Raw genomic sequence first — 72,089 nt, 5'->3', positions numbered from 1 at the left:
ATTTGTGGGAGAATGCAAGTGCGAGGGGGGGGTTGTTTAGGCATTTAAATAAATGTGCTTTATTCATTTAAATGAAATTAAATTAAATAAATGTGTTTTATTCATTTAATTGAATTAAAGTATGGCTTAATGAATTAATTTAAATAATTTAATTAATTAATAGGAGAAGAGGTTGAGGATGAAATTAATTAAACATTAATTTAATTAACCGATTATTGATGGTAAAAAAATCAAATAAATAGTAAATAGTCATTTAATTAAGTGGACAAATTTATGTGACTACATTTGCCCCTCTTTGAGATGGTGTGGTTTATCGCATTGTTTCAAAGAAAGAAAAATAGGTGTGAAGAAATGTGCCCCATAAATGTTAATTTAGTGGGTGGTATGCCCCCTCAAGAGATGGGCCGAAAAATTTCGTAAAATCGGGCGATCTCGCAAAAAAGAGAAAGAATGTTGGGGAGAGGTAGAGTAGAAGAAATTAGAAATAATGGTGAAAGAATGGGAGAAGATGGAGTGAATACGGAGAAATAGCAAGCTAGTGAGTACCCTTAGGTCATGCAGGAGATATGGTGCAAATGCAGTGTTTGTGCTTTTGATTGATGCTATACAATTGATCAAAATTGGTTGGACAATCTGGTGCAATCAGTTTAATTGCCCCGGTCGAGTCAAAGTGTGACAGTTAATGTCAGTTGTTCGCTTGGACAGGATAAAGTCTGAGTAAATGAGTCAAAGTGACCTGTTGTGACTTGGACAATTACTGGAATTGCTCGATGAAGTCAAGGTATCTGAAGCAAAGTACTCTTTGAGACTTATACAATTGATGAAATTGTCTATTTTGATTGTGTTTGATTGGTTGATCAATTGATAGTGTTTGCATTGTAGGTTGTTTATGGTGAATCATAGCAACCCCGTTGAGACTAGGTCATTTGATAAATGTTTGTTGTAGTCTAGGTTTGTCATGATCGATTACCTGTTGAGACCTGAAGATACTTGATCAAAGTATTTGTTGATAGTCTAGGTGTGCTTGAGTCGATGTGCCTGTGTAGACAGAGTAACTGGTTTGATTGGGTTGATGGGAAACGATGAAGGGATTATGATGATGACCTAGATGGGGAGGGTGAGGGGGGGATTCAATGTTAGATAGAAGGTATGGAGGACCTAGGACGCATTCCTATGTAAGAGGGGCAAAATAGAGTATGCATTGTCATTACTATGTATGAATGATATGCAGCAATATGGATGTATGGATGGATGGAATGCAACGAAATGAAATATATACAAATGAGATGAAATGACAATCCATAGATTATTCACAGTGCTTTATTTTCATCATCGAGCATGGTAGTATCGTTCTTGGCCGAGGTAGCAAGAACCGAGTTTGAGCATTTCACCTATAAGCAAGCATTTATAGACAAGGCAAAGTTACCCTCCATTCTGGTTCATGCGCAAATGGTCGAGGTATACGTTGTAGTCAGTAAACCATAGTGATACATGACTATATTTTTGCATAGGATCACATAGCTTAGTGAACTTCCCACATACATCATTAGTATATACCCCAAAACTTCATTGGAACAATATGTAGATAGCAAACAAAACGATATTAGGAACCATCCCAGCTACTCTAATCACTTGTGGATATCCTGGAGTAACGTAGGAACCTGAGATGAATAAATAAATAAATAACAAACCAACCAAGTACTTATCAGCTTAAACAAAATTTTCTTGTCAAAGAAAATGTTACCATGCCTTATCTGTGAGGAAAGATGCGTCCTTGTGAAGATAGTTGTGTGTAGATGTTTTGATGGGTTGGTTGATTTGATAGGTGGTCTTTGTTTGAGTAGCTCAAAATGTTTGTTTGGTGTCTTTGGCGAGGTGTGTGTACAAAGAATATTATATGTGCTTTGCAATGTTTTTTATTTTTTATGTCTTTGACGTGTTTTTGGATTTTGTGAGTGTTTTTCGAATGTTTTTGAATCTTGTGAGTGTTTTTACGAATGTTATTGGTATTATTTTCAACCAATTTTGAATGAGGAACTCAATGAATCACAAGTAATGTAGAATCCACTTCCATTAGTAGGTTGAAGAGTATTGCCCCCAGTTTAGATGTCGCTATGAAAGCGGGATGTAGGACACATGAAGTACTAACCTTGATTGCGGATCAATAACAAGCCATGGTATGAATAACGGATGAATGTATGCAATGGGTGTGATCGCAACAAGTATGAAAGACAATGGAGCCATAGCTTTTACGAATGGCGCATGTTTGCCAAGTTTTCACCATCGTACTTACCCAAGGTGCCACCATAGTGGTTTTCACCGTTTGGATGAATGATTTTTCTTTACTATTTTCTTGATTTATTTATTTTTGTATTTTCTTCAGGATATTTTTTGAATGTTTTTGGTATTTTCTGATATATGGAGGAGCTTGATGCTCTGTGCAACTTATGTATGAAACCATTTGAGGTGCATGTTGTTGATCGGATCTGCTAGTGGTTCCCCTTCTGAAGTTGCCAACGGATATGCCCCAGACCCAAATACAGCAGTGATAACATATGGACCCAACCAGTTGGAATCAAACTTGCCCTAATGTTCTCTATTTGATTGGTTGCGAGGATTCTCCCTTAGAACAAGATCACCTACCTCAAATGTACAAGGTTTAACCCGATGATTGTAGCTTCTGCTCATGTGTTGCTGATAGGCTTTGAGGTGGTTGTATGCAGCTTGTCGTCGTTCATCAAGCAGTTCCAAGTCCTAAAGATAGGAGACCCGGTATGCTTCATCATCTATCAGATTATGAAAAGAGATCCGTAGACATGGTATTTCAACCTCAATAGGAAGGATGGCTTCTACTCCATAGACCAATGAGTAGGGAGTTGCGCCTATAGGGGTTCGAATGCTAGCTCGATACACCCATAGTGCTAGATTTAATCGAATGTGCCAATCACGACCAGCATCATTGACTGTCTTTTTAAGGATCCTTAATATGTTTTTGTTTCATGCTTCGACTTAACCATTTCCTTGTGGGTAATAGGGGGTGGAAAAGCGGTGTTGGATGTGAAACTTCTCACAAAGCTCACGGACATCCTGATTTTTGAAAGGAAGACCGTTATCTGTGATGATGGACATGGGTACACCATACCGACAGATGATGGACATGGGTACACCATATCGACAGATGATGTAATTAAGGATGAATGAGGCGATCTGCTTGCCGGTGACTTGGGTAAGTGGAACGGCTTCGATCCACTTTGTGAAGTATTCAGTGGCGGTAATGATAAATTTATGACCATTGGATGAAGATGAATGAATTTTACCCACAAGGTCAAGTCCCCATTGACAAAAGAGCCATGGTGTTGTGATTGGTTGCAATTATTGTGCTGGTACATGTATCAGGTCTCTGTGAACTTGGCACTTCTTGCATTTTCTAACAAAATAGTAGGAGTCTTTTTCCATAGATGGCCAATAGTATCCAGCGCGCATGATCTTCTTCACTAGCAAAGGACCTCTTGAGTGAGCCCCACAAATTCCTTCATGTACCTCTTCCAAGACCTTTGTTATCGCATCTTGTTACAGACATCGAAGGAGAGTACAATCAATACTTCGCCTGTATAAGGTTTCGGCAATGATGGTGTATCGAGCGGTTTGGCGGATCAAAGTTTTTCGTTGGTTATTGGATTGGTTAGGAGGAAGTGTGTGATAACGGAGGTAAGTGAAGAACTCACCATACCATGGGGATTCAGAACCGACTAGGCGACATATCATTTCAGTTTCAGGGATATCATATGCGGGGATCCAAAGTTCTACCAAAAACTCATAGCGTGTTGAATTTTGCAGAAGATCGAGGAGAGATGCAATTGTAGCCATTGTGTCGACATCTCGATTCTAATCTCTAGGTACTTGCTCAAATGTGATAGTTATAAATGATTCTTTGTAACTATCCACCATCCTTTTATACGGCATGAGCTTATCATCCTTAGTTTAATACTCATCGGTGACTTGTCTGATGACTAGCTAAGAATCTCCATATACCTATAGCTCTTCAAGATGCCATTGTATAGCCAATATGAGTCTTGTGATCGAGGCCTCATATTCTGTTATATTATTGGTGCATGGGAAAGTGAGCTTGTATGACTTCGGGATGTTGTCACCTTGAGGTGTAATGAAAAGAATACCTGCCCGCGAGCCATGTCTGGTATATGAGCCATAAAAATAGAGCTTCCAAGGTTGTGTAGTTGTGATCATGAAGATCTCTTCATCTAGCAAGTTGGAAGCAAGAGGATGGTCACCTGCAAGGGGTGCATCGACCAACTGATCTACAATAGCTTGCCCCTTGATTGCCTTGCAGTCCACATACTTGATATCAAATTCACTCAAGATCATAACCCATGTGGCCAAGCGGCCTGTTAATGTTGCCTTGTTGAGTAGGTATTTGAGTGGATCGATTTTGGCGATGAGTTGTACCTTGTGTGTTAACATGTAGTGCCTCAATTTGGTGGCTGCTAAAATAACTGCTAGGCAAGCTCGCTCAATAGGTGTGTAATTGAGTTCATAGCCGACCAATGTGTGAGAGATATAGTATACAACACATTCTTTTCCCTTTACATTATGTTGTGCCAGCAATACTCCTAATGTCGTATTTGTAGCTGAAACATATAGCAATAGAGGTCTGCTTGGATCCAGTGGGATCAGCAACGGTGTATTCATCAGGTAGTCTTTAAGCATTTGGAATGCTTGTTGGCACTTTGTATCCCATTGAAAGCGGATATTTTTATGTAATAGATGCATGAAGGGGTGACACTTATTAGCCAATTGTGCAATGAATCTTTGAATTGATTGTAGCCACCCTTGTAGTGTCCTTAACTGACTGATGTTCTTTGGAGGTGGCATGTCCATGATTTCTTTGACTTTCATCGGATCTACTTCAATGCCTTTGCTTGAGACAATGTATCCTAAGAGATTCCCTAGGGTTACTCCAAAGACACATTTCTTTGGATTAAGACGGACATGATATTGCTCTAATCTGTCAAAGATTTGACCCAGTATTTCTAGATGACCTTCTCTTGTTAATGATTTAGCTAGTAAAGCATCGACATAATCTTCCATTATGGTGTGCATCATATCATGAAAGATGGCAGTCATAACTCTTTGATAGGTTGCCCCTACATTCTTCAGACCAAATGGCATCACATTCCAACAGTATGTTCCCCATGGACATGTGAAAGCAGTTTTATGTTGATCCTCTAGAGCAATCTTGACTTGGTTGTACCCTGAAAAGCCATCCATAAGAGAAAGAATTACATGACCCGTTATTAAATCAACAATCATGTCGATGTTTGGTAAGGGGAAGTCATCTTTAGGGCATGCCTTGTTCAAATCTCTGAAGTCTATACAGATACGGATGCCCCCATTAGGCTTGCCGACAGGTACAATTTTGGAGATCCAATCTACATAATCGATTGGTCGGATGAAACCAACATCTAAGATCTTTTTGAGTTCTTCCTTGACAAGAGCAATAATCTGTGGGTGCATCTTTCTAATCTTTTGTTTTACAGGTTTAGCTCCTTCTGTCACAGTTAGGTGATGCATGACCAAATCAGGATCTAAGTCAGGCATGTCTGCATAAGACCATGCGAAGTTGATTTGACGCTTCTGGAAGAATTCCACAAACTTTGGTTGATCCTCAGAAGTTAGTAGAGATGCCAAATGTATTTGGTGAGGAGTCTCAGGGGTCCCCACATTGAATTATTTTGTTTCTTCGATTAGGATCGTCGATCTCTCCTAATTTATACTAGAAGGGAGGATGTCAAACCTTTCATCCTCAGGCGCCTCGGAGAGGTTTTCACCTTTGGATACGCTCTTTATTTTTACTTGTTGAGGATCAACAAGTGTCATTGTGTGGTTTTCACTAGAAGATCCATGTTTTATTGTGATGTTTTTGCAGCTGAAAGGTTTGGCATCTGCCCCAAAGTGCGTTGCACTATTAAGTTTGATGGCAAATCCAGCTTTATGATCTTCGCTTGGTATGTGATCCCGTATTTCTAAAAATTCTTTGAGCACTCATCATTTTGGAAGTGATCAAGACATGGGGGATTTGGCTGGTTCTAGTTGATGAGTTTGGGGTGGATGATAGGCATGACCTCATCAATTAAGTTGAGTTCAGAGGAGGCATCAGTGAGGGTTAATATAGATGAGTGAAGTTCATCAATGGTACTCTCCTTGTCAGGTTATGGTGTCGGATTTGATGTAGGGCCTATGGAAGGTGCTTCTTGCTCACGAACCCAAATGGTTTTAATCCAGGCCTCTCCATAAACTGGGATATCTTTACGAGGTGGGGGAGGCAATTTGTCTTCCTTGTCTAAAGTATTTAGATTTACTGAATCAAATTCCCACTCATGCGAGTCGGTCTCTGAATCACTCTCTAACATCCGATTATTGTACCATGTTGGGATGTCTTTTGTATTGAAGAGTGTATTGGTCACGGGTTTATGCACTTTTATAGGTGGGATTGTTGGTGTTGTTGATAGGATTATCGGTGTTGTGGATGATGCTACTGGGAGTATCGGTGTTGTTGGTACAATTGGTACTACTATTGTTACTGATGGAATTATCAATGTTGTTGATGTTGTTGCTGGGATTATTGGTGTTGTGGATGTTGCTGGTGCTATTGCTGCTATTCTCAGTTTGGTAGGTGCGGTTGGTACAACTGTTGGGAGTATCGGTGTTGCAGATATAATCAAGGATGGCCTTCTTGGAGTAACTGGTTGATACATGGGTTTGTTGGGTTTACCTTTGAATCTAAGCTTAGGAAGAGATTCCTTTTGAAAACCTACTCCAGTTTTATCTTTGGGTTTCAACTCAGGCTGTAAGGGCTCGTGTCATCCCTATTTGCAGTGTCCCAAAGCACTCTAGCCATCATAACCCATTCTTTGCATGATAGTGAGGGCCTTGCCTTATTTATCAGTGGGGAGCTTAGCCTTTGGGCTTTCTATGTTGATAGGGTCTTTGTAGATCCATTCTGTCAGGTCCTCATCTTTGGTTTCCTCTTCCTGACTTTTACCCAGGATGAACTGCACCAAAGTGCATGCTTGCTTGGCCAGTGGTGGTTGAAGCAACTTTAAAGGTTTGTCGTGAGTTCTAGGGGAGGTAGGTAATTGCCCAACACAAAAGAGTTGGCTAAGATTATATTCCCTGGGACCTTCCTCAATCATTTTCATTTTCAACTTCTCTTGCTTTGGTATAGGGGTGATTGAGATAGAAAGAGAGGCTGGATTAACATATGATGTGGAAGGGATAACTTCTTTGTTGTTAGGTACGGTGATCTTTGGTTGATGGTTAATATTGTTACAATATGAAAATGGGTTTGCATCACCAAGGATTGTGATTTCTACACCGTTATGGGGAAACTTGATACAGTGATGGTAGGTAGATGGAATGGCTTGCATGGCATGTATCCAAGGTCTTCCTAATAATAGATTATATGGCAAAGGAAGGTCCAAAACTTGGCAGACAATATGCTTCACCACTGGCCCTACTCTGAATACAACAACTCCTTTGTAAGAACGCTCTGCATCATCATAGGCCTTAATGGTTATCTTTTTGTTGGGATCTACTGATTCTACCGCATATCCCAATGTTGTGACCAACTACAAGGTGCATATATTCAAGTCAGCTCCATTGTCAATCAAGACTCAATTGATTATGTGTTGGTTTACAAATCCTTCAATGTGAAGGGATGCATTATGTGGTTGTTGGAATGAAGCGTTATCAATTTCAGAAAAAGTGAGGCATGGTGATGACCTGAGGCTGCCAACCATGGCTTGAAATTAATCTGTGTTGAGGTTGGCGGGGACTGACGCTTCTTGTAGAGCTTGATCCAAGATTGTTTTGTGTGAGGGGGATAAGCGCAAAAGCTCTAATATCGATATGAGTGTGGGCGTTTTGTCCAATTGTTCCACAAGATTATATTGCTTAGGCAGGGGTGTCGTTCCTTGCGGTGCAGCTCAAATGGTAATCTTGCTACGACACGTCACAACATTGCATGCAGGATTTGGATCTTTGATGGTGAGAGTTGCAACTTGTTCATTAGCGGCATAGAGGTGATTCACAGCATAATTATAGGCAGCTTGTGTATAATTAGTTGTAGTATTTGTGTTTCACCCTGAGGTGGAAGGACCCCTTTGATCATGTGATGGAAGTGGATTCTTGAACATTAGATGATCGCCATTGGATGTTTTAGGGTCATGTCCTTCGATTTCAATGTATCCTCTGTCAATAAGATCTTGAACAAGATCTTTCATTCGATGGCAATTGCTCATCTTATGCCCTTTTCCCTGGTGGAATTCACAATGTTCATTATCTCTCCACCATGGAGGTTTGACCTAAGGTTCATAGTTAGATGTTTTCGGTAAGGTCACAAGATTGGAAGAGACCAATTGACACAATATTGTTTCGATGGGTTCCCCTAAGGGTGTGTACGTGCGTTTTGGTTTGTAGTTCTATCGTCGTTGTTTTGGTTCTTCTTGAGGCACATTATGACCTTGATTTTATGGATGAGTGATGGTGTTGTTTTTAGGAGGGGGATTTTGCCCCACGAATCTGACCATAGGTTGTGCAATTTTTACGGTCCTTGCATCGACTATCTCGGCATTGACAATGTTCTTGTTCTTGTTCTAGAAATTGGGTTTATCACTATTATAACGTGGACAAGGACCGTCTTTGGGTTCATTGTAGATTTTGATAAGTCCCTTTTTGATAAGGGCTCTTTCACATTTTAGTCCTTGAGTGATCATCTCTTCAAAGGATTTTGTACCCTTCATGTCTAAATGGAATTCCATCTCATCATTCAAGTTGGAAATGAATATTTCTACTAGTTCTTGTTCAGGCAAATGAAGAGAACGTCTGCTAGACAGTTGCCTCCACCGTTGTAGGAAAGTTGAGAACAACTCCCCTAGTTTTTAATTGGTGTTGCATAGATATGCCATGGTAACATCTTGTTCTATGTTATGTGAATAATGAGAGATGAACTTTTGGACTAGTTCCTCGAATGTTCTAATGCCACCTGGTAATCGAGGAAACCATTGTGTGGTTGTGCCTCCCAAAATTTGAGGAAAGAGGCGCATTAGATAGGTGTCCTCATAGGCCACCTCTAAACAAGTTGAGTGAAATTCTCTTACATGATCTCGAGGGTCTCCTTTGCCCCTATACTTTTCAAACTTAGGTGTTTTGAACCCTCGCGAAAAAGGTGGCATATGCATGTTCCTATCAAAAGGATAGGGACAAATAACATTAAGTGAAAAGCGAGTAGTCTTTACACCACTATTGAGTTGTTGAGCGAGATTTTCTACTTGTTGTCTCAACATGTCTATTTCTATAGGAGGAGGAGGTGGTGGGGGATTCCCTTGATGATTAAGGTCATATCGAAAGTAATCCCTACCTCTTCCACCATCGTTACGACTATGTTGTTCAGATGTTTGTTGTGTCCGTGTGGTATCAAAGTTAGAGGGTAGTTTGGCACCCTCTTGAGCAAGTCTCAGAAAATGAGCGTTTGCGTTGTTTCTAAGGATTTCGTCAAAGAGTCTATTGAATTTGGGATTATGTTGTGCTCTTTTGATATCTTCGGGAGTTGGAGTGCTAGGATCTTCATCATTTGTGCCTCCTCCAATGGCTTCTTGGAAATCGTTGAGGTTTTCTTCCTCCTCGTCTTCGATCTCTGGTTGTCAGTTTCTCATTGATCTTGTTTGAGCCATGTTGTTTGAAAGTTTTGAAGTTGGTAAAAGTGATTATGAGTTGGTGATGAAATGTTTGATGGAAGATAAGTGTTTTGTGAAATGTTTGTTGGAAGATGGATCTCTAACACTGAAGGTTGGATGTTAACAAAGTTCTTTGTGAATTGCTCTTGTGTTTTCAACAATTTTGATATGATAAGGTATAGCAAGGTTTGAGATGTGTTACAAACCAAGCTACCTAGCAATGAGAGGATGCACTGTGTAGAAATGCCTCTTAGGATGATGGATCCTAGATGTAGAGACACTCTAAAAGTGATTTGTTGGTTTGATTTAAGCAAATTTTAAAAGAACTTAGGACAAGACTTTTTTGTGTTTTGAGAGTTGAATGGTTTTGTGAAGGTGAAAGTGGATAGAATATGGACCTCAATAAAAACTTTCTATCACAAAGGGGGTGTATGCTTCTTCCTCTCTCTTAGGGGTTGGTGGTTCCCCTCGAGTTACATTGTAGGTGATACAGATTTTTGGAAAGAAAGCAGGATTGATCTTGCCCCTTTATTTTTGTGATAATCCAAGGCTCTATACTAAGTAAAAGCTCTATTTTTCAAAGGCTCCTTATCAACTTCGTTGGATTTGCCTTGAAGATACTAGTGCATATGGCACAAGAAGGCTCTATGTGAGAGAAAAATTTGTCTATTGATATAGAAAAACTTCCTTCTTTTGATAAGAGCTTTTGAACTCAATTGTCTCTTTTTCAATGTGGTATTTTGATGAAGACTCCTTTTTCTCAAGATGCGAGTGATGGTCATACAATCTTGATACTTGTTCCACTTGTTGATGTTTGTTTTGTTTATCAATGTTTGAGGTAAATTTGTTGGATGAATACTTGGTTTAAAATTATTTTGAATTTATTTGACAAGAAAACACAGCAAGCACACAAGCACAATAACCTTGCCTCTTTTCAACAAAAAGGCAAAAATAGGTGTGGGTCTAGATTAACCCAATCATGAACTTTGTTGACCCTTTTTACAAATGTATTTTATGTTTCCCAAAGCCTGAAGTCGGCTCAAATTGTTACTGGTCTAACACAAGACGAATACAACTCAAACACACTTTATCCCTAAAGTCAAATGGCCAGTTGCGATATTTTCAGCCCACATCTTGATATTTCTTCGACTTTGGTACTACATACCTTGTGAATCCTGCCGTGGCAGGTAAGGATGTGATATACTAAGTCCTATGCGAGCATAACAGATAGATGATCCCTATGATGGGGGAGTCACCACTTTTATCAAGCTGCAAGTAGCCTTTCAAAAAGCCTTGTTTCTACTCAAGGAAATATGTATGGTGAGTATCTTGGGAGCAAAACCATCTATGCTCTTGCACTAAACTTTTCACAAATATCCTCAATCAATAGAACGGGTGGGGCTTCTATAATAAAAGGTGTTCTAGTAATGTTCGATGTCTTTGGACGTAAGTTCATTCTGCAGTGACTCACTTAAGAACCTTGTAACTTGTGGTGGGGCCCATATGTCCTTTCAACAAGTTACACTGTAGGAACAGCTACACCCAAGGCTGTAGCTTTCGGTCTCACTTGATTTCTATAGCAGCTCGAAGGATTTACCGCGCGAGGTCGTTCCTCAGAGTGATGTGTCTTTTGGTAGGCCTCTCTTAAAAATAAAAATTTTGAACATTACTAACACTTTTCTCTTGCACCTAGGACCACGAGAGCCAAGGGAGAGGATAGTGTGTGTTAGAAATAGGACCACTCTATAGATTTTTGCACAAGTGTGCCAAACACTGAAAACACTTGTTCTTTTTAACTGGTTTATTACAATGTGATATATATGTTATTTGGATATTTTGCTCCAACAAACATGGTGTTCTTTTTAACTTCAAGACAATTTGTTTGCTAACTAGGAAATTGAAAAATCCTGGTCAACAAAAATTGAAAGCACGTTGCTCAAAGTAAAAGCAAGTTTGTAACGAAAAGGGACAAGTTGTTTGTTCTTTTTAACTTGCAAAAATAAAAAGTTGATTGTGAAGTTTTAACCTTGCAAGAAATGAAATTTGTTTAGTTTGTTTTAAGCACCAAAATGAAAAATTTGTTCCTAACTTGCAAAAGAAAGCAAATTTTGTTTGTTTGTTTTGTGGTTCTTTTTAACTTTGCAAAATGAAATTCATTTTAAGCCCCAAGTTGAAAATTTTGTTTATTTTAGTCCAAAGGGAAAATGAAGTTGATTTTTAATCCAAAAAGGAAAGTGAATTCTTTTTAATCCAATCTTTAAAAGCAAAAGTTTAGAAAGAAAGCAAAAAAAAAAGGAAAAAATAAACTTTCTAAGTTCCCAACTCCGGGAATCCTACAACAAGAAGTTAGAAAACCTGCACAAAAAAATGAAAATAGTTAGTGAAAAAGAAAGTTTAGAGGGCTTCTACAAGCCTAAAAATTTGATTTTCAGTTACATAATATTTTTCTTTCACTCTTTGTTACAAAAGCGCTACTCTGTGTAAACACAGAAGCGCTACTTAATACAGACGCACTAAAAGACTGACCACAGCGCTAAAAGATAACAAAAAGTGCTACTATATGAACAGACGCGCTAATTAAAACTTTTAAACAAAATGAATTCTCTGTCAGACAGAGAGCACAAAAGCGCTAAAATGGTGACAAGGGCGCTATTTAAACAACAATAGCATCAGAACTCAAACAAAGGCACTACTTCTCTGATAGAAGCACTAGAACTCAGACAAAAGCGCTAACTCCTCAGTTGTCAAAAGTGCTAAAGCGTGTTCAATAGCGCTAAAGCGCAACCTATGTGGCAATTTTAACAATTTTCAAAAAGGTTAGTAGTTTTAAATCAGAAGGTTGCGTGTTCGATTCACGTCGGGTTCACCAAATGATGCACTACAAAAAGGATGTTAGGAACACACAAGATAAATCATTCATTAGTGTTAGAAGTATCAATCATAAACAAAATACAAAGGAAACTACAATCCTAAGCATGCATATCAAGAGAGATATCAAACATATTATGGAAAGCATACAAAAACGAATAAAAGACACAAAACACTCCCAAATGCTTGTCAATATGCTCATAGCTACTCCTCCCTTGTTCCTCTCCTCTCCAAGTTCCATATGAGTGTAGCCCTCAACTTTTTGCACTACTATGGAAGTCTTATGGAGATTCAAGATTTATGAAAAATGATTAAAATATGCAAATACAAGCTAAATATGAGAAAGCCTAATTAAGCTATATTGATTTTAACCAAAATAACAATTTAGATATGATTTGCTCCTAAAATGCTCTCTCAATTTTAGTATAGATTAGATGCATACAAGATTTTTGGATCTGGATATGAAGGAAATGGGCTTTATTTATAGGAAAAACAAGGAAATGGATGGTTGAGATTGAGTAATCTCAACAAGGGTCAAGATTGATGGGTTTATGATCCATGTGAAGGTTTTCAACCCAATCCCAAGATGACAAATGTCATCATGAGATGGCTTGAGAGGAGAGGGAAGAAGCATTAAATGCTTGAGATGACATGAAGGTTAGCTTGGGAGGTAAGGTTAGGCTTCAGTTGAATGAATAAAGTTTTTATCTAATGAATAATGCTTTTATCCAATGGACAAACTCTTGTGCAAGAGTTAGTGGGGATAATCATGGTCAAAGTAATGAATGCTTGAAGAGACCCATGAGTTAAATGGAGGTTGAGCTAGAAGGAAAGTCTCTAACCATGTGGGTGAGTTGAGTTTAACCATTAATGGTTATGTAAGAGCCATAAATGGTTATGTAAGAGCCATTAATGGTTTGGAAGACTTTGAGGGTTAACTTGTTAGAGACATAAAGCATTTAATGTTTTTCAAATACATTGGAGGCTTTGAGAAGTGACTTCAAGTTGCTTAGGAATGTGACAATAATTAGGAGGGTGATTAGTCTAATTTAGAATGGATTAGAAGAATCTAGAATGGGTTAGAAGAGTCTAGTGGGTTTTGGTGGGTGAGAGAAAATGAGATTTTAATTAAAATAAAATTCATTTATTTGAACTAAATAGGTGCAAATTGCATTTGTAGGAGAATGCAAGTGGGGGGGAGGGGAGGTAGTTTAAGGATTTAAATAAATATTTGTTTATTTATTTAAATGAGGAAAGGGGAATAAATTAAAAATATGTGTTTTATTCATTTAATTGATTTAGAGTATGGCTTAATGAATTAATTTAAATAAATTGAATAATTTATTTAATTAATAGGAGAAGAGGTTGAGGATGAAATTAATTAAATATTAATTTAATTAACCGATTATTGATGGTAAAATAATCAAATAAATAGTAAATAATCATTTAATTAAGTGGACATATTTATTTGACTACAGTTTTCATTATAAACATATCACTCAAACGCTTCTACATCACCAAATCTACAAGTTATTGTAGATAAGAACTCAATAATGCTTGGTGAGGTGCTAAAAGGATTGCCTTCTAAACAATATCATGATTGTGCCATTCAACTAATACCAAATATCCAACCACCAAGCATCAATCCCTACAAGTATCTTTATGTACAAAAAATGGGAGATTGATGAAATGGTTCAAGAGATGGTAAAGGCAAGTACTATCAAGAATAGTCAAACTGCTTACTCATCTCCACTTGTAACATTGTGTGAGAAGGATGACACTTGGCAGATATGCTAAAAGTACAAAGAACTCAATAAGTAAACAATAAGATAAGTTTCCTATTCTACCAATTGATGATTTATTAAATGAACTTAATAGTGTTGTTTATTTTTCCAAACTTGATCTTTGTTTGGTTATCATCAAATTAGAATAAGAGATGAGGATGTAAATAAGAGAGCCTTTCGAACCCATGAGAGCCACTGAATTTTTAGTAATTCTTTTGGTGCTAACAAATGCGCCATTTACTTCTCAATATTTGATGAATTCTATCTCCAAGCCTTTTTTTTGGAAATTTGTTTTGGTATTTCTTTGACACCTTACTATAGAGGAAAACTTGCAATGAACACTCAGCATGTAAAAGTTTTGGACATTTTGGAGTAGCATTAACTTAATGTTAAAGAATCCAAATGTGTATTTGAAGTCAAAGGAGTGGAGTATTGTTGGGACCTAATTCACACATCGCCCCATCGCAGATGGGGACCCCCTGTTTTTTTTTGTTTTTAGGGTCTTGTCTTAGCTCTACATTTTCATAAATCTTCATTTTGAAAGAGTTAAAGAGTTAGATTTTTTAAGTCATCCCAAGCCAAGTTGAGAAATCATGCTCAAAATTACATTTGAATGTTGCCAAAGTGCTCAGGAGATCCAAAGGACGAGTATCGCAATTTCTTTGGGTCATTTCTGACAACCTATTATTTTTAGAATTTTTTGTTTTTTCTGCTTTTTGAAAGTGGCATATGGGTTTTGTTCCTCAAGTTATTTCATTACTACCCATTTTGTTAGAATTTGAAAATCTTGCCTCTAGGTATAAAAAGCAAAGCTTCGAAATTTTTTATTTTTTTTAGATTAGGGTTTTGTTCTTTAGGTCATTTTGATCCTGCCCGTGTCTTCAGATTTGAAATTTTTTGCTTCTACGTGTAAAAAGCAAGAGTTTGATTTTTTTCTATTATTTTCTAAGATTAGGGTTTCAATCATCATGCCAAATTATTCCTACCCATGTTCTCAAGTTTTGAAAATTATGTCTTTAAGGGTAAAAAGCAAAATGCAAACCCTAATTAGGGTTTTGTTCCAGAAGATCAGCCATATTATCAGTACCCATGATCTCAGATATCAAAAATGAGTTTTTTAAGTACAAAAAGTAGAGTGGGAGCCCTAATTAGGGTTTCTGTTCCAAATGAACCAGCAAGGTATGAACATGGCATGAATAATGTTGATCAAGTATAAAGGAAGGGATTGGAAATGGCACATTCAAAATTTCACCTAAATTGAAGAAGTAAAAATGGCAGATGATCAGACAGGTTAGTCAAAGCTCAAAGTTAGACAAGGAAAATGACAGACGGTCAGTCAAATTCGCCCAAGTATGGAAGGTGTTCAGGCATGATCAAGGTTTGCCTAGGAATAATGAAGTTGTCCAAGTATCAGCAAACTCCTATCATCGGTCATCTAACTCATGACAAGAGTTACTCAAACTCCTACCTAAGGTTAAGCTTATTCACAAAAATGTCTGACAATCTTCTAAGATCACCTTGGTGTAATGGCTTCCAAAGTTGGCATGGCAAGGAAAGATGAACTCAAGTCAAGACAACATGTCAAGCACAAGTTAAACTCCTACCTCCAATTACCTAACTCATGGTGAGGGTCAAGCAAACTCTTATCTTTGGTTAAGAACAAGTGAATGAAGTTGGCATCATGTCTTCCAAGTCCACCCTACATTGGCACATGAAAATTAGCACATGGAATGAAAAGTTCACCCTACCAAGTAAGCAAGCTAAATTCCACCTAAGGCATATGCTAAGATGGAAGGATACCTCCAAAGTCCGCCTTGTCCTAGACACGTCCAAGTTAGCCCATGCAAATTGGAAGAAGGTTGGCAAAGTCCGCCAAGGTTTAAGAAAGAATGTCTAAGGCGATGTAGGGTCCACCTAGGTTGGCATAACATGAATAAGGATCATCAAAGTTTGAAAAACATAAGACCCTCCAAAATTCACCTCAGATTGAGAATTGCCAAGTTGGCAATAATATGACATGGCACTTTGATGGTGTGGCATTTGAAAGCAATTAAAACTTTCTAAAACATGATGGAAGCTTCCAAGGATGAAGTTTGAATTTCTTAAAGGAAGAATAAAACAATAAAACTTTCTAATTTTGCAATCATCTTCCAAACTCCCTTCTAGAAGAAAGCAAAGGAGTTTGAACTTCCTAAAGGAGGAATAAAGCAATAAATCTTTCCTAAAATTACTTTCTTGTGTGCCAAGCAAGAGGTTCGAACTTCTAGAAGATGGAATAAAGCTTCTAGAAGCCACCCAAGAAGCTATAAAGACAAGGTTTTACTAACACTTCTCTTTGTCAAATTCGTATGCTATGAGAGGAGCATAAGTTTAGCTCCAAAAATCGCTAAGGGTGATCAAAGTAAGCAGCTCTCAGATATAAAAGATAATCAGATTCATGCCAAAACTTGATCATATTATCAGCTTCACCTTGAAGAAGTAAAGCAAATACAAGGGTTTGAAGGAAAGAAGTTTGAATTCTTCGTAAAATTCGCCTAGGAAGTAGGTCCAAAGTCTAATTAGAATATCAAATTTTCAGAAGGATTTGCCATGGAGATGAGAAATAAAGCAAATCCAAGGGTTTGAAGGAGACAATCAAGACGTTCAACAAGTTCGCCATTAACAGCAGATTGAAGGTTTGTTAATAATATTTTGAATTCACCATTGATCATCCTTGAATTCGCCTTGGGAGGGGGAAATTATTCAAATCTACACAGTCTCCTTAAATTTGCACTTCACCCTATCCAAAAGACTATCAAATCCGCCCTTGATGAGAAAGTAAGACAAATTTGGAGAAAGACACATATCCAAGACTCATCCTAGATCATCTTTGGCAGCAAATTAAGATATATCAGATTGGAAGATTTATAGGAATAAAGTAACATGTCATAAACATATTCCAAATTTGCCTCCCAACCCCGCCTTGATTAAGGAGAAGGTTATTCAAATTTGCCACAAGAAATATAGTTGAAACTTGTCCAAAGATGTGGAAAGTTCGCCATATCGTGTTCCATGAAGATGAGAACTACAACCTGTCTAAAGCATATTAATTCCTCCAAAAAAGAAAACATTCAAAGTTGAAATTTGTCTCACAAAACATGGCAAGACATGATCCAATTCCACCTAGGGTTGAATAATGGAACATCACACAAGATGAAAAAAACTTTAATATGATAGAAAGAAAGACAAATTGTCTGGTCATCATAGGAATTCTCCATGGACAACAGGTACAATATCTTCTAATCCGCTAAGTACAAGAAGGATGGTTCAAATTTTGTCCAAACGAGATTAGATGGTCTGGTCATATTCCTAAATCTACTCATGATAAGAGGACATATGACTATCCAAATTCTTTTCAAATTCAGCAGGACATGGGGAATGATGTCCAAACCCTGCTAAACTCTAATTTGTAGTTAATAAAGGTGGCATGAGCCAGTCAAACCCTTGTCTAGGGTTGAAAAGTATAAACATGTTGAGGGTTTGCTTATAAAGCATGAAGATTCACCAAAAAGACAATTGTCCAAAGGTCCTTCCAAGATCTCATACAAGACATGAATTGGCAGGACAAACAAGATCCAAGTTCAAGAAAGATAAAGGAATGTGATTGTCCAATTGACATGAAGCATGCCAAGACATAGGATGTGCAAATTGAAATAAATTCCTTCCAAAATCACAAACCCTAAGGCATGAAGAAATTGTCCAAATCCTTACAAGTTAATCATACACTAACACATTGATTCATCCAGGCATAAATGGAATATGTGAAGATACCTAACCAAAGACTTAAAATTTAGAATAAATTTGCCATGCCAGAAAGATAAAATTCTAATCACATTGCACATAAAATCAGACCAACATATTGGGGAATAAATTTGGCACTTTTCACATAAATCAAACCAAACCCCTTCACTTACAATTCGTTTTTTCGTAGAAACTTAACCTTTTGACATACTGAAAGTGATATTTAAAATCATAATTAAATTCTGAAAATAACATGGAGTTTTCATGTGTTTTTATAGGTAGCAATGAAGTTCGCCAACAAAGGAGTACAACTAAAGTCCAAAATCAAATCCAATTGAAAGAATATCACTGACACAGACCTCGGACATGTGGATATGGAGAAATTCAAGAAAAGAATGTATGAACATGATGGGCACATTCCTACACCTATTGCCCACAAAATGATGCAGAATGGAATTGTCCAGGCAGCCAGATTCCCACCAGTCAAAGAATGTGTTGAGCTAATAGTTGAATGTTCTTTGCACTATAAAGCACAATCGAGAGAAATCATTGCACCAGATGGAAGAGTCCTGCTAAATCTTTCAAAATTGTCCATCCAAGAGACATGTGGCATACCAAACCACAGTAAAAACACCTACAAGACTAAAGGATAGACCCAGAGGGTCTATGATAGTCAGTTTGAACTTTGTGCTGCGAATGTAAACAAGTCTTAGCTTGAGAAAAAAAGACCTCAAGGAAAAGTGTCGAAGTATTTGTTGCGTTCATTCTTCAAGGAAGAGTATGGTGATATCATCCTACTGTTGAATATAGTAATGAGCAGCTCTAAGGGTCAGCTATTCGAAACATGGATGTATTATTTCATGGATGAAATCATCTCAGGAACCAAGTTATTCAACTGGTCCTGCATAATCAACATTAACCTTCATGAACAGTTGATGAACTTGGAAAGGACAAACACATTCCACATGAATTCTTACATAATTTATCAGTTGGTTGCAACTTACAGATATTCGGGACTGATTTGTAAAGGCATAATAGGAAGTGGTGAGAATGAATTCCGATCAGATGATTGTTATCCTCAGCTGCAGCTTAAGGACAAAAGTTTCCAAGCCCATGACACATTCTTGATGTACGTCACAAGAACATTGCAAGGAGGTACCCACAACAGACTTTCTCACGAATCGAAAAGTCTAATCAGCAGGTACGGATCCTAGTTTATCCAGTTTTCAAAGTTCACTTATATCAGAATCCAAGGTTTCGCTGGTCGTCCTTACCAATTGCCAATCTACCCAACCAATAGGATGGTCCTGTTGGAAGTTCTATGACACTTGGAAACATATCAGAGCTTCAAAAGAGTAAGGCAGAAGGCTGCCATATCTTTCCCATTCTTCATTGGAAATATGGAATAGTCTTGTTCAACTGCGCACGCAACTGAGAGTATCAGGCTAGACATGCAGTAGTATCCTTTCATATTCTACCAATCCATAACTAATTATGATCCTCACAATAACATCAGATCAACAAAGGAGGAAAGATTCAGACATAAAGTAGATATAAAATATTTTTGGGCAAATGTTGCTGACGAGTATGAAATCAGGAAAATGTTATATCCAGGCTATCAATAAATTTCGTCAGAGAGACTCAACCTTTTCTCATACCAAATCAGTTAGAAGATAGCAGAGAGCACACTCAACCTGGCTTGATGAGCATGCACCTCTTACTCATATAAAATGGTCAGCACCAGAGCATACAGACTTGACCACCTTGATGCAGCCAATCATGACATATACAAGGTGGTGGATTAATCAGTTGTGTCACAGGCAGAAGCAGAAGAATATAACTTTGACTTATAATCTGATGGGAGTAGCAGAAGGATATTTTTCAAATGAAGAAGCAACACAATATGCCAGACCAAGCGAGAGTGCTAAAAGGAAGGGGAAGGAAGTTGAGAATGAAGAACCTGCTCAGAAGAAGCAAAGGATAGAACCATCTCATTCTACCACATCAAGGAATGAGAAATGCATATTAAATGTTGATGAATCGTTGGCTGAAATAGAAATTCCTTCTTCAGATCATGAGGAAAATGCAGAATTAGTCCATAAGGAAGACGAACGGCCACCATCTCCTATTGGCATAGAAATCCTAGAATCGGAGCATTACACATATATTAAAGAGGAAGAGTTTCAAGAAGGGATGATTTCTGCTCTCCAGGGTATTGCACGTCACATAGAAACGAAGGAAGACCAAGAGGTAGAGGGTATTGAGCAGCCCACTGTTCCTGAATGGTTGAGGGAGAGATTGAAGATGAACACACCAGTAGTAGAAGAAAAAGAAGAAGATGGCATAGCATCTATTTCTTGGCTAGATTAGAGCAAACTGTTGTGAAGAAGCCAGCCAAGAGATTTTCTACCATCCAGAGAGATGAGACAGGCAACCGCATAGTACAGATAGTTGTGCCTAAGGTGAACAAAGCAAATGGAGACATTGCTCCTCATGAGTATGAGATCACCACTTTTGACTTAGGTCCAAGCACACAATCCCAAGTAAAAGAGGACTTAGACAATTCAGTTGCATCCAAGAAGGCAAAACTGGATGAAGAGACAGGAAAGAAAAATGAACATAAGAGAGAAGTTGAGCGCTTGAAAGAATATATTCGACAGTTGACTACTAAGCCACTTGATCAAGTCAATCCAGAGGTTCTCCCACTTTTGGATTCACAACAGGTAGTCAAAGGTTCTGAGGAAGATGCAGTAACAGCCAGAGAAACTACAGATTGGATAGAAAGTATAAAAGAATAAGCAGTCAAGTTCGTAGAAGGAATTTCATCAACCTATGATCAAACTTCTTCTTTGCTTTCCAAGATTGAGAATATGGCAGAAATATGGGTTGACTTCTAGGATGTCCACGATAGAATCATTCCATCCCTTAGAGAGCTGAAAGGAATCTCATCTCAAGAGTTGGTTAATCAGAAGATAATTGAAGCAGGGGCTGCCTATGATTTCAACAATTGGCATTGGACACTGGTTGCATAGAATGAAGTCTTGGAGAAGGTGAAAGATGATGTTGATAGAATAGGACAGATAAAGGCGATTCAAGACAAGATCTTCCTTGTAGTTACAAGAATGATTGGGAAGGATACCCTCTGAGAGAGTGATATGCAATTGGAGAATTTGAAGGTCAGAGTTCAGGACGTCTTCTTTGCCATCACAGGACCAGCCTTGAAGAATAATTTGGCTAAGGCGTCAAGACTCATGTCCATTAAAGATGTCTTTCACAAATAGGAATTGGACTGGGAGATCACCTTTGCTTTGTGTGCAGATGACTTGGAAGGATTAGAGTTCAGGATCAACATGTTGTCGCATGTCACCATGGAGGAAGTGGACAAAATTATGTCCAAATTCATTGAATGTCAGAAGAAAGTAATACAATCCTAAAAAATAGCATCTTCAGCCACTTGTCTCGTTTGAAGTTGATCTTGGATTTTATTTTGGAAACTTTATCTAGGGTTAGGTTGTCTAGATCTCAGTCGTTGATCTTAGATTGATCTCGACCATTTATTTTGCTTTCAAAAACTCTAAATAAACTCACTCTCATTTTATTTCAGTGTGGAGAGATTTATGAAATTGTTGCGTAGAGCTATTTGAGTAATAAAAAAATCATTATCAATATTGTTTTGAAATCCTTTTATTGCTAAATGGTTGCATGGTTGCATATTCCCTTCAACATTTAGATTAGATTTGCTTAAGTAATTTATTTTCAAGTTGTTAAATGAATGATAGATCTGATAAGTATTGATTGGTGAAATCTTGCTCATACTTTTGTTGGATGGATGATTTCCTTTCAATGTGTAAGGTTAGCCTGAGCTTTTAATATGGATGTTTAACTTCTACTTGGAATGATATTGTTCAATTGTTGGTATTCTTCCTAAGTGTGAAAATCTTAAGCATAATCTTAGAAGATCGTACTCGCTTTGCGTGGTTGTCCGAATGTGGTGAAACAAAGCATCGTTAACAGTTTCACCTAGTATTTACCGTCTCTTGAGTTCATAGGAATAGCTTAGAAGTAGTTAGAATTCCTAAACCCTCAAATTTTTTTCATCTTTTTGAAGTCCTAAACCAGAAAGCTCAAAAAAAAAAACAAAGAACATAAATTGTTAAATCTGCCTAAGTTCAACTTGTGAATGATATTAGTTCTCAAGCGTGAGTCCCCCTTGAGATTTTCAGCAGACACTACCCAAGAAGTTATCCCACTAAAGTTGCTTGTTCGCACATATAGACCTTGGAGTCGCCTTGTGGTCTTTCTCGCAATCTTGGCACAAGTAGTGATTTTGTTCAAGAGAGGATAGAGTATCCTTGTGGTATTTTATTATAAGTGTTCAGTAGATGATAAAACGTCCACCAATAGGTACCTAGGTCATATTATTTTACATGAGGAAGTCAAGGTAACCCTCACAAGATCAAGCACATTGTAAAGAGAAAAATGCCTGTGACAAGAATTTATGGTGTTTCTTAAAGATTGCAAGTTACTATTCCAAATTTGAAAATAATGATTGTAGCATAATATCACCTCTCATAAAATTGTTATATAAGCATTCCTTTTGATTGAATGAAGCAACTACCAAGGCATTTAAGTAACTAACAAGAGCCATGTGCTTAAAACTAGCTTTAGCTACTCTAAAAAATATTTAAATATTCTTTTTGGAATGTGATGCTACGAGACATTGAATAAGACCATTGCTCATGTATGGAAGACTCAACATTTGAGAGTTGCCAACTCAAAGGTCAAAATTTACCAAAGACTATTTCGCATACATGCAAACAATGAAGGCCTTAACTAATGGGCAACATTTACGTAAACACAAATCATGATAGTCTCAAATATTTCTTGGAATGAAGGTTGTCATTTGAAGAACAATAAAAAGTCACAAAGACATTGTGATGTGACTTTAAGATGATAGATAAGAAAGAAAAGGTGAATGTAATTGTTGATGTTTTGTCTGGGAGGGATGAACCCACAATCATTATTATATGTTATTTCCATGTTACAAGCAAATTGGGTAAATGAAGCCAAAATTCTAGTGTAGATAAATTTGCATGGAAAGGTAATGCTTTATGATACAAGGATAGGTTGTACCTATGTAAGAACTCAACCTTTTAAGTTTAGGGAGTTGACAAAATTGCATCCTTCTCAATAGGTAGATGCTCAATATTTATGAAGATTTACCATAGAATCAAACAAGATTTCTTTTCTGATGGGCTCAAAGAGAATCTTCAAAATTTTGTAGAAATAAGGGTGGACCATTAACTTTCAAGGGCTTCTACAATCCTTATTTCAAGTTAGATATGGGAGGAGGCATCCATTGATTTTGTCAACAATTTGCATAGATTTCAAGGAAAAAATGTCATCATAGTTGTTGCGGATCATCTCGCCAAATATACACATTTTTGTGCTTTGTTACACTCATTTGTAGCAAGAGCCTTTATGGATACTATTATAAAATTACATATCAATCCAAAAGTCATAATAAGTGATCATGATCCTATACTAACAAGTAATTTTTGAAGCGACTTATTTGCATGTTTGAGCACTCAACTTGCTTGTACTTCGTCATATCATCCCCAATCTAATGGGCGAACTAAGATGGTCATCAAATGCTTGGAGTATTATCTCTAATTTTTGCTTCTGAAAAACAATAGAGATTGGGTGCAATGGTTGCCACTAGCGAAATGATGGCATATCACTTTTTTTCATACACCATCTAAAATGTCTCCATTTTTGGCACTATATGGTTATCACCCAATATCAAAACTCTGAAAGGTTTGCAAAGGTGAAGAACACATTCAACATCAACTAAGGTCACTAAAACAACAAAAGAAGGATAACAAGCTTAAACCCATGTATTATGATACTCCTAAGGAATTGCAATAGTGTAGCATAAATTGGAGTCACCCATATCAACAAAAATGCATCTAATCTTCTATGTTTCATGCTTTAAAAAGGTTAACAAATGAAGAGTCACAACACATATTTAGTTACCAAAGCTTATAAGAAGAGCAAAATAATTTTGAATCCTAAAGGAATTTTTCAAACATGCACTAAGTAGTTACAATGGAGGGCAATCATGAAATATGAAGAGATGGAAGAACTATACACTTGAAGATGCTATATGTAAGAACCAAGATTTTGTGTAAAAACATCCACAACCAATAAATGTCGAGGACAACACTTCTCTAAAGAGAGGGAGTGTGCTACACCCTTGATCCTTTAGTGTGCATGGGATAATAAGTAGTTAACTTGTGGGTACCTTAACTTGTATTCAAGTTACATGATCATTTGTAATCTTATTAAGCTATTAAGTCAAACATGGGTGGCATCCAACACAGAATAGGATATACATAGGAGCTAGTGTTTACTTAATGATCATAATATTGCCAAGTGCGGTCTTATTGGAGATATTTGGAGGTTTGCCCCCTTCATTAGCCATTTGCAACCCATTTCCTATTATATTCTTCTCTTGTGCAAGTCATCCCACTAAATAAGGATTCACCAATCTAGCTTGACAACCAAAACTTCAACTTATCAAGCAAATTTTGCTTATGGAATCTAACCTCCATCAAAATATGCACAATCCTCTAAAGGATACCTCCAAAATAAATGCTTTTACAAATCCTAATAAACAATATTGTAATGCAATAGCTGAAAACTGATGCACCATTTTATTCGAGACTAACTTCTAAAAACAAGCTCAAAGAGAAATTATTCCTTGGTAAACTATTGTAGGTGCTTAGGTGAGATCAAATATATCTATAAGATAGAAATCTCCTCTATCTTATGACAATTTAGCACATCCTTTTCCTCCTAATTTCAAAGCCCCTCACCTTCCCTTATATGATGGCATAGGAGATCCCGCTACTCATGTTTGAACCTTATAACCCTTCTACTTGGATTATGTTTACAATGATCACATACTCTGTAAGCTCTTCCCTCATTCACTCAAGAAACCTGTCATTGAGTAGGTCTACACTTTGCCACACACTTCCATTAGAACCTTTAAGATGATCACCAAAACATTCATTAAACATTTTCAAATTAAAATCTCCCTTCAAGTTAACTTTATTAACCTCGTTCATTGGTAACAAGGGCCTAAAGAAAAGATTTGCAACTGTCCTCCGCTTTAGCTCCAATTTAGCTAAGATGCATTAGTATCTCCTTACATAGAAATCCAATGTGTTCTTAAATAATCTCCCTCCATTCGTTCTTGAGAAGATACTGTTACGATGGGTACAGCACTTTAACAATGAACAACTTCCCTTGAGAAGATAATGTGGAACTTCATGTGACCCTTTGGTATTATGAGACCAAAATGGACAACTTTATCAAGGCTTCTATTAGGACACCTCCTACCATAACTTCAAATTCCCAAAAAAATACAAAACCTTACAACAAACCTCACAATCAACAACAATACAAAGTAGTTAACATGGTGACAACTACCATTGTGGGACTAGCATTCTAGGATTTGCATCAATAAACTTCAATATAAGTAAACTAAAAACATATATTGATAACCCCTTCTGAACATCACATGCAATGATTCTTGATGCCTCCCAATAAACTAACATACACAAACATTAATTGTGAATTTCATCAATGCACTGAATTTGTAAGTTTTCAATAAGCATTCCTTCCAATGTTTTTGCATCAACATACTTTCTTTAGATATGATACATATGGGTGTAGATGTTCAAATTTGGTACCCACTGCGGACCAAGCTCATATCATATATCATTGACAAACAAGGAAGACTATTTTTGAAGAAAATGAAATCTTCATATATTAAGGTTATTGCAAAAGTTGCCCCAAACCAAAGTTTTTGGATTTGAAAGTTGAAACATGGAAGACCAAGATGTATCATGTAGTTTAAATGCATTGGCTAATTCAATTGAAAGCACAAATCTTTCAACACGTAGATGTTCAAGTTCATTAAGGCTGTAGAATTCAAGCAAAAGAGCTATATTGCAATGATCACAAGTGTTTTACCCATGTCAATAAAAGAGAACGAGTATGTGCAAACTGAGTTTCTTTGGGAAATCTTGGAATAGAAAGAAACAACCACTAAGATGACACCAGGCAAGTTGCAATACAGCTTGTTTAAATATATAATCCTCACTTTTCAAAATCTAGAATAAAACATAGATGGTCAAGTTCATTGGTATTAATCACATCAATCCTAAACGGATAAAAGAAAAGTGAAATTGCATTATTTATAAATTATTCAAAGTTCCGAAATTAAATTTGAAACCCAAATAACAAAGTTCACTGCTGATTTCAGATCTTGCACAATGAAAGAGAGGAAGAATTATGATTTTATAATGCAAAATATACCATGATTAAAAATTGATCTACTTACTTTCTGCAACATGACATACAAGAATAGTTGGATAAAATAACTTCAAAATGAGCACCCCCACTTTGTGTAGAAAATTAGATATTTTGACTTCAGTAATAATAAATTGACGAACAAGATTGGATATGCATAGAGGCCTTCTCTGCAACTCTCAATTGCAAGGCCTTTGACCTATGCATTCAAGTTGTTTGATAATACTCACCTTCGAGTACGATCAGTTAAAAATAGAAATGCTATAATGAATCACTCCTCAACTAAGGATGAGCCAACAAACTGGGTAAGACACTATGATTAGCAAAACTTAAGAGGAAATGTACCTGATAGCTGACCAAAAGCTGATGTAGTACACAAAGCATTTCACTATAAAATTACATACCAGCCTTGCTTTAAAAGAGCCTAAGTTTAGAACTCACTCAGAAGTCAAACTTCCTGTAAAAGGCGTGACAATGGCCAGCTTTTGAGAATATCATTGACCTTGGCATCAATGGTTTTACGAATGGAAGGTGCACACATCCCAGCAGCATAGCTATTCAATTTTGTAGCCATACTGGACCTTGCAAACTCCTCTTCAGGCATCATTCCAATGAGTTGGAGAAGTAATGAATTCTGCCTGAGCTCAAACTTCTACAGGTGCAAAACATACACAAAAAAGAATTGTGTTAATAATCAGTATACTTAAATACTATGATTGCTGATTCCTAGTGATGTTAATAGCGAAAAGTAATATTTTAAATTTACAAGTTAAAATTTTGTTGCAAATGGTATTGACCCCATCATACTACATAAAACATATAGAGATGGCCAAGTAAGCTTCTACGCATTACTATTACGTACAAAAGACCCCTGTAAGGCCCCTTCACGGATAAATTCCCTAGAAAAGGGGCATATTTTCTGTTTAACATAGTTCTTTCAAAAGAAGCTAGCTTCCAGAAAGCAAAAGTTGAACAGATTCTTGTGCAACAAATTTACAGTAAGGCAAACAAGATGGAATGGTACAAACATAAACAAGAAGAATATGGCCATGATAACTTGACGAACAAGAGCAATCCATAAATATGGAGCTCAGAACTCTAGGAAATAAGATTTTATCCAGCCTTCAAAATGGACAAACATCGATGAACTAACAAAATGGCATATTCAAAGCATATATCCTTGATTGCCCAAAAATGAGCTTTCATTCCCTGCTCAGAAACTTACAAAATGGCTGAATGCATAATTACAGCCTTAAAGAATTCTCTGCAATGAACAACTCTCCAGGATTCTGATGACAACAAGATCATCCTAAAAGGTTTAGTCTGGATTACATAATAAAAATCAACCTTACATTGGTTCAAGCAAAGCAAGAAAATTCATAATGCAGCTGTTAGTCTTAGTGTGTTCTGGCTTCCACAAATGGCCACCTTGGGGATAGAAGAGTATAAATAGGTTCATGTTTCACAGGATAACTAGCTCATTTCACAAGTGGATCAGCCTACAAGCTCTTGCTATAAGTTGGGCCATTTGACCAACCTAACCCACAGCAATCAGTGTTGAGTAAAGTTTGTTTCTAAAGATTCACTTTTCAGTTTACTAGATTCATTATCCCTCCCAATTTCTCTACAAACTAATATAGGCCACCTTGGGATAGAAGAGTATAAATAGGTTCATGTTTGACAGGATAACTAGCTCATTTCACAAGTGGATCAGCCTATAAGCTCTTGCTATAAGTTGGACCATTTGACCAACCTAACCCACAGCAATCAGTGTTGAGTAAAGTTTGTTTCTTAAGATTCACTTTTCAGTTTACTAGATTCATTATCCCTCCCAATTTCTCTACAAACTAATATGGATAGAAGATAAAGTAAATGCATGATATAAATATATAACTCTTAGTCTCAATATGTATAGATAACTTTCTTTTTTCAGTTAGGCAATTTGGAAGAGATGGGATACGAGGTTCTAAAAATCTTTTTTAATTTGGCTAGGGTAAATACTAAGATTGCCCAGTTCCTGGAAGCAGATGCAAGTTAGTCATGCTCAGATGCTGTTTTCAAATTTGGGTTTTTCATAGTTCCAGGTGCATCATATATAACTTGAATTCCCTTTGTGTGTAAATGCATCTGAGAGAATATAGATCATCAAAAGGGTAAAAATATAAATAACACCAGATTTCACAAGATGTCTTGATATCCAAATAACAAATTTAAAAAATTGACAAATCATTGACTCTTGAAATCTAAAATTAGAACAGGCTAGCTGTGATACCAATTGAACGTATCATAGATCTGCAACTCAGATGAATATATTCCATTGATCTCTAAAAGGAATCTGTGCCCTGATTCGGAACAGACCCATTGATCCTTATTTTGGCCCAATTTCTTTTATGGAATGGTGTAATGTCCCCTATTGGGACTTTCCTAAAATTGCCTTAGAATTCCCAAATGAGGTATGGTTGATGTTGGGAGATGTAAATTGTCAACTTAATACCTTGAATTAGAGACTGCAACCATGTTAGTTATCAAAGATAAATAAACATATAATCCAACAATGTTACAAATAGAATTCTAGTCTCTATTACAATATTCAGAATGTACATATAGGATTCCTTTAAGGTTCTACCCAAACAACCCATCATCATTATGGAGGACCAGTTGGGAGATCATATAAGGCGCCTCAAGCCGTTCCATCCAGCCCAGGAGCACGGAATGACAACCATCATTCGGCCTCCCAGCCCCACTCAGGGTGTCTCTACCGGAATGGCTTCCTAGCTACTTGCCTTCCTCATATGCATTATCTCCCTCCATACAGAATGGCATATTAGATACGAGCTTTAAAGGAATCGACATATCTATCTTATTATGCAGAGCCAAGACAGTAACAAGGATAACAATATATTTAAATATAACAGTAACCATGTGTTATCTAAATAGTATTCTTATTTCATATCAAATAGAAGACAATAACAGTTCAGCCTGATCAGAATGTTGTGCATTATAAATCATACCAAAATACTCAGATCAGTATATATACTGCTGTCTTAATTAATGATGATGAGACTGAAGTTCTTTGCTTTTCAAATGCTTAATCTTTTCTTATCCGATGCTCTTTCCTTGCTTCATGGATTCCACCCAGATTTTAAGATTCCCTATCTAATTCCAGCAAAGAATAGGCATTGCTTTCATACCTTATATCAGTTTCCACACAAACTTATTAATTCCTGGCTGACAACAGTAAGTCAGATTTCAGCCTTTTACTGTCTTATTTTCTTATTTGATATTGAATGCTTATTTTCTTCCTATTCCAGTTAGGTCTGATTTTCTGATTATAAATTTAATGTTTCCTCTTCTTATTTCCTATTTCATTTCATTGATCAATTCATGCCCCATCTCCACTGAGTTGATCTCCCTTTTATACCTTCTAATTGAGGGAATCACAACCTTTCATGAATGTTACCTTTTGAAAGGGTGTATCCCTCCATCCTTGATTGCTGGTTTTGATGTTAGACATTTTGTCATTGATGTCAAGTGGTTTTTGTCAAGCCTATGTCTCTCAAGCTAGAGGTTTGCTCAGAGTTTTACTGGGATGAGTTTGAAGTGCATTTCGAGCTACTGTTTATTCACTACATTTTCTCAATTTCGGTTGAGATGCCTGAAGTGCTTGAGGTGTGTGTGTGCCTGCTTGAGCTGCCTAGGTGTCTGCTTCAGCTGGCTGTGTGCTTACTTCAGCTGTTTGTAAGTTGCTTCCTTAGTTGCCAAGTCAGTTCAATATGACACATCATCAGCTTGACTTTTTCAAAGAATCGATGTAACGCATATTCTAAGTTAAGTGGAAGTTTGGCGATATTATTGGAACCGAAAGAATTATAATATGGAGTATGCGGCTCATTAAAAAAACATATTCATACTTGGTGTTTCCTTGGATTAAAGTCACCTTTTATTTATCTTTTAGTAAGCGGTTCAGAATATTGACAAATGGCAGCTACTTCCTTTTCAACGCATATACTCCACTTTTGGGCGGTTTGTTTGAATGAAATTAATTCATTCAATAATTCCTTTTGGTGCGTTGGCTTCATTATTCTGCTACGTTTTTCTAAGTGAATGCACAGCACTCATTAAATGCCTTCCACCTTTTCGTAAAATATTCTCTGCTGTTCAGGTTTTAACATCTTGTATTTATAACTATTTTGTTATGACTGCAGCGGGTGTAACGACTTGTATGAATGGGATGGCTCCACTTTTTGATATAACGCTTGATGTAGAAAAAAAGAAAGAATTTTAACGTCCACGAGGCCAAGAATAGTCTATGGGACAACCTCTCCAATCTGAACCAACTTCTAAAGAGCAGATCTCTGCCTATGCAAGTCGATGATGAGTGCGCCCAGCTTCTCTATGCTCCTTGCTGACTAAATTATACCATGTGTTATCAGCTAAGATATTGACAAACTTATCCCTGTTGTCTTTAAGTGCTTCACACTCCAACATAAAATGTTTTTCAGTTTCCACCCTCCTAGTGTTGCCAAACAGGCAAACTCTTTCTTCCCAAGTCTCTTTTGGTCTTTTCCACCACCCGATCTCAGATCGAAGTTGGTGAGAGTTGGTTCTAAGCTGAGCAATGAGGATTTTAGCTCTCCAGGATATATTAGCCCCTATATAGACTTTTTGGAGATGATCATAAGTGGGGTTGAACCCGTTGATATAGTACCATTTCTTTCTACCTAACCCAATACCCCAAAAAAATTTGCAGAACTTATCCATAACGAATACCTTTAACTCCTTGTTGTTCGTGGGACACGCACTCAAATAGATGTTCCATTTTTTCAACCATTTAATGTTTTGCTGCATCCATGACTTCTTCCTTTTGCACAATACATCATTGACAACAACCTTAGGCCATCTATCTCCTCCTAATTGCTCGATTCTTTTTAAATAGCTAATGAGACGCACCATAGCATTTGCTTCAATAGGGGCAGCTCCCACTTCACTTAACATGATATCATATGGAACTGTACTTTTAATTTTGAACTTGCTTGTGATTAAACGGTTTTGAATTCTCTCTATTTGCTTCCATTGAGAGACTGAGGTACTGCTGGCCCAAATTTCACATCCATAAAGAAAAACCGGCAACACCAAAAGCCCAAAAAGAGTTTGGATGGTGCTCCAGTCCCATAGCTCTGCCTCCCTACACTTATTTTGAAGAGCATACAATGTTTTCCAACCTCCTAAAGTTCTTTTCCACCTGCAACCTTCCCAACTAAGATTTTTGTTAAAATCAATCCCAAGGTATTGTAATCTGTAACTTCTTCAAGAGTGCTGCCTTCAAAGTAAAATTTATGCTGCTTTTGTTTCCTTTTATTTGAAAAAACCATGACTTTTGTCTTGCCGATGTTAACTTGCATTCCCACCGTATTACAAAAGCGCTCAAGGGCAAATAAATGCTCTTGCAAACCAAGGGCAGATTTGGCAACCAAAATGAGGTCATCCGCATAAAGAAGCAGCCTTATAACAAATTCACCTAGTTGAATACCTTTGCCATTTTGCATGTTTAACCATTCTTCAAGCTTGTCAATGAATAAGCCAAACAAAGTAGGAGAAAGAGGACACCCTTGTTTGACCCCAATATCACTTCTAAAACTGTTTAAAATGCCATTTGAAGTTCTGATTTTCACTTTAACATCTTCATAAAGCCTATGAACAGCAGCTCTAAGATGAACCAGAATACCAAGTTCTTCCATCCTATTCCAAAGCTTATCTCTAGGGACCGTGTCAAAAGCCTTCTTGAAATCAACAAAGCAACGAAAGACTTCTTCCTTCTTCTCCCAAGCTTTTTTAATGATGTGTCTCAAAGTAATACCATGGTCAACTGTGGAATGCTTAGGTCTGAAACCAGCTTGACCCTTTCACATTTATGATTTTCTTCTGCCCATTTGCTGATTCTATTTTCTATCATGCTACAAAAGAGTTTAACAAACAAAGGATTGATCATTATGGTCCTATAGTTGAAAGGGTTATTAACATCGCCGCTTTTGAAAAGAGGTACAGCAAGACATGTTGTCCAATCTTTAGGAAACCCATGGAGGATGATGTTATTGAATATTTTTGTAATATGAGCAAGGACATGCATGCCCCACTTGAGATATTCTGCTTGAAGCTCATCTAAATCTTTAGCTTTACCAACACTCAACTTCTTAATACCCAATTCAATCTCTTGCGCAGTGAAAAGATTTGTGGAAATGTTGACCAAGGGCAAGGATGCCACCTCCATGTCATGCTCATAAAGCAGCCTTGCATAATCAAACCATTGTGTAGACGTGATATTATTTTCAATCTGCTTCTTCCTTGGTTGAAGCTCTTTCCAAAAAAGTGTGGGATTATTTTTGCCAAGAAAAATTAGCTTCTCTCTCCTTGTGATCATAAAATCAGCTTTCTTTTTCTTTAAAATCTGCTTGTAAACTTTGATGTCTGTCTCTTTTTTATTTGACTCTCTTAAACTCCTTCTAGCCAGTTTGCATTCCTCATCAAACCATGCATTCACCGGGAAACAATTTGTCTCAGATTTTTTGTTTTTTGTTCTTTTGCACTTTGAGAGAGCCACATGTATCAGATTAGTTAACATATGACTGTTAAGACCATGACAAGTAGTTTTCTCCACCTTAAGAAGCTTCTCCAAAAAACTTCTGCGAGTTGGTAGAAGACCATAACATGGGTTTTTAATTATAAGCCGTCGATACCTGTTTGAAGCGCTGACAGCATTCCAAGTTGAGGTATATCATGTTGCTCATAAAAGAGAGTGGTATGGGATATAAATTATGAATGTCATTTTTCAAATGTAGAGTTTTTTTTTAATAAGTTCGATTTATTGTGGGTAAAAAACAAAATCTCTCTTCTTGGCTGAGCCTATATTCTTGGTTTTAGCGGCTATACTTAGACATAATATTATGCCCAATAAAGTTTTCAATCTGCAGATTTTGGAAGGAATGCGTGGAGTTTATGGTGTAAGTTAACGGATGTGTGCGCTGAGATTTCTTAAATAAATTCTGTGCTGGCAGTTCATGTGCGCAGTGGCTAAAGATTTTAGAGCCGTTTCTTTTACTTGGAGTGCTGGGCAGGTTAATTGAAAAGCTGTTTTTTTTTGTGTAATGGAATGATAATTTTTTTAGAAAAACCAAGATTGTGGTCTTTTTTGGAGGGAATATAGTTGCCGTTTTGTTGTGCTGTGTGTTATGCGGATCTGCTAAGAAAAGGGGGTGAACAGATTTTTGAGCTGTTTTCTGAGGATCAATTTTTTGTTGAATGGAAGATAACAATCGAATGGAGTGAAGTTTTTTTTAAGGAGGATATATGTACAGTCAGATTTTCGAATGAGGATCTCTCAATACATATTTTTTGGGATGAAGTTGATTCTGTGCAGTATTTTAGACCTTTATGCTGCACTTGGTTCGATTGATTGGGATTCATCTATACAGGAGTAACTGAGCTGAAAAGATATAAAAAATTAAGGTGTCTTACTGGATTGGGAAGCTGAGTTTTCAGAAACTATCGGTCTTCAGCCAAAGGTCACAGGAGCAGTTGAAAAGTTCCAATAAAGTTTTTTTCTTAATTGTAAAGCTGCTTCATTGCTAATTTTCTATGTGAGCCTGTATTAGACAGAGGTTGGTGCCTCTGATATTGGAGTTGGTGCTCTGATACTTTTGCTTTGCAGCAAGTAGGTGCTCATCTTTTGTAAGTTGGTGCTCTTTTATTTGGAGGTTGGAGCCTCTACTGGTCTCAGTTGGTGCTGGGAGGAGAGTTGAAGCTCTCTGTTATGGCTTTGTAATCGGGGTTGGTGCCCATTCAAGTTAATGAAAGTATTTTAATGCCGTGGTTTTTCACCCAAAAGGGTTTTCCACGAGAAAATTTTGAGTTCTTGTTTGGCGTTATATTTACATTTTCATAGCTTTATGTTGATCAGTTTTGAGAATGCTTAATCATTGAAAAAGTTGAAACACTGATTCACGCGCCCCCCCCCCCCCCCTCTCAGTGTTTCCTGTGTGTTTCTCAGAAACAAAAACTACCATAACTTACAGTGACAAATATATGGCATAAAGGAAACAAGTATGGAAAACCGTAGAAAAGCTCCAAATCCCAATGCCCTTACAATTTGTAATATTGCATATCAGAATGATCAATTTTGACACAGAAGGAACAAATTCAATGGAGTGGGCATTTTATTTTTTAATTTTTTTGGCTTAGTGGCCATTTTATTAGAATTGATATCATAAAAATGAGGGATAAACTTGGCAGACAAGCAGCACCTAGTGCCTTTCAAATGGGAGCCCCACAAATCCCATATGACGAGGTGTGTACAGCTACCACCAGACCATCTGGGTGTCAACCTTGGGATCAAGAAATCCACCCAGTGAAGACTGCACGAAAGACCACAGAGGTGTATAACACTCACTTTTCCCCTCTCATCACTGCCACTGTACTTCACTGCCATCATTCGTCTCAAAATGATACAGCTTAGCATTTTTCTTAACATAGAAGATAGAATTCCTGGTCCATAATGATTAAATGACACACTGCAAATATTTATGGGTCTTGAACAGGCTGAGATAACAGTGAGACAAACTGACAGGACTAGTTACTCCAAACCTTACCACAAAATAGTGGTTTCATAGCAGTTCATATTTCACTATATATTAGTGGAAGCTGGCAACATAAATTTAATACATGCATGCCTAGCTATGGCATTGTAATTATTGTCAATCTTCTGAATCTTCCAGTTGCTATAATATCAGATCATCACCCTGGAAGTTCCCAATAACATCAGAGCCTTTTCCTACTTAATCAGCAATTATGATGTTGCAATTCACTTTAAAAATAAAATAAAATAAACAAAAGACACACAAATTGGATAGATAGTATCAAATATTCACTGCCTAATATTTTTTTGTCAGAAGTGTTTTCATTCACCTATCTGCTGGATTGAGATATGTCTTTTCATATTATTTTTCTTATCCTATCTGCTGGTAGTTCTGGCATGTGGAAAAAGCTACCTGGCTTGAGACAAAGTAACCGGTACTTTTTGGACTTTGATGCTCACAGTAAAAACCTATTGGCTAATTAAAAAATGATTAAGTAGATGAAAACTTTCATGGGCAGTTTTTATAAATGATTTCCATACAATACCATCAACAAACAACCAGAAATGACAACTTCTACCTGATGTTCAGGTTCAGCAGGATAAAAGGTTTCAAATTCTTGAATTTGTGTTGTTACTAAATTGTCCCTTATTTTAGTTTGTTCTCTTTCTTTGCTCAGTGCAGCCAGCTTAGCCTCATCATTCCCACTAGTAAAGATGATAGACCTGCTACACACAATAACCAAATTCAATTTTATTTTGACAGGAAATACAGCATTTTAAAATGTCAGCAGGCAAAGGTCAATTACCTGTATTGATCACCCACATCAGGGCCTTGTCCAAAAACTTGAGTGGCATCATGATTGGACCAGAAAACATTTAATAACTGCTCATATCTAATCAATTTTGGATCATATTCAACCTGCAATGAATATTTTAAGATGAATACTATCACAAGATCAGAATTTTCAAAATATCCAAACTTACAATAGGATTACTGAAAAGTAAAGACTCAAGAAAAAAGGTAAAAAATCAGAACACAAAATAGCAAAACCAAAGTTTGTGTTGATTACAATCAAAGAACAGGAAGAAATTATATTAATATCCAGAGAAAACAAAAATAATTCCCTGCACTGCTCAATGTTTCTTTGGAATGTGCCAAAGGCATCTCAAAGATTAAAAACAAAGGCTAGACTACAAACAAAGCATGTAATGTCAAAGGGATTAAACTAAATTGGTTAAAGCATTGGGTTCTCATTATGCAGACCCAAGTTCAAATCCCCAAAGTAACATCTAATCAGGAATTCTAAGCCATAACTCTTGGTCTTCTGTTGTTGGCTTCTAGCATGGATGTGACTTCTAAGGTGGAAGTCTAAGGTGCGACTCTTGGTCTTCCATTGTGAGTGTCCAGTGTAGTTACTCGAAAGGAGCTAATTATTAGTAGATACTAATGTGAGCCATATTGGTACACTTTCCTCAATATGAAACAAAGCATGTGACAGGCAAGTGCAAGTTGTCATGTCCTCTTTTCCCCTAAGGTTTTGGATTGAACCATAAGTCCATTTTTCATTTCGCATGGGCTTAGGGAAAGTAACATAGGGAAATGTAAGTGTTTAAATTGGGTGCCTAGATTATGTGGGCCACATGTGTTATATAACAAACTAATTATTTTAAAAATAATAGTGTTGGCCAAGGATTGTGTGTGGGTGTAATTGGGAGGGGTGGGAGAAAAACTTGAAATCAATCAAGATAGGCATCAAGAGTAGGCATGTCTGTTAATCCATTAATTTTTATTGAATAAATTGGACACCCTGTTCCTCTATCACTGGAGATTGGAGGATGGAAACCCCCTGCTTTCATAGCTGGTTAGTGGACGAAACCCATTGAACCAATTGCAATCAATTCCACACAAGGATTGTAATTGAGCTTCACTAGTTTGCTGTTCATGTAGCTATTACAGCACTTGTTTGTCTGAGTTCATGGTGGCTCTCTTAGCACCTGGGGTTTGTAATTCTGAGGTGCCCCCTGTAGTACCCTTGGTTGTAGAATCATCATATTTCTCAATAATAATATTGCTGCTAAATGCTTGGTAAACCTAATTCACCATAAGTGCAATTTCTGTTGTAATAAAAGGAGTAATCAGTTATTGCGAGGAGTTGCGTTGACTATGCATTTTGCAAGATTTGATAATTCATTTCTACATTATCTGTTAAGATTCAAACATTGGTATTTCCTGGAGTTAAATAAATAGAAATACATAATAACTAAGTTGCTGAATCATGGGATTTTTCAGGCGATTCCAGATATGAAACATACCAGAATTGGATTCTGAAACAAATCTCGTGTGGTTGCATCCAGAGTTTATGTTTTTAGATGCCAGAAAGTTTCCAAAATGTTTAGTGATTCTAGTTTGATTGTTTTGATATTCGTAAGACCTACAGTGCTGATTAGTGAACTTAGAATTTATCTATCATGAGATTCTAGTTTGATATTTTTTATATTGAAAACTGAATTTAAATTAGTATGTTATGTTTCAAAATTTGAAATTTGTAATGGTTTTGTTTAGCATATGTATTGGTATATGACATTCTAAACTTAATACTATTTTTTTTTTTTATATATATATATATATATGACATTCTAAACTTAATTAGACTTTTTAGCTACATATATATATATATATAAATGTATCAAAAAACGTGTAGAACATAGGTTTACAACTGTGAGAGTGGGGGGGTGGGGGGTGAATCAGTAGTACATTAGAACTTTTAATTCTTTGTTCAACTTAAAACTTTTGAAAACTTTTAAGCCTTTTTGAATTTTAATTGTGAAATGATAGCACCAAATTGAAACATAAAAGCAACACCACACAAGAAAGCCAATACACAAAAAAATATGTGGAAACCCAAGGTGGGAAAACCACAGTGAGAAATGCTGCTAGGATCTACTGTCCTAATCCAGCCTCATAGTTACAACTCCAATTACAATGTTTAAGGGCACCAACCCTAAGGAGTCACCAAACCCCTTTTCTAAGAGCACCAACTCACAACTCAAAACCTTTGAGCACCAACTCCAGAAACAATACAGTAACCAAATATGTTTAATCACCACTTCAAAGATCTGAAACAAGTTCCAACTTCTTTAGAAATACCTGATAGATATTTTCATTATATTTGCATTGCCCTGCGGATCTGAATTAGTCTGATTTTAATTGCAAAACTGTGATGATGATGAGCCAAAAATATATGTCTTTAAAAAAACACTGACAAAATAATGATATAGGCAACTGTAATCTCAGTAGTGTTTGATCTGAAACCTTTCACCGATCTGAAGATCATTATCAGTCAAAACTGAACCAGCAAACTAGATGAGCCTTGTACTGAAAATATAATTAAAAGCCTCCAATTTCAACCACCAGTTTCTTACACTTTACAACCATTCAATAAAATTATGACAAGATTATTATACCTCAGTGCATTTGCTCTGCTACAAATATTCTTGTCACTGTACAATCCTCCTTATTCTTTGCTAACCGCAGACAAAACAGTAGTATCATTTTCTTCACAATAGCATTTGTCTTCTTCCTTATGAAATTTATATCTTCTTTTTACGGCAGTGAAGACTTCTTACTGATTTGATATCATCAATTTCTTACCACAATTAAGACCACTTCAACTCTCCCATACGATGCCTTTAAATAATATATTATTTAGTTTGAGAAGTGGTTAAGGGAAGCTACAAACTTCCACGATTTTGCTCTTTCAATAATCTTTTGTTAAAGCTTATAATTTCTAACTGTTTTAAACTGCCCAAATAACAGTTACAACCTCCACCACCTGTAATGATTATAAGTGTAAACAATTTGAAAACAAGCCAATCTTCTTTCTATGCCAATTAAATTACTATCACCACATTTATCAGTGTTTTGTTTTAAAAAACATGTAATCTGAACATGAACCAACATTGAAGGAGGAAAGAAGATCGAAATACGAGGAAAGAATATCAAAATATCATATTTCTTCCACTGCTGTGCATGATGTGTTCTCAAGTTTATTTAAAGTATGATACATTGTTTGAGTTCAATTGTTCTAAACTTGTTCACGATACATGTATAAATATCTGCAATAAGAATTCGTGTATGAATCTGAACTGCACCTTGTTGACATCAATGACAAATTTACTAACAAAACGTACCAGTGTTTCATACCCAGGTCCCGTTCCCGTACCCGATCCGGCAACTTAGCATAATAAGCCTAACTGAAGATATTACAGTGGTATAACAGGCTTGATCCTACCAATCTCTGCATCAAGGGTTTACATGATTTGAGGTAAACATGGTGGAAGATAGGAGGCAACATTTGACAAAGGAAGAAAAGGCTCAAACAATGATCAATTTGGATGCAGAGCAAAGAGAAATGACCCAAACACTCAAATACATGATGGCAATGTTGGTGCAATTTGTGCAAGGTCAAAAAGCTCCCATAACTCCGGATGCACATGTTGGAAGGAGAAGTGCAACAGGGGTTAATCAAATGGTTCATTCTTCGCCCAATCACTTCCAACTGAAATTCCTACAACGAAGATAGGATCAACTGAAAGAAGAGTTGACTGATGACTTTTCAGCTGTACGTGCTAAATACAAGGCCCTTGAGCAGCAAACTCGAGTTGATCTATCATTCTCTACATTCTGCAACATCAAACTCCAAAACAGTACTCAAACCAAGAAGAAACTGGTTCAAAATCAGGCTAACAAGGAATTGCAACAACATTTGGGCAAGGTTACTATACCTATGTTTAATAAAACACAAGTATTCAGCCCGTGCTAAGATTCAGAAAACACCTACCTATCTTTATATACAATCTACGAAGAAGAAGCCAAAAATTTGCCTCACTCAATCTGGAAAATTCTACAGAACCTAGAGCCCCTGCCAAAAATTGTCCTTGTCGGTAATCTATGCAAAGCCAAAAATACACAGAAAATATTCAGAAGCTATTTTAGAGAACCAATCCACCCCCATCAAACACGACAATGGATGTTGAGTAGGTAGAGAAAAAATATAATCTCTAAAGACAAATTCTCATAAAAACAAGCAAAGGGTGTAACAAGCCCTATTTCCCATATGTTGTTTTTCAAATATACATGTTGTGCAAGCACAAACATGCCAAGCAATGTAGTGGAAAAGATGAAGCCATTAGAATTATTTTTGCAACACAGGTCTTTTATTCACACCAAAATCACCAGCTACTTTTTTTAAAGTATTTTCCCCAAATCAGTTATGGGAAATGATCATACCAAGCGACACAAAGGTGTACAGTGGTGAATGAGATCAATCCTAGATATGACAGTTGTGAATTGCCTCACCTACACAATTAGCAACATGGATTGGTATGAAGTTTGATCGATCATTTTACAGTTACTACAATGATTAGATGTCATGACCACAAACATTCAAGATAATAAGGCAACAATTGGCAGACTACATAGAGAATCTACCATAAGATTTGTGCTCATCACTATGTTGAATCAGAAGATGAAATTTTTGAAGATAGGTCATCAACTTCAATTGATATGTGCTCTATGTCTGAAAAAAATGAAGAATTTCATCATCTAGGATTCTAGATGGATAACCATCTGCTTACCAAGGATGCACTGTTTTCTTTGACATTCAACTTAAAAACCAGCAAATATATCCTAGTAATCTGCTGAGTATCGATGAATTTCATCATTAGAACTCTCAAAATGATAAGCCATGATACACTCACTATGAGTCGAGTACTCCAACTGGATAATGGCAGGCATTTGACTCAATCTCAGCATGCTCATGAAGCTTTGATAGAGCAAGAAATGGCAAAGAGCAGAGCATAAGATCCATGATTGGCTATCTAATGATAAACATAATTAACCAAGCAAATCTTTTGTAAAGAAATCAACTCAAGTGCTATCATGTCTCCAGAATTCCTTGCTTTGTCATATAAGATAATTATATCAATGTCCATGAGTGACTAAAAGTAGGTCAATGGAACTCAAGAACACATCAGTTTAAAGGAGAAAGTTCTACAAAGAGAACATCCTAGGAGAGCAAAACTAAGGAATGAAAGCACTAAAAACAAAATGAAGCAGTGCAACAACCACAATAGTGGTTCAAAAAGGAAAGAGATAGGCTATCCTTGTGCCCTTAGAGCTGGTAGGGAAGAAGTAGTTCCATATTGTCAAGGAGGAAAGCCACAATGTCAAGGAGCAAAACCATGTTTTACAGGAACAATGTGCAAAGGCGTCTAAGTAGTAGTGGTATGCTCGAAGAAACACCATCTCAGAGGCCTCTTTGCACCTATATGAAGTAGAACTATAAAAACAACATTGAGTGTTGTTGATCTCCTAAATGTGTTGGGAAGTATAGGGTAACAACAAGAAAATATATATAACAAAATAAAATGAATTCTTAAACTTTCCACATATAGGAAGTAAACCACAAACAAATTGAACAAAACCAACAAAAACATGAATACACATGTAAGAAAAATTCTAACTATGAAGAAACCCACTTGGGATAAATTATTCCATCTACAAAAAATATGGAACTTCTATTCTTTCTGAAATAATTATTGACAAAGATACATAGATATTTGTTTGCTTCAAGAATATTATACTATGATTCCTCATTTAAATTATTGACAAATTCTAACTATGAAGAAACCCACTTGGGATAAATTATTCCATCTACAAAAAATATGGAACTTCCTTTCTTTCTGAAATAATTATTGACAAAGATACATAGATATTTGTTTGCTTCAAGAATATTATACCATCTCAGAGGCCTCTTTGCACCTATATGAAGTAGAACCATACAAACAACATTGAGTGTTGTTGATCTCCTAAATGTGTTGTGAAGTATAGGGTAACAACAAGAAAATATATATAACAAAATAAAAATGAATTCTTAAACTTTCCACATATAGGAAGTAAACCACAAACAAATTGAACAAAACCAACAAAAACATGAATACACATGTAAAACAAATTCTAACTATGAAGAAACCCACTTGGGATAAATTATTCCATCTACAAAAAATATGGAACTTTTATTCTTTCTGAAATAATTATTGACAAAGATACATAGATATTTGTTTGCTTCAAGAATATTATACTATGATTCCTCATTTATATGAATTTTTATCGTGGCCTTCCTAATGAGTAACCAATTCTATCAATTAACTAAGAACTCTTAGCTCTCCCCACTATTGTTGCATTGACGGGGTTTTCAAATTGATGGCTTCAATTATTTTTGGTTTTTTGGCTCAATAATAATCATCAGTTGGTTTCCCCTGTTCATGGGGTGAGTGGGGTCCATCCCCTTCAAAATCCAAGAAAAGACGTCAAATGGGAGGATCCTCTAATGGATTGGGTGGGGCTTCAAGAGGCAATCCAGGCATCTCAGGTGTTGGTTGCATTGTGAATGATCGATCCCACCTCAAACGGAATTGGAGTGTGAATAAATAGCAAAGTTGAGGCCATTGTGCTCCTAATAGGATTACAAACTTGTTCGCAATTAGGCAAAAAAAAATTATTGAAGGAGTTTGCAAATAATAAGAAATGCAATAAGGAGAAAAGGGGCCAAAACTAGAAAATTAACAGAATTTTGGGTCAAATTTGGCCCCTTTTCAATAATCTTGAGGCCTATAGCATTAAACATGTTTGTAGGGAAAGGAATATACATGCAGATGTGCTGGCCAACTTTAGCATTGGCCATTATCCAGGGCATCTATCTAGAAATAATTTAAACCAATGGTTAAATTGATTCCCTTTGTTATTTCAAGATAACTCATTACCTATGAGATAGCTTTACACGTGTGGCAATGGTGTTACAGGATTAAATGACTGATTTCATGTTTTTAGTCCTTTCAAGGATGCCAATACAAAAAATTGAGTCAAATTTGGCCCCTTTTCAATAATCTTGAGGCCTATAGCATTAAACATGTTTGTAGGGAAAGGAATATACATGCAGATGTGCTGGCCAACTTTAGCATTGGCCATTATCCAGGGCATCTATCTAGAAATAATTTAAACCAATGGTTAAATTGATTCCCTTTGTTATTTCAAGATAACTCATTACCTATGAGATAGCTTTACACGTGTGGCAATGGTGTTACAGGATTAAATGACTGATTTCATGTTTTTAGTCCTTTCAAGGATGCCAATACAAAAGATTGACAACACTATGCATTTATGATGGCCCACTCACATTGGGATGCTTGCTTTCAACAACAACCACATATATGAGAAGTGTTCAAAGAGGTAATTTGGAGTGAGCGCGGCATTTGACAAGTACTCATCTTGCATTGTCAACAACTCGTCCAACACATGGAGGACAATGCTCAATCCTCAACTCCTCTCTTGCAATGAATACTAATATAGACTTTGTGTGGGATTCATAACCGGCTCGCTTCTCACCAGAATAGTACCTCATCTTTCAATAGAGTTATTATAGAAATGATTGCACTCAAACCAAAATGGGAATATTTAGACAACAAATCAGCATTCTCAACTATATCTTTGAACTAGGTTAGGATAAAGGATACCATAATGTGTTTGGTGACCAAGAAGAGGCAAATTGCCTTTTTGGTAAAAGATTTCAAATTTGTGTCTGAAGGAAATCTTCAATGCCCAAGCTATGATCGTGCTTCACACCATTTGCATGGTGCTAGGGTAGCCCTTGGCTTTGGCTCACTACCACAAGGTAAACACGAACATTTCATCAATGTTCATTGCCATTTCTTTAGAGTTTGAGAATCCAAGGAAGTCGTTTGGGTTATGGTGAAGTCCCTATTCAAATCAAGATGAAGGAGTGCATTGAGAAAGATATTAAATGATGCAATGCTAGGTAACACCCTAGAACGAGGATTTAGCCAATGATCAATACAACATAATCAAGGCCTTAGATGCCATTTATAATCATGATGATTGGGCACAATGATTCCTCGCGCAAGTAGAAAGCAAAGTGGGGAATTGTGTTCCTCAGATCTCATGTGATGCTACACCATTGCAAGAGGTGGATTTGACTTTTGCATTCAAAGGTGGTGGTGCTAGAACAAGTGACGATGAGGACAAATATTTGAATCCACCCGGTCAAGATTAATCCACAAGTCACAATTAAATAGAAAGATTACTATAGAAATCTAAATTGCAGGATGATATGTAATGGGTATCCAAAGAATTTTGATATACAAGTAAATCCTTTCCCCTTCGAGGTTTTTGTTAAAAAATCATAATAGTATGAAAGATGGTTTAACCCTAAAGGGTTTTTGGTGCAAGCCCTCCATGGGAGCAACCAATTGATATCTCATTTTATAGATTTTAAATTTATGGGTGTGGCCACCCCTAGACAAATTCACCTATCAATAGAAAAACCCAATTGTTGGAAACAATGAGCTCAATTTTAAGCTTTTGGCTACATTTTTACTCGATTCCACTAGTTGTCTCCACACAAATATTTCCCATTTTCCTTTTACAAATTAGTCCACTTTAGACTGTTTGGTTCATTTTTAATTGATTTCAATGAATTGTTTCCCCTCAAAACCAAGACCAAAATTTATTGTTTTCCCATTTAAATTCTTCAAACTCAACACTTAGTGATGCCTCTTTACCCCATAGGGGTCATCAACCCTTGACTTTGCAAAGGGATGTAACAACCCAAATTCTTGATCGTTTTTAATGATAAGGTTGCAATAAATACTAATGAAATCGTTTTTGTTATTCATTATCATCCAACAATTCCACCAAGTAATGTGTTGAGATGTGATGTTGATAGGAATGGATACTTTCACTTGTTTTACACATAAACATATGCCTTACACATTAACTATTCCATTCCAATTTCACAACACACATCAAGTTTCAACATCATAAAAGACACCCAAATATGCATTAATCATAAACCAAAGACATCTCAACATTTCACAACACTTGTTCTAGCAGCTAGAATCTTGTAGAATGCATAAAAGAATATCCAAGACATATGTAATTGAAACAACTATCTCTATATACGAGAGACTGCATGCAACCTTCAAATGATTGTTGCTTGCATCCCATACTATGATAAGAATTATTCTTCAATGGCATGTCTTAATTAACCCAAATTAGCTCAAGGTAGAATAACATTCATTCCATGCTACATGTATTCCTAGTATCTTAGCATAATCTCTTATCTTTCTCGTAGAACCAACTTACTAATCAATCTCAATCAGAGATCCGAGACTCGCCTGAACTCGACGAGTCCCAAGTTGGGTGACCGTCGCAAGTCCCAAGGGCCTAGACTCAAACTCAAACGAGTCCCGACGAGACTCGCAAACTCAGCAAGTCCCGATGCCCAGACTTGACCAGTGGCAGCAATATGAAAAAGTCAAAAAACATAAAAATATAAAAGGTTTAAGTTGCTTTTTTTGTTGTAAATTATCTCTACAACCCTAAAAGTGAATTCATTTCATTGTGTTGGCAACATAGGAGAAAAGTGAGTTGTGAGGAAAAATAAGAGTGCATTGTAGAACAACCAGCAAGGAGGAAGACCAAGAATTCATCAACAAATTGCATTCAAGAAGCTCAATACTCACATTCGGTGCATCAAGAGCTCTCTACCAACGATTGGAAAGAGGTTGCATTTCATTTCAAGTTTGTTCTAGCTAAGATTGATTTTTTTTTTGTCTTTTTTGTGTTTTCTAAACAAAAATTTCATTGTATTTTTTTAAACATTTCAATTCATTTTCTTTCAAAGAAAGAAAAACCCTACATTTATTTTTTGGAAGAAAGTTACAAAGCCTACATTTTGTTTTCGCACAAACCCTACATTATTTTTTTTTGAACAAACCGTATTTTTTTTGTTTGTATTAGTAGTTTAAAAAAAATTACAAATTACAGTGCAAAAATGTTCATTTTTGTGTAATTATGTCTTATTGCAGCAGCCTTGAGCTTTTGAAAATCATATTTTTCACAATGTCTACTCCTATAACCCCAGCTAGAAAGGACCTAGCTTGGAAACATGCTGAAATTTTTGAAGGGCAAAAAAAAGAAGAGGCCAAATGTAAACATTACAAAACAATTTTTCATGGAGGCATAAATAGATTGAAATACCATCTTGCCCGGCCCATTAAGGGGCCTGGCTGGGTTAATTCAGGCTTGAAAGGTCAAATTATTAAGGAGTGGGAAAGACCCTCAGAAGGATGGTGGAAAATTAATTTTGATGGTGCTTCTAAAGGGAATCCTGGGCCATCAGGTGTTGGTTTCATTGTTTGTGATTGGAAAGGGGATGTTGTGGCTCTCGGAGCGAAGAAATTATAAGTTGGAACAAACAATGTTGCAGAAACATTAGCAGAATTAATGGCTGTTAGAATGGGCAAGATGTTGGGGCTCACGAAACTACACTTGGAAGGTGATTCCCTCATAATTATACAAGCAATCATGAAAGGGAGAATTGATGCATGGCATCTACAAAATTCAATTGCTAAGATAGTGGAAGAATAAGCAGAATTTGAAGATTTTAGAATCGGTCATGTCAAGCAATCGGGGAACACGGAGGCAGACACCCTATCAAAATGGGCTCTATCTTTTGAGGAGGTTGGCAAATTAAGAATGGAAGACTTTAGGCAACTTTCCTTAGAAGAGCTTTAAAGAGTTAATAAGTTGATGGTCAAAGCTTTTATTAAATTTTCCTATTGTTGAGCATAATAAATGCAGCGCTCGATGATGTGATGTGAAGTTAGGCGGCGGGGTACTGAGAACTTGCAAGTTTTTAAATGGTCGTCTGTGTTGTGGATGAATATCACATTTAATGCTTGTCCTCCCTTCTCGAGAATTCGGTAGTGTGTTTTGTGTTGTGAAAGCTCCGAGTTTGTGGTGCAGGGTAGCTTTGCGTTGGTGAAGCAACAAGCTGAGGTCCAGGGTGGTGGTACTCTTGAAACAGTGAATTAATGGAGGCCAATTTTACATTGAGGACAAGCAAACAATTATGTCCTTTCTTCGGGGAGGTTTTTGAAAGGAGATTGAAGGGAATGTTCCTCTTCAACGATGAGCAGTTGGTGGAGTGTGTGCTTCTAATTCTGGGAAAGACATTTAGTTTGGTGCAACATAGGTACAAGACAAATATGGATGTTTACTCCCTAATCATGGCGTGGGGGTTGGATGTGGGGGAGTCGGAAGGCCCGGTGAAGCGGGTCATGGAGGCAATTGTCCACAAAGACTTTTTTGAGGGTCTGGATTCTTTCCTTGAATGGGCAATTCCGAGAGAAGGCTTTGACTGTCGAGAGGGTGTGGATGGGGGAGAATAGGGCCGTGGTGGAGATTTAATCCCCTTTGTGCGATGGCCGAGAGAAATGTGCAAAGTTCACCGCAGAGCCGAAGCCAAGCACGGCTAGGAGGCGTTAAAAGTCTTTGTGCAGATTATGGAATTGGAGGCGATGATTGAATTGGCGAAGGCAGAAGTGGAAGGAGTGGGGCGTAGGGTGCTTCGACCGAGGAAGAGGAAAGTTGCATAAGCGCAAGTGGATGGTGTCGCCCGGGCACATCTCATGGAAACAGATAAATCTTTCCTTGATACGATTGCAGTACTTTTAGTTTTTTGTTTTTCGTCTTCGGGGTTTAAAACTACTCTGAAACTTGATGGTACCTTTGCATAGAATAGGATGATGGGGGTAGTTTTTCTTGTTCAAAATGTAAATTGTCTGCCAGCGAATTTTTGCAAAAACCTCGATAATGGTGGATAGGGTGTAATTATGGGTAGTGATAGTTGGGCGGTTTTTTAATTCAGTTTTTTGGATGTTTGGTGGGTAACTGTGGATGTTTTTTGGAAGTTTACTTCAAACTACGATGTATTACCTTTTGAGAATGAATAAATAATATATTATTACCGAGCATAAAAAAAAATATACCATCTTGCCCACATACACAGCCATGATGCTGACCTGTGCACCCTAGCACCTCCTGAGGCTATTAGTGAGTGTCAAGTGCAATTAGAAACATTTGAAATACAAAAGGAAATGAAGAAGAGGCAAAGGGAGGAGTTGGCAAGCATTGGTGGTGAAGGAGAGGCTTCTTCCAGGCCTCCATTTTGTCCTAGTGCTAGTGCTTCTGCTAGTGTTGGTGCAAGCGCTTGTGTTGGTGCCAGTGGTAGTGGGAGTATTAGCATTGGTCCTAGAGTTTGTAAATCTAGGATGGATTCATATTTTGAGTCACGCACAACTCTTGATTCCCAATCGTCGCTTGAGAGCATGGGTTGGAACAAGGAGGTACATGATGCAGCTAGTTGTGCAATTGGCCAGTTTTGATAGTATTACACCATTCCATTCTTTGCAGCCAGGTAATTTTTTTTTATCTGATTGTTTTAAAATTTATAGTTTGATTCTTTGTCTAATGAATTTTTAATGTACATACTTATCTTATTTAATTTATTTGTGACGTGTGTTAGGTCCCCTTATTGTTAGAATATGGTCGATGCCATAACTATATGTGGGGCAGGGTTCGAAGCCCCTTTTAGAGTTAAGCGTCCCAATTTTGGCAGAAACGGTGGCTGATGTAAAAGCCACATTAGAGAAGTAGCACTCGGTATGGAGCAAAAGGGTTGCACCATCATGACCGATGGTTAGACCAATAGACGAAATAGGGCGCTGCTGAATTTTCTTGTTTCTTCCGCAGGTAATTGATCATTCTACTTCCCTCAATGCATTGAATAATTTGAATTTAACTTAGTGATTAATATTTTTTATTTATGATTTATTGAATCATTGATTTTGCTTCATTCTCATGTGGCACCATGTTCCTCAAGTCAATTGATGCTTCAACACACTCAAAAAATGCCACATTCCTCTATGAGGCTATAAAGGAAGTCATACCTAAGGTGGACGAGGAGAATGTAGTTCATGTGGTGACCGATAATGCAACAAATTATGTTGTTGCCGGTAGACCTTTGATGGAGAGGCACCCAACTCTATTTTGGTCTACATGCGTCGCCCATTACCTTGACCTCATTTTGGAGGATCTTGGCAAGCTTCCATGGATCAAGACATCAACATGTGTGGATGCGGCCAAAAATATTTGCAGATTTGTGTACAATCACGCATGGATCCTTAGCCTAATGAGGCAATACACAAGGCAAAGGGAGTTGGCTCATCCTAGAATCACTAGACTTGCCACTAATTTCATCGCATTACAATCCTTAATTTGATCAAAGGCAGCTTTGAGGTGTGTGTTTGTTGGTGAGGAGTGGACTTCCAACCCTATGCTATGACCACTACAAGGATTAATGCAACATATTGCATATTTTATGAGCTAGTCTTTTGGGCACCTTGTGCAAAGATTGTGAAGGTAAAAAATTTATAAATTTTACATTATGTTTTAATTTTTATGCATATATTTCTTTTATTTTCTTATTTTCATTCACATTTATGTTAAGTTAATGTTTCACAATATTTGTAGTTCATCGACCCCTTGGTAATTCTCCTACGAGTTGTTGATGGGGAGAAGCCTGCAATGGGTTACACATATGAGGGCATGGATAGGGCCAAGGAGGCTATTAGATTCGTCTATGGAGGAGATGAGAGTAAATACCGTCCCATTTGGGAGATCACTGATAGGAGATGGCACCTCCAGCTTCACAAGCCCCTCAATGTCGCCGCTTATTTCTTCAATCAGACATTCCAATTCCACCCTGATTTCAAGGCAGATGAGGAGGTTCTTAATGGGCTCTACTCAATGATACAGCAGATACCGCTTGGTGATACTAGCACTATAGTCCACGAGATAGAGGCCTTTTCTAATGCATACGGAGAGCTCTTTTCTAGTCAAATTTGCAAAGAAAATCGGACAAAATTGCAACCAAGTAAAAAAATATTTTAAGGGCATAATTTAATTTTATATTATTATCTTATTATTGTTGGTTTTTTGTGTAACTAGGATAGGAAAATAAATAGGATTCGGATTGCCTTAAGGCATCATCCGAATCCTTATAGGGCAAGGCCCTATCTATTGTATTTATATGTAATGTGTAAAACCATTAAGGGCTGGACCTAACATGTAAAGGGGCGCATCTCTAGGTCCAACGTGTGGACCTATCTCCAGCACACACATTTTGTGGCGTATAGTCTTATGTATTGATCATTTATGATGGGCTGGGCCCAAGTGATTGTATTATTAAAAGGACGCATCCCTTCTCCAAACGTGTGGTCCTATATCTTATTTTAGCACATCTCTATGTAGCGTGGGCTCTTGTAACGTGGAAACTATATTGTTTAGGTCCCATGCTTATGGTGGCGTGTGGAACTAATATTATAGTGTTGGCCCCAAGGATGGATTGGGCCGACCCAAGATAGGGCTCACCTCTTGTATATATGCACAAGCATATCACTAGTCGTAAAGGCAATCAAGCAATCCAAATATTAGACAATCAATATGAAGACCCTGTGCTCTGCAATAAAAGGTCAATGTGAATTCTAATCAAGGAATCAGCGAATTACTTCTATCAGCATTTGCCATGCATGCGATCTCGGACAGTGAATACATTGAAGAGGATAGCGAGTTCCTCTTGAAGGTCTACAAACACCATTAGGTCTGCAATCTTCAGTGAAGAACTACGAAGAGCTAGAAGTTGTATGCTAATGATATTCTTATATAAGAAAGAGATAAGTCTGCTATCTTTTGCTATTACATTGTGCCCTAGCTGGGTTACGACTGTAACTCTAATTCTGCCCTAGGTTGACAGTTATATCAGATAAGTAATCTGATCTTTATTGCCATTGTATTCTACAATTAATAAAAGGATCTAGATCTGATTTGTTGCTGGGTTTTTCCTCCAAGAGGGAGGTTTTCCCAGGGTATGTGTTGTGTCTTGTCTCTTTTGTATCCTTGCATTCACATTGTTCTCTGCAATCTGATCAGTAAAGTTAACATGGTATCAGAGCCTAGGTTTGCATGTGCAATGATCAAATTTACAGCTTGGACTTCTGTGTGACGGCTAGGGTTTTCAGATGATTACATGCACAGTCAAGGTCCTTCATCTGCATCAATGGATTCCTCATCCTCTTAGCATCTTAGAACCTTCAAAGGTGATGAATCTCAATTTATTTCAAGGGAGATAGGTAAGTGAAGTTGTAGGTGAATTGAAGCTACCTTATTTTGATACTTGCTGTCATCCTTATATATTTCTGATATCATATACCTGCTATCACTTATATATTCAATGTATTCATGGCTGAATAGTGATAGTGTATATATATGGATGTGTATTAACTATTAGGATCCGAGTATAGGTAAATGTCTTCTATCTATATGTCTGAATCTGTGTGTTGAGGGTTTGTAAGGGTTGGTGTTTTGTTTTACTATATCATGTCTCTAAGGTAACCTAATGTCTACTCTTGAAGATAATGTTTTCAAGTTATGTCTCTCTGAAGAAAGCATTCCTACATGACTTGAGAAACCCTACCTCAATCAGATCTTGTCATCGAACTAATTATGAAAGTCTACCTTTCATCTCTCTCTTTTAAGATGCTATGGGTCCACTTCGTAAGTAAGAATGAATCATCAGGTCTGTGAATTCCTTATTTAGATAGGGTTTTAGAGGGAGTCTTGATATCTTTTAATATATCATTTCATTCTTGGGTTCTAATCATTATGGTTTAATAGAGGAATTGATAATATATATCTAATGTATATTCCTTGTCTATGGCAAAATGTTTATTTATCATGATACTAACCTCGATACACTGGGTGTATCATCCACCCTCTACGGAGTGCAAGGTGGTAGTGCTCGCCCACCCTCTGCGGAGTGCAAGGTGGTAGTGCTCGCCCACCCTCTGCGGAGTGCAAGGTGGCGGTTATTTCTCACCCTCTGCGGAGTGCAAGGTGAGTTCACCCTCTGCAGTGTGCAAGGTGACAGGTTGTTCTTCTCAGTGAAGAAGCTTATGTATCCTCTGCGATTGTGCATGATTTATGTTGTATATATGTCTGAGTGATTATCCTGCAAGTGTGCATATGGAAAGGTCTCTTTCATCCTCTGTGGATGTGCATGATGAAAGATAATGGTGTTATATGCAGATCCCCAGGAAAGTGTGAAGTTATGAAGCGTTGGCTTCTTCCTCTGCAGGCATTGCAAGGAGAACGTCATGGAAAGATTCATATTGTAATGTAATTGTGTGATCAGATCACGATATGTATATTGTTTGTACTCTTAGGGCTGGGCCCTAAACCTTGTAAATGTTCTTGCCATGGGTTTGTCCATGTGAATTTGGTTATGTATTTACTTTCCTCCCTAGTTAAGAGGGAGTGTTGGTTTTTTGTGTAACTAGGATAGGAAAATAAATAGGATTCGGATTGCCTTAAGGCATCATCTGAATCCTTATAGGGCAGGGCCCTATCTATTGTATTTATATGTAATGTGTAAAACCATTAAGGGCTGGACCTAACATGTAAAGGGGCGCATCTCTAGGTCCAACGTGTGGACCTATCTCCAGCACACACATTTTGTGGCGTATAGTCTTATGTATTGATCATTTATGATGGGCTGGGCCCAAGTGATTGTATTATTAAAAGGACGCATCCCTTCTCCAAACGTGTGGTCCTATATCTTATTTTAGCACATCTCTATGTAGCGTGGGCTCTTGTAACGTGGAAACTATATTGTTTAGGTCCCATGCTTATGGTGGCGTGTGGAACTAATATTATAGTGTTGGCCCCAAGGATGGATTGGGCCGACCCAAGATAGGGCTCACCTCTTGTATATATGCACAAGCATATCACTAGTCGTAAAGGCAATCAAGCAATCCAAATATTAGACAATCAATATGAAGACCCTGTGCTCTGCAATAAAAGGTCAATGTGAATTCTAATCAAGGAATCAGCGAATTACTTCTATCAGCATTTGCCATGCATGCGATCTCGGACAGTGAATACATTGAAGAGGATAGCGAGTTCCTCTTGAAGGTCTACAAACACCATTAGGTCTGCAATCTTCAGTGAAGAACTACGAAGAGCTAGAAGTTGTATGCTAATGATATTCTTATATAAGAAAGAGATAAGTCTGCTATCTTTTGCTATTACATTGTGCCCTAGCTGGGTTACGACTGTAACTCTAATTCTGCCCTAGGTTGACAGTTATATCAGATAAGTAATCTGATCTTTATTGCCATTGTATTCTACAATTAATAAAAGGATCTAGATCTGATTTGTTGCTGGGTTTTTCCTCCAAGAGGGAGGTTTTCCCAGGGTATGTGTTGTGTCTTGTCTCTTTTGTATTCTTGCATTCACATTGTTCTCTGCAATCTGATCACTAAAGTTAACAATTATTAAATGATGAAACTTGAAACTTAAAGTCCTAAAGTTGGAAATGAGATTTTTTTTTCTTCTTTTTCTCATCTCAGATAGATGGTGGCAAATGTTTGGTGCTAAAACACCAAATCTTCAGAGGATAGCCATTCGCATTTTGAGCCAACCATGCAGTGCTTCATGTTGTGAGAGCAATTGGAATATGTTTGAGCACATACACTCCAAGGGACACACTAGATTGTTTGAGGAGAGGTTGAATGATCTAGTCTATGTTCATTACAACCTCCGTCTTAGACAGAGACAGGTTTTGGACCATGACTCCACCCCAAGCACACTAGAGGAGGTTGATCCAAAATCTAAGTGGATCACTGAGGCTATGGATCTTGTCTTTAGTGATGAGGACCTTGATTGGGTTGACCAAATAGATATAGAGGCTAAGGTTGTAGCCATGGCAAAGGAGGATAGAGCACGAGCAGAAACAGGCACAGCAGATGTTGGTGAGGGTCGCATAGAGTCACAGGCAGAGATTATGGTTGTTGCATCATCCAAGACCTACCTTAGACGCCTTCGTAAAAGTGATGTAGGCTCCTCTGAGCCATAGACTTGTTATTGTTTTGATATTTGCTTGGAACATTTGATGTCATGGATTTCATATTCCATGAGTTTTGTATACATTTGACAATATTTATATATCTAAGTTAGCTATTTCCTTCAGCTACAATTTGCATTTATACTTATGTGATCAATGTATACTTGTGTATGTGATCAAATTAGCTTCTATTTGATGATATTATTGTGTCTTTAAGGTTTATTTAAGAACGGGTGCATGAAACAAGTTTTAAATCCTTAAAAATCTCTAAATATCTTGGGTTTTTCAATTTGCGGAGTCTTTTTGGCAAGTCCAAAGTCCCAAGTCAGGTCACCCTCACCGAGTGCACCAAAGCCAAGTCTCATTTCTATGATCTCAATATATGAACACACAACAGCAAACACAGAATAGTAATTTTAGTATCACAACTGAATAGCAATCAGTAATATTTAATTTGATTAGTGAAGCTAACCCTCAGAAATTATTGAAATGGATTAAAAATGGGTAATCATCATAAGATATTTCTTTGGTGGCATTACACACTCTCAGAGAAGACTTCAGAGGGTATAAATCAGCTCTAAGAGGATGAGGATGGACTTCCGCACGGCTTGGAACAGATGCTAGAAGAAGAGTATTTCCTCACACGTGAGCAGGAAATTGATTTCTCCAAATGTATTGATAAAGAAGGTGATCTGATTCCAACTCCCAAAGAACCACCATCTCCCAGACTCTGAGCAAAATCTCCAAGCCAATCTACGGATTCTATGTAAGATGAAAGGGTGAGAAACAGAAGGAAAAAATTAAGAACAGAAGGAAGAGACTGTTGATGATGGTACTCAATGGACTATGGATGCCATCCTCGCTAGGAGTAGGAGAAGCTTTCAGCCAAACAATCCTGATGCCTTCCACTTATAAGGGAAGTTCTACATCCTATAGCTTCTTCAGCATCCTATTGCAGTTTGGGTTTCTCTCAATCTGCTCCTGGATTCATAGACAGCCTGTACTTTTTGGTTTTTTCTGTCATCATCAATTTTACATAAGTCTTGCCGAAGGTCTTGCCTGTTAGATCCCCAATTCACAAGTTTGAAGCTTATTTTTTTGGTTTAATTTTGAATTTTTTTTAAAACAGGGAGTGGCCCCATCCCACACTTCACCAATCAACAAAAATTAAAAAATCAAATACTATTTTTTATATATCATTTTGATTTCCATCCCTTTGTCATCACCAGAATTCAGAACAATTTTGCTGTTTGCAAAACTGTGCCCCTTACTTAAAAAAAAAACAAATATAACAAAAGGGCAAAATCAAAAGGTAGTTTCTTTTGCTTTCAATACTTTACAGGTCTTTTCAGACTAATCTTCTAGGATATTGAATACAACAATAGTAACAAGAAAGAACTTCAACAAATTTAATGAATGGAAAAAGTCAGCAAGTAATATTTTTCATTATCAAGATAAGATAAATCTTTTTAAACCAAATTTTTAGGAAATAAAATACACTATACAATAAAAGAAATAAAAAACTTCAATAAAATTAATTAATAGACAAAATCAACAACTAATTTCAAATTTTCAGGAGTTTCTATTTCTTTTCAGAGTGGTGTTTTAGGAAGTCAAATACAACGAAGACATTACATAGAAAAAAAATACAAGAAATTTTACGAGTGTGCAGAATGAACAAATAATTTCTTTCATTCTAAGGAGTTTCTAACTCTTTTTAAACCAGTTCTGAAGAAAATTGAGAACATGGAAAGTAAAGGAAGAAAAAAATCGACAAATTTATTGAATAGAAAAAACTGGAAAGTAATTTCACTTGTTTTCAAAAGTTTGTGCATCTTTTCAGACCGAGCTTATAGATAAATTGCATTTAATAAAGCCTAGAGTGTAAAAAAGCTTCAATAAAATTAACGAAAGAAGAAAATCAGTAAGTAATTTCATCATTTTCAAATGTTCACGCAGCTTTTGAGATTGATCTTTTGGGAAATTAAATATGATATATATTTACAAAAAGAAAATTTTGAACAAATTTAACCAATGCAAAAAATCAGCCAGTAATTTCCTTCATTTTCAAATATTCACAAGGTTCTCACCCTTGTATTTTAGGAAATAAAATATGATATTTGGCAAATTTAACTATTAGGCAAAATCAGCAAACAATTTCTTTTGTTTAAACTGTTCAAGAGTTTAAAAGTCGTTTTAGACTGCTCTTGTTGGATATTGAATGCAAAGACAGTAAACAGAAATGCAAAATGCTACAACAAAATAAACAAAAAGTGGACAGAATGAGCAAAGTTTCTTTTATTTTCAAACGCTTACAAAATGTTTTCGGCTAATCTTTCAGTAAACTGAAAATAACAGGCAGTAAAAGAAATCTAAAAACTTACAAATTTATGGAATGGACAAAATCAACAAGTAATGTTTTAAATTTTAAATTTTCAGGGGCCCAAAGGTCTTTAATTACTGAAATTTTATAAGATTGGAAACATTAGGAAGTACACAATTACAAAAAGAAAGCATTTCAATTTGGTATATGAACAAAAGAAACCACCAATTTCTTTTGCTAGTCTTCAGACGGATCTTTTCCAAAAGTGAATACAATACACGGTAAACGTAAAACTCTCCAACAAAATTAACTAATAACTGAAATCGGCAAGTAGTATCTTTCGTTTTCAGGACTTAACAAATCTATTCAGACGGATCTTTCAAAAAATTGAAAACTAACACAGTAATAGCACACCGCGACCCCAGAAGCATACCATCACAATAATGCACGTTCTGAAAGTCTTTGAAAAGACTTAACATTTAAAGAATGAACAGAATTAGACATTGACAACGATAGGAGTGGAAAATGTTAAAATAACTCATTAAAAATTAAATAAATAAATAACGTATAACTGAAATCAGCAAGTAATTCATTTCAGATTCGCGAGCATTTCAGATTCGCGAGCTAACATATATTCAGACAGATCTTTTAAAATCTTGAAAGCAAAATGGTAAGAGAAGCATCTAACCTGAGAATAGTGCACGTCATAAAAGTCTTCCAAAATGCTAAACGACAAAAAAAAAACTCATCGAATGGACAAAATTAGGCACTAAAAATTTTTCGTTTTCAATTATATTTTACCGTGATCTTCCCTCACTGACCTGGACAGCTTCAGCATGGTCTCCTAAAAGCCTGTACTCAGGATTAAGCTTGGTTCCTCCGCTGTAACCAGCCGTGGTTCGAATTACACCAGGCACGCATCCAAAGGCGGCCTCACCTCTCCAGAAGCTTCCGAGGGCAAATACTGTAATCTTATACTGCTGATCCTTCACCTCTGAACCCTTATTTCCCAGATTTCCTCCTCCTTCAAACAGCCTTATACCTAGGGTTTCTTTAACCACGCATAGCGATAACAATAACCCAAAGAACATCAAATTCATCCTTAAAAACATCATTTTCAAAGATATGTTTTGTTTTCCTAATAAATTTGAGAGTTTCTCAATCATCTGGGGAGAAAATATGCGCACAAAGTCAAAGTTATCACAGTGGCCATTTCAAACCTTGTTTACCGAGGTTAAAGCCAGAATGGGACAGAAAATATATTGGATCCAAACCCAGCAACCAGGGTTCGAGCCTCTCGCCTGTCAGAGATTATGATTTCCTTTATGACAGTATTCACGGCTTTGACCAGTAAAACAGAAATGCAAATAACAAAAATAATAACATTAGCACACACATAAACGATATGGTTCTATGAGGGGGTTCCTTACAATATTTTATGGGGTGTTAGCTTGCATTTTAAGGCTATGGTTCTATGGAGGGAGCTTCTTAAGTAAAATTGATTTATTGAGAAGGGTAGTTTCTATTGGGTCATTTCATACTAAAGTAAGAGTCTTTAGTTTTTTTCATTTATTTTGTCATGCTTTAAATTACATATTTATGAGTTTTTATTACCCCTTTCAAATGGTATTGTCATTTCATGACTTTACATTTATGGATGTTGGAGTTGAAAGTTTGATGGCAATAATAATGACAATCTCACTTAAGCAATCCATGAAGTTTGTTTTCAAGGTGTTTCATAAGGTACATCCCCTAAAACACCATTAAATATTCTTCATAATCTTACATTTGATATCGTTCCCCAGAAAGAATGCTCAAGACTATGTCAATACGGCTTGGGTTCTGTATGGGATTCACCTGCAAAACCTTAAAGCTTATTTTTTTCTTTTTAGTTAAAGCAAATTATGTTCAGGGTATTCTCAATCATGTACCCCTGCTTGTTCATTCTTCTTTGTTAGTTTTCAAATCCTAGACTCACACTTTGTCATCTCCAATAAAAAGACTCTTTGAGTCCTATTTGAGTTAATTTCTTCATATTTCTCTTGCCATGCTAGATTTTTTTGAGACAAAAAGTTCCTCTTCAAGCTTTGTGGTTTGTGTTGAACTCAAACAATTCTATTTGGCTCATCCTTCCAACACGTTTGTGTTGGGGTGGACCTTTCCAAAGATTTAAAGGTGACGGAATATGTAGATTGGACAAATGAGATACACTAAAATATGTTTTTTATTTGAATTCATTAAATACTTATTGTCATTCTCAGTCTCCCAAACATAAACTAGGACTACCCTTTGGCTTTTCCCCACCTTAAACCTTCTATTGGGACTTAATATTTCAATGCTAAAGATTTTTCATTGTCTCCATGTTTGTTCACTTGGGTTTTCATTGACCCATTATTAATAATCGATCTAAGAATCTTTGTGTGGGTCTTAGGTCAAGTTAGATTTAATTTATGTGTGTTATTTTCTCATTCCCCACATACTTATAATGTGTTATAGTTGTCAAATTTATAATAGATGTCTAAGTGTTTAGGTTGTAGGTTGAATTGTATCATTTGTGTAAATTATTAAAGTTGTTAAAATAGTCTAATTCCTTACGTTTATGTTAAAATTTAAGACTTTCCTCTCCTTTCATGCCTACTGTAAAAAGTCAAATTTACTTTTAATCTTATCTTTTCATTATACTTAAATTATCTTTTCATCATCTTTTCATCGGACTTAAATTATCTCCCCAAATACTCTTCTTCTCTCTGGGTACATATTTCAAGGTTTCCCAAACTCCAATCCACAATAGTCTACACTATATTTTCTTATCAAAGTTCGACCATTGAACTTCCTTCATTCCACGTACCTTTGTTTCATGAGTTCTTTTCCTCTTCCAACCCCAAACACCTCGACCAAAGTCATGACATATAAGTTTTTTGAGCTCCCAACAAATCAAACTTCTTGCACTTTTTGTTTGACTTCACCTACCTCCTTATACAACCAAATAACCCACTTTCTAACTAGGACCAGTGTCATCGGTTTACTATTAAGGGTTTTCCTACCTAGAAACTACTATTCATCCAAAAGCATGCAAATTTATATGTTGTTTGCAATGATGAAGAAGAAACAACTTGTAAATACTAAAATGCACTCAATAGAGCTCTACAGTCGTCAAATCAAATCAAATGGTACCCGAAACTTATTTTTTAAATCATGTAGGTGGATTCAAATGTAAAAAAGGATGAAGTCGACCTATGTTGCATTTATTGCAACCATTGCGTTTTCATGAACCATTTTCTTCATGTCATCACTTTGTAACATCTACAATAGATTTTTCAATTCTCTCATACCATTACATGCCAAATATAGAGGAATAATGAATGAAAAGACACTTTGCAAGTCTATGTATAGTTCCTCCATGATGCCCATACAAATTTCTACAATCTTCCTAACAATTTTCATACATTTTGGAGCACAAATTTCAAAGGACCAACAATTGCAAACAAAGAATGATGGGTTTCAACACACCATCATAATTATGTCATCTCAAGGATTCCTTAAGCATGAAAAACAACAAAAATATATAAATCAATTCATTGTTCATCCAAAGGGTTGGTCAATGAGCTAATTTTGGGGTTTGGTAAAATCTCCAAAGTGTTCTAGGGCAATAAAATTTGAATGTTTAAATTATAAATGAAGGAATATTCTTTGTAATAGTGTAGGAAAAGGTTTTTTAGTGTACATTCTTGTAGTTGTTGTCATGCCATAAATTGCATACCCTTGCAACTTGACCTATATTTGTTGTCCACTTTGGTGCCCATTCCCTTAGTTTTTTTGTAGGCTCATTTCAACCCTTGCATTAGCCTTTTTCCTTCTCAAGGTGCTCAGGGTTCCTTTTCAATAATCACCTTTTTGTGTCACTTTGGTGTTAGCCTTGTGTTTTTCTAGTTTCCATTAGGAAATTATGTATAATATCTAATTCATTCAATTCATCTTACATAACTCCATGAGAGAAAACATAGATAAAGGTTTATAAAATAACTACAATATGTAGATCAAATAGACAAACCATAGATAACACGAGACATACTCTTGGAAAAATCTCAAGAATGAAAAACCTAGCCTCCAAAAGAATTCATACTTCATATATTATTCAGCAATAAAATAAGACATGCACTTATAGAATTACAATGAACATTTTTGAAACATCAAGTCTCTTCAATGAATCCTCCATGTATCCAAGTGGCAACCCACTTGTCCTGGTAAGCTCAACCATTAAAAATGTGCTTGATTTTATAGACTCAAACTCACACAAATACAACCAAGTGGTAAGTTAAAACCATGTGCCTCAAAACCATTGACACTTCATTAAATATTTGATACTAAGTTTTCACGATATTAAATGATTTTCCCTAGTTAAGCATTTTATGTCCCCCACACACATAAAATATAACCCAATGTTATAATACAACTTTAATACAAGTAGACCCAAATAATTAACTAGTGTGGATAACCACATCTTCTAAATGTACTACAACTAAATAATTAATTAATTGTGACATTATAATATAACAATTTATGCAACTGTGTACAACATCTTATCCCAACATTCTCCCACTTGTCATATACATTGTATAGGGGATAATCAATGAAATTCATCATCATAACTGATGAGCAACCCTTTTGGTTATTTTATATGGACTTATGTTATGTTAGATTTATCATTTTGTGACTTAGACATTCCAGTTGTGATGGGTATAAGCCCTTTTGTGTTTAAAATTGTGAATTTTGTCATCTATTAAACAACCTTATAAATGATATGATAAATCTCTTTTAATGATATGGAAATGCTTGATTAAATGTTGATTAGAAGTAATATTATTCAAATATGTGTTGTGTGTTAACTTCTATGTGTGTAGTTGGAGGAGAGACTAAGTCTACACATAGACATCGGTTGTTGTTTCAGAGAGTTACAGTCCTAATCAAATAGGATTGTTGAACCAGTCAAGCCGGCAGTTGATGACTCTGACAAAGCTCCCAGTTGTGGTTGATGCAGTTATTGTTTTAGAACATGTGTCAGTCTGTTGAGGAGATCTAGAGGATGTCATAGCCTATATTTGTGCATTAGACTAAGTCCTAGAATGATTCACCCTTCTATGCTTTTATTTATAATAAAAGTCATCATCCTAGTTTGTTGGGAGTGGATCAGTTGTGTAATTAGTTAGTTGTTAAATCTCTTATAAATCTATCAGTTAAGGATGGAGTATGTAATCCAGTTTTTATCTTTTCAAGTATTTAGTGTACTCTGCTTTCACAGTCTAATAATACAAGAAATTTCAGTTTTGCCATCTTTGTTGTTCAAAATTTCAATGTGTATGTGATGTTGTCATAATCTTTAGATTTGGTTAAGGTTTTGGAGGCTCAACCAAGGGGGCCCACTTAGGGAACATCCATGTTCACTCACTTCCATGTTTTGCTAAGTTTATTATCTAGCTTATGTTTACTATTTGGAATCCTTTTGTTGACTATCCTACATCCACAAAAACCCCATTTTGTGATTGTTCCTACAGCTAAAGGAAAAACAGAGTTTATAGTTACCAACTGGTTAGTTTATTTCCTGCATAGAGTTACAAGCTTCATGTTAAGTAGGTTAAATTGCTGTCAGTAGAACCAATGTTATAATTTAATGTTTCCCATTAATTCCTTGTTTAGCTGCTTCAAGTTTGAGTTAGTATTCCTCATGAGTCTTTTGGTGCACATATAGTGTAGACCTATTTAAAGTATACGTTCCTGGGTTGACAATTGAATGAATTCCTTATTAATGAGTTAGTAGTCCAGTGATAACAGAGAATTGAACCCCTTTGGTCGAGGAAATAAGTCTTTATTACTAGGGCATTATAAGGAACCAACATTTTTGGCGTCATTGTCGGAGATGGTGTCAAACTAAGAACTTATTAGTAATATAGAATTTAGAATCTTTAAGCCCATGTTTCGTGTCATTAGGGTTAGAAAAACCTTTGAATCACTTGAGAAACACAACACAAACCCATTACATAATATTTTGTGTAGGCATATTGGCAATTAAGACAAAATTGGCATGCATAGGGGAAGAAGAAGGGATGCATTAGGAAGACTTCTTCCCTCTCAGTCTAACCTTGAAATAAGTCCTTATCAAGCTTCTGATATAAATTCTTTTGTTGAAGCTTTTGTGGAAGCTAGAAACTGAGGTATTTTTTATTTATCAAAGGGAGACCTTGATTTGTTAAACGAACCCCCTAAACAGAATATTTTACCCCTGGTTCTTTATCAACCACAAATGGTGGCTTCTAGTGGAGGAGGTCCTCCACCTCCTAATCCCACTTTTGAATTTATTATTCTTGACCAACATGATAATGTAATTTTGAAGAATATACCAGCCTCCTCTCTTCCAAAGTTCCATGGCTTAGTCACAGAAGACCCAGACACCTTTTTGTTTGAGTTTGATATTCTCTGCAGAAGCTATGATTATACTACTAATGCCCATAAACTCAAGCTATTCCTTGCTACCCTGAAAGAAGCTACTCTTAGGTGGTTTATGAGATTAGGTAGAGATGCAATAACTACCTGGGATGTAATGAAGGAAAAGTTCTTGGAGAAGTATAAAAGACTATTGCAGAGGAATTGATCAACATGGCGAAGATATCTTCCGAATGGCACAAAAAGAAGATGAAAGCCTGGAAGATTACCTTGAGAGGTTTATGTTTAGTGTTAAGAAGTCCAAGCATAGCACCTTGAGTGAAGAATCTCTGAAATTGATTTTTCTAAGGGGAATAAATGAGGACTATATTGAAGCACTTGACTTTATGGGAGGAGGAGACATTGCTCAAGCTGGATGGGATGGCATTAGGAAGATTTTTCAGAAATACTTCAGAGCCTTTGCCAAGAAGGGTAGATACTATAGGCCTAGATCTACAACAATAAAAGCATCTTCAATAGTCTCCAAGATGGAGATAACTCACATGTTAAAGGATTTCAAGGAAGACATTATCAACAATACGGCAACACAACTAGACACACTTCAGGCCAACAAGAAACATGCTGAAGCAGAAGCCATGTTGTCAGAATACTGCCCCCATTGCAGAAACAAGAAGAGGGATTGTAGATGCAAAAAAATTTCAAGCATTGAGAGCAAGCGGGAGTATCTAGAATTCGGACCACTCGAGGATGAGGAAGGACAAGTCTTCTTTGTTGCACAGAGGAGACCATGGGCACCGAGACAAGGTATGCCTCAAGACCCTCTTCCTTTCAATCATTCTTATGTAAATCACAATGCTAATAATAATTGGCAGTCCCAAAATACTGCTAATTGGTCAAATTATGGGAAAAACTATTGGGGAAACCAACATCCTTAATGGCCAAATAACCCTACTATGAACATGCAATAACCACAAGGTAATTGGCAACTTCCTCAAGGGAATTGGCAATCAGCACCTCAATGGAGAGGAGGACAACAATGGAAAAATCAATATGTTGGCTATATGTAGCCACCTATTCCTCCTCCTCAACAAGCCCTATTACCTCAAGCTAGCCCAACTGCCAATTCACCTAGGCCCACTCAATTGCCAGCACATCCTGCACCAAATCCTAACAGTAAACCATAGCAACAGGCATTTGTTACTGACCCTATCCAATACCCTGCCTATGTTGTGAATATCAGTAACATGCAACTCTACTCGGGAAAGGACTTGAGGGTTCCTCATTCACCGACTATCACCGAATTTCCTCCAGAACATGAGGAACAATTGGAAAATGATCACCCTCAAGCCACATAATTTAATTCTAAAGAACAAGTTGAGCAAGCACAAACAGGTGAGCCAGGCCCTCCATTTCCTCATAGGCTAGCAGTCAAAGAACCAGAAGTAGAGCCAACCTTTGACTTCCTAGACCAGCTCAAGCATGTTTGTGTTAAAATACCCTTATTCCAAGCCATTAAAGATGTTCCCATATATAGTAAGGAAAAAAGGGAAATGTGTCTCAAGAAACCAAGCAGGAAAATAAAAGACCCAAAAACTGTCCATGTTAGGCCAATTGGCAAATATTATGTTGGGAAAAGTTATCATTCTTAAGTATTCTGATCCTGGTAGTCTAATGGTAGAAATAACCATTAATGGGGTTTTGGTTAAAAATGCTCTTATAAATTTGGGAGTTGTTATAAATGTAATGACCAAAAGCATGATGCAGAATTTGAATATTACAACTCTAAGACACACCCCTACTGTGTTGCAACTAGCTGACAGCTCAATAGTCACACTGGATGGGGTTGTTGAAGACCTTATTGTCACCCTAGATTCCTGGGAATATCTAGAATACTTTACGATTCTATCTCCTAAAGCCACTTTGGGGGGATATCTTGTTATACTGGGAAGACCATGGCTGGCTACTGCGGATGCTTGCATAGGATGTAGGTTTGGAGATATAACCATTTCAAATGGTAATACCACAAAGAAGCTTGTTCTTTTTCCACCAGCTAAGCGTAATGAAGAAAATGATACTGCAGTATGGCCTAACTTGGGTGATGATATCGAGGAGGTTAATTCACTGCAATCATTAATGGTGATAGGGAGGAGTTCTATCTTACAATTGCAAGACGAGGATGAGATTGTATCTCAACTTATCTAGAACAATTATGAAATAGATAATCATCCTTCATGTCCTTTACAAATGCTATTACCATCACCTTCTACCCCAAAATTCCAAGATCAATCACACCTGCTGCATGTGTTGCTACCACATGAAGTCAAGACCCCCACTGTTAGTCTAGCATCCATGATAGAACTGACTGAACAACTAGAGGTCTCTCTAGGAAGATTCCTCAATATCTGCAATAAGTTGACCACAACCCACCATGAATCTTTGGCAACACTCCTAAAAATCCACCAACATGCATTTGCTTGGGACTATCATGACATGAATGGATTGGATCCTATGCTCTGTACACATAATTTATATCAATAAAGAATGCAAACCAATCTGACAACCACAAAGGAGAGTGAACCTTGCAGTAAGAGAAATTGTTAAGCAATAATTATAAAAGTTGTTAGATGCAAGATTCATTTATCCCATCTCTGATAGTCAGTGGGTATCTCCTTTGGTCATTGTACCTAAGAAAGGAGGTAAGTGGAGAGTGTGTGTTGACTATAAAGAGCTGAATGCAGCCACTAAGAAAGATCACTTTCCATTACCTTTTATTGATCAGGTATTGGACAATTTAGCAAGGAAGCAGTTTTTCTACTTCTTGGATTGGTTCAATGGATATAACCATATCAAAATTGCTCCTGAAGATCAGGGGAAGACTACCTTCGAATTCCCTTGGGGCACGTATGCTTATTCAGTCCTTCCTTTTGGCTTATACAATGCCCCTGCAATACTCCAAAGGGCAGTTATCAGTATATTCTCTAACATCTCTCTCAACATAATGGAAATCTACATGGATGATTTTACAACCTATGGAGAAACAATTGATTGAACCCTATCCAATCTTGACAAGGTTTTGCAAAGGTGTGAAGATCATTAGTTATCCCTAAATAGTGATAAGTGTTTCATGATGATGACAAAAGGTATAATTTTAGGCCATCATATATCTCAATCGTGCATTAAGGTGGACCCTACCAAGATAGAAGTGATAAAAAATCTAGCAATACCCACAAAGCAAAAAGACGTAAGGAGCTTCCTGGGTCATGTAGGATATTACAAGAGATTTATCCAAGACTTCAACAAAATAGCAGGACCACTATATGGGCTCTTAACAAAGGATGTTGAATTCAACTGGACAGATTCTTGTGGTCATGCATTCTCTACACTTAAAGATGCTTTGACTAGAACACCCGTTCTCCAAGGACCTAATTGGGAACTTTCATTTCATGTTCATATAGATGCCTCTGACTATGCAGTTGACATTGTCTTGGGTCAAAATGAAGGAGTCGATGAGTATGTCATCTATTTCATCAATAAGAACCTGCAGGGAGCTTAATTGAACTACACCGTGATAGAAAAGGAAATGCTAGCAGTGGTTTATGCCTTAAACAAATTTAGGAATTATATCACTGGGTATTTAGTGTTTGTCTATACTGATCATGCAACCATCAAGTACCTAATGAACAAACCTTTGGTAGCAGGCAGGTTAGCCATGTGGTTGTTATTGCTGCAAGATTTTGATATTACAATAGTAGATAAACCAAGGAAAGCCAATGTAGTAGTAGATTTTATTTCAAGGCTTACCACAACTAGGAACTATCATTGATGATTCATTCTCGGATGAGCACCTATTTTCTATCAGTACTTATACACCATGGTATGCTGACATAACAAACTATCTGGCTTCAGGCAAAATTCCTCCTTATTTCTCCCCAAAGAAGAAGAGGTTGCTAGTTGAGAAGAGTTTTCCCTATTCTTTGGTTGCGGGTTGTTTGTACTATATTGGGCCAAACCATGTGATGCGTACATGTGTTAGATAAGATGAAACCTATGATATTCTACATGCTTGCCATGATGAACCATGTGGAGACCATTTTGTTGCCAAAAGAACCTCCATGAAGATTCTCAACACTAGGTATTATTGGCCAACCCTTCATAAGTATGCCATTAAATATACTAGGAAGTGTGATTGTTGCCAAAGGATGGGAAGGCCAACTAAATCTGATGAGATGCCCATGCAAGCATAGGTAGTTGTTACTCCATTTGATAAGTGGGGAATGGACTTTATTGGTCCTATTGATCCTCCTTCTAATGGTAAGTCTTATATACTTGTTTGCACTAATTATGTTACTAAATGGGTGGAAGTTAGAGCTATGACACATGCTCGGGACAACAAAGTTGCAAAATTTCTTTATAAAGAAATCTTTACTAGATATGGAGTCCCTAAGGAGTTGGTAACTGTAGTCACATAAATCTGTCCACTTAATTAAATGAATACTTAGTATTTATTTAATTATTTAACCATCAATTAATAATTAATTAAATTAATATTTAATTAATTCATCTTAACCCTCTTCTCCTATTAATTAAATAAATTATTCAATTTATTTGATTTAATTCACTTAACCAAATTCAGACCATTAATTAAATAAATAAATCATATTTGTTTAATTAAATCTTCTCACATTTAAATAAATTAATATTTATTTAAATCCCCCAAAATCCCACCTCTCACATTTAAATAAATTAACATTTATTTAAATCACCTTTATCCTCCACCCACTTGTATTTTCCTACAAAGGCAAGTTGCACAACTATTTTAAATAAATCATTTATTTAAATCACCTTTATCCTCCACCCACTTGTATTTTCCTACAAATGCAAGTTGCACAATTATTTTAAATAAATTATTTATTTAAAATCCTATTTATCCTCACCCACTTGAAACCTTTAATGGTTTCCCTTAAAGTATTCAAACTTGATGGCTTTAAAGTCTTCAAACTTGATGGCTTCCTTCTATAGTCTTCTTAAGACTTTAATGGTTTTCCTTAAAGTCTTCAAGCCTTTAATGGTTTCCTTCAAAGTCTTCAAGCATTTTAATGTTTTATCTTCATTTTTGTCATTTAAATAAATTAATATTTATTTGAATATTTATCCAAATGCAAATTACACCATTTAATTGAAATAAATGATTTTATTTTAATTGAAAATACCAAAATTTCTCCCACTTGCATTTTCCTACAAAATCCACTTGCATGCCTAACCCCTTCTAGAATTTTCTAATCACTTCTAAATAACCTAACCCCTTCTCTAAACTTTGTCACATTCCTAAGCAAAAGGGAAGTCACTTCTCAAACCCTCAAAGTCTTTGATAACCATTAAAGGCTTTCAACCTTCAACCACTAAATGGCTCAAAGTCTTTGATAACCATTAAAAGCTTTCAACCTTCAACCACTTAATCCCCAAAGTCTCCAATAACCATTAATGGTTACCTCAAACCCTCCCACATGGTTAAAACATTTGTTTTGACTCAACCTCTACCCAACCCAAAGGTCTCATCAGGCCATTAATGCTTTGACCATGATTATCTCTTCAACATTTGTACAAAGGTTTATCCTTGGATTAACTCTTAATCCAGTGGGTAATCTTAATTTGGACTTGACCCTTAGCCTCTAGATAACAATGAGGTCTTCTCAGGCCTTTAATGCCTCCAACCTCTTCTCTCAACCCAATCCTATGTTGACACTTGTCACCATTTTATTGGTGCCAACTGTGCACATGGATCTCCAACTTTCAAACTTGGCCCTTGATTAAACCATTCAATCTTAACCCTTCATTTCCCCATTTCTTCTATAAATAGAACCCTTCTCCTCAAGCAAAAAGAGAAGCATTAGAGTATTGTTGTTATACTGGTATTAGCATAGAGCTTTCTCATAGCATCACTATCTACACTTGCATAGCATTTGCTTATCATATTCAACTATCTTGAATCTCCATATGGCATCCATGGCTAGTGCTAAAAACTGAGAGCTACACTCATTTGGGACTTGGAGAGGAGAGGAACAAGGGAGGAGCAACTATGAGCATCTTGATTAGCTATTTTATTTTATGTTTATATGCTTTCTATTTCATGCTTAATATCTCTCTCGATATGCCTGTTTAGGATAATCTTTTGTTGCTAACACTAACGTTTGTTTCTTGTGCTCTTGTGTGTGTTGCCATCAAACAGATTTTCTAATCCTTTTTGCAGAGCATCATTTGGTGAACTCGACGTGAATCCAAACACCACAAAGATCAACTTTTTTTTTAACCAATAACATGTTTGAATGTTGAAAATGTCACACAGGTTGCACTTTTGACATTGTTTTGGCGCGTTTGACATTGTTTTGGTGCTATTCACCTTGTTTCAGCACTTTTCCCTTCTCTGTCTTTCCCTTTCTTTTAGTGCATTTGTGTTAAATAGCGCCTCTATTCAAATGCAGACTAGCGCTATTGTAACAGAACGTTGTACAAATCATCTTGTAACCAAAAATAAATAAAAATTAGGCTTGTAGAAGCCCACCAAAACATGCGGATTTTTCTAACTAATTGTCTTTTATGCAAGTTCTAATATTTTTGTGCAGGGGAAGGAGTTAGTTTAAATGCTTTAAAAGTTTCTTTTTTACTTTCTTTCAACAAAAGTTGGTTAAAAAGAATCCATTTTTCCTTCTTGCACAAGTTAAAATAAACCTCACATTTTATTTTAGAGTGCATAAAATGAACCTCAAACTTGTTTTTGGTGCTTAAAAAGAAAATTCATCTTTCTTTATTGCAAAGTAAAAAAAAACAACAAACTTCAAAATTTTGTTTTCATTGCAAGTTAGGGATACATTTTGGTTTGGTGCTTAAAATCAACAAAACAAATTTTCTTTCTTACATCAAACTTAAAAATCACAAGCCACACTTCAATTTTTGGGCAAATAAAAAGAACAATCCACTTGTTTTGATTTTTGCAAAAACAAATTTTACTTCAAGCAAACGTGTTTTTCTTTAAGTTGACCAGGATTTCCGAATTCTAGGTTACAAAACACATTGCCTTTGAAGTTAAAAAGAACACCATGGCTGTTGGAGCAACATCTCCAAATAGTTAGATCACATTTGTAATGGTGGATTAAAAAGAACAAGTGTCTTTCGTACTTGGCACACTTGTGCAAAAAGTCAGTCGAGTGGTCCTACCTCTAACACACACTATCCTCTCCCTTGGCTTTCGTGGTCCTAGGTGCAAGAGAAAAGTGTTGGTAACACTCAAAATTTTATCTTTTTAAGAGAGGCCTGCGAAGGGATCGATACTCTTGGGAATGACCTCGAGCGGTAAATCCTTCAAGCCGCTATAGAAATCAGGTGAGAACGAAAGCTGTAGCCTTGGGTATAGCTGTTCCTACAGTGTAACTGGCCGAAAGGACAAATGGGCCCCACCACCAGTTACAAGGCTCTTAAGTGAGTCACTGCAGAATGAACTTATGTCCAAAAATATCGAACATAACTAAACACCTTTTAGTAGTAGCCCACCCGTTCTATTGATTGAGGATATTTGCGATATAATTTAGTGCAAGAGCATAGATGGTTTTGCTCCCAAGATACTCACCATACATATTTCCTTGCGTAGAAACATAGCTTTTTGAAAAGTCACTTGTGGCTTGATAAAAGTGGTGACTCCCCCATCATAGGGATCATCTATTTGTTATGCTCGTGCAAGACTTAGTATATCACATCCTTACCTGCCACGGCGGGATTCATAAGGTATGTAGTACCAAAGTCGAAGAAATATCAAGATGTGGGCTAAATTTATCACAACTGGCCATTTGACCTTAGGGATAAAAAGTGTTTGAAGTGTGTTCGTTTTAAAGACCAAGTGCAAATTGAGCCGACTTCAGGCTTTGGAAATACACCTTAAAATACATCTAAAGGAAGGGTCATATACAAGTCCAAAGATTGGGTTGATCTAGACCCATACTCATTTGTGCCTTTTAGGCAACATTCTTGTGTTTGTGTGCTTGCTTTGTTTTCTTGTCAAAGAAAAATCAGAAAATCACTTCCCAAAAATAAAGTATTCATCCAACCAAACATCTGTCAAAACAACCAAAAACATCAAAAACAAGGTACAAACAACAAAAAGTCAAAAATTTTATGACCATTCTTCACATCTTGCGAAAGAAGAAGCGTCATCAAAATATCAACTTGAAAAGAAGACCATTGAGCTCAAAGGCTTTGATCAAACGAAAGAAATTCTTCTATATCAATAGACAAATCTTTGTCTCACATAGAGTCTTTCTGCGTCTCTACCTTCAAGGAAAAACAAACAAATTTGATTCTGAATCATTGAACCGTAGAGCTTTTATGCAATATAGAGCTTTGAGTTATCACAAAAAAACCAAGGAGGAAAGATTAATCCCAACTTCTTCCCAAACGTCTGTATCACATACAACACAGCTCGAGAAATACCACCAACACCTGAAAGGGAAGAGATAGAGTTTGTCCCATTTGTAACACAAAGTTTTTATTGAAGTTGAAAACATTTTCATCCATCATCTCACTCATACATCATCACTTCATCATCAATCCATTCCAACTCTCAAAACATTAAGAGGTTCTTGCTCCAAGTTCTCTTTTTAGATATTGCTTGAATCAAACGCATCACATCACTTTTTAGATTGTTTCTACATCTAGGATAAGCTCATCCTAAGAGACACATCTACGCAGGTTAAAACTAGTTCATGAGTGAATCCTCTCATTACTAGGTAGTTAAATTTGTAACACATCTCAGATTTCTCTACACCTTATCACATCCAACCTTATCAAAACAAACAAGCAATTCAAAGAAGGAATTTTGGTTACATCCACCTTAAAAGTGCTAGAGATCCACGTGCAACACAATTCACCAACCATCAACCTTTCATTTCATCAAAAACTCATCATTATTTTCACACAACTTCAACAACAGCTTGCAAGCAAAATGGCTCAAACCCGATCACAGTCAAGGCAACGAGAAATAGAAAGGGAAGAAGAAGAAGAGGAAAATCTCAATGAATTTCAAGAAGCACTTGGAGGAAATGTAGATGACGAAAACCCAAGTACTCCCACTCCTGCAACAATAGAAAGGGCTCAGCATAACCCTCTCTTTAACAGACTTTTTGACGAAATACTCAGGAGCAATGCGGATGCTCACTTCTTAAGACTCGCTCAAGAAGGAGCAAAACTCCCCTCTGACTTTGATCT

At 36.6% G+C, this 72,089-nt stretch overlaps 2 protein-coding genes across 3 annotated transcripts; one reads left to right on the top strand and one right to left on the bottom strand.

Annotated features, from left to right (window-relative positions):
• The first annotated feature begins 6,207 nt into the window (after positions 1-6,207).
• LOC131067858 (uncharacterized) lies at positions 6,208-6,768 on the top strand. Its single transcript, XM_058003038.1, has 2 exons — positions 6,208-6,262; positions 6,503-6,768. The coding sequence occupies exons 1-2, from the start codon at positions 6,208-6,210 to the stop codon at positions 6,766-6,768; spliced, it is 321 nt and encodes a 106-aa protein (XP_057859021.1).
• A 19,853-nt stretch (positions 6,769-26,621) lies between these two features.
• Positions 26,622-57,829, bottom strand: LOC131067536 (peptide methionine sulfoxide reductase A5). 2 transcript variants are annotated; one of them, XM_058002581.2, is made up of 4 exons: positions 57,221-57,829; positions 35,999-36,111; positions 35,771-35,918; positions 26,622-27,215 (listed from the first exon to the last, which is right to left on the bottom strand). In XM_058002581.2, the coding sequence occupies exons 1-4, from the start codon at positions 57,563-57,565 to the stop codon at positions 27,012-27,014; spliced, it is 810 nt and encodes a 269-aa protein (XP_057858564.1). In that variant the 5' UTR covers positions 57,566-57,829; the 3' UTR covers positions 26,622-27,011. The 2 variants fall into 2 exon arrangements, with proteins under 2 accessions (XP_057858564.1, XP_057858574.1); XM_058002591.2 differs by having other exon boundaries at positions 35,771-35,915; positions 57,221-57,826.
• Between the last annotated feature and the right edge of the window lie 14,260 nt (positions 57,830-72,089).

This window comes from Cryptomeria japonica, chromosome 5 (assembly GCF_030272615.1).
Source record: "Cryptomeria japonica chromosome 5, Sugi_1.0, whole genome shotgun sequence".
NCBI lineage: Eukaryota > Viridiplantae > Streptophyta > Pinopsida > Cupressales > Cupressaceae > Cryptomeria > Cryptomeria japonica.
Note: the sequence above shows the minus strand (reverse complement) of the source record. Positions and strands in the feature narration are given on the sequence as shown.

Coding starts and splice junctions, on each gene's coding strand:
- LOC131067858 (XM_058003038.1), top strand. CDS start 6,208: ATGGTACTCTCCTTGTCAGGTTATGGTGTCGGATTTGATGTAGGGCCT. Junction 6,263..6,502: donor TGATGTAGGGCCTATGGAAG/GTGCTTCTTGCT, acceptor GCACTTTTATAG/GTGGGATTGTTGGTGTTGTT.
- LOC131067536 (XM_058002581.2), bottom strand. CDS start 57,565: ATGATTGAGAAACTCTCAAATTTATTAGGAAAACAAAACATATCTTTG. Junction 36,112..57,220: donor ACCATGCTGAAGCTGTCCAG/GTCAGTGAGGGA, acceptor TATTCATTGCAG/GTTGAATATGATCCAAAATT. Junction 35,919..35,998: donor GATGTGGGTGATCAATACAG/GTAATTGACCTT, acceptor TATTGTGTGTAG/CAGGTCTATCATCTTTACTA.